The sequence below is a fragment of the Chiloscyllium plagiosum genome, chromosome 4, assembly GCF_004010195.1.
Source record: "Chiloscyllium plagiosum isolate BGI_BamShark_2017 chromosome 4, ASM401019v2, whole genome shotgun sequence".
NCBI classification, from domain to species: Eukaryota; Metazoa; Chordata; class Chondrichthyes; order Orectolobiformes; family Hemiscylliidae; genus Chiloscyllium; species Chiloscyllium plagiosum.
Genome location: NC_057713.1, coordinates 15,735,047 through 15,807,135, shown reverse-complemented (window position 1 = coordinate 15,807,135; position 72,089 = coordinate 15,735,047). Strand labels below are relative to the sequence as shown.

Below are 72,089 nucleotides of genomic sequence, written 5' to 3'. Positions count from 1 at the left end.
TCCATGTGTAATAGGCCCATATTTGCCCTGACTAATCTTTTCCTTTTCACAAGGTACTTTTTCCATCCAACTTTCTTTTTTGCTAGCTTGCATTCATATTCTCTTTCTTTCATCATCCTTTTAGTCTTCCTTGGCTTTGTTCTAAATTGCTCCCGTGCCTCAAGTTTGCCTTTTTAACATCCTAATAAGCCACTTGCTTTGATTTTAATGTAGTCTTTAACTTTTGTTAAAGTGACAGTTGATTTACTGTTTGTATTGAGTGTTTCTGTCTTGGATCAATGTACAGATAGATGTCTTATAATGTTTGTTTCATCAAGGCAATTTTGCTGTAATGCAATTGGTGATTTGGGGAATGATTTTATTTAAAAAGCAAACTCCCGTTGGCTGCTATATGGTTACTGTAAGTACATTCTAGGTGTCTATTTCAGGTCAAGCTAAGGAGGTTGGATGATGGGGCAATTTTTTTCTGACTCTATTCTTGATGTTTTTGAGGCTGTTTTTAGAAATTATTGCAGGAGATAATATTTGGATTTCAAGATTCTCATCTTTCTGGACAATGCACCAAGCCATCCTCTCAACGTTCATGAGCTTTCTGAAAACATCAAAGTGTTCTGAAAACATAAGTTCTGTCTCCAAACATGATCTTTCTCATTCAGCTCATGGACTAGGATGCAATAGCAGGAAGCTGATTGCAGCCATTGAGCGGGATAATGAGGCAGTGTTCTTCAGTTTCGGAAGATCCTTCACTTTAAGAATGCTATTGATATCATTGTGGAGGTCTAGGGTGATGTCAGTAGGGACTGCTTGCATGCAGTTTGGCAGAAGATTCCCCCAGATTTTTTTCATGATTTTAAAGGTGTTGAACTGTCAGAGGGGCTTCCGGCAATCAAAGAACATTGTGTCGCTCTTGCGAAGCAAATTGAATTTGAATGAGTGGAGACTGATCTGCAACAGCTTGTTGCTGTGGGGGGAAATTGAAGCTTGAGATGAAGAAGTCTAGGATGCAGCACCACTAGAACCTTCCTCTTCGCTTTTGTCTTCTATTCTGGGGGAGGTTGACAAGCAGTTGCAGCTCTTAGAAGGTAATGACAACAATGCAAATTGCAGCAGGATAGCAGTTTGTGGCATAAAGTCTTATCTGACACCCTATGAATAGCTTCCTGAAAGATGGCAAAGCAGCAAAAACTAGATGCCTTTTTTAAGCTAAACCCTAAGAAACGGTCTGAGGACAATGAACCACCACCATCCACTTCTGGACTAAATATTTTCTTTTGTCGTAACCCTGCACCCCAACTACACCTGAAAGTAATGGTGATGCTGATGATGACCCTCAGCCCCTGTCTTAATATAGCAGACTCAGAAACCCCTTTAAGTATTAAATTGATTATATTACTTCATGTATGATTTTAGAGACTGTACTATCATTTGTGTTGGGTTAGCTACTATTTTTGTTTTGATTTTTACTGATATTTTTGGTGGTTCGTCGGAATCCTATTTTTCCCGTAGGCCTCATTATTTCTTTTGCATGATTTTCTATAACACAAAGTCACACGAGAGCACAATTACTGCCTTAAAGCAGAACTGACTTTATCTATTCTGGACCATCTGGTACACAGAGTCCTAGAGATGTACAGCATGGGGAAACAGACCCTTCAGTCCAACTCATCCATGCCAACCAGATATCCTAACCCAATCTAGTCACACCTGCTAGCACTCAGCCCATATCCCTCCAAACCCTTCCTATTCCTATACCTATCTGGATGCCTTTTTAAATGTTGCATTTGTACTAGCCTCCAACACTTCCTCTGCCGGCTCCTTCCATACACGTACCAACCTCTGTGAAAAAGTTGCCCCTTCGGTCTCTTTTATATCTTTGCCCCCTCACCCTAAACCTATGCCCTCTAGTTGTAGACACCCCCACCCCAGGGAAAAGACTTTGTCTATTTATCCTATCCATGCCCCTCATGACCTTATAAACCTCTATAAGGTCATCCCTCAGCCTCCGACACTCCAGAGAAAACAGCCCCAGCCTATTCAACCTTTCCCCATAGCTCAAATCCTCCAACCCTGATAACGTTCTTGTAAATCTTTTCTGAACCCTTTCAAGTTTCACAGCATCTTCAAATATTTACTTGTTTGCTTTCAAATTTATGTATTTCCCAATCTACAGAGTAAACTTATCCTAACTTCCATAGTTCAAAATTAGACTCTGAAACTGATTACTTTCAAGCCGCTGTATTTCGCGCATATGCTCAGTTGGTTTGGCTATAATGCGAATTGGCTTTAACGCGATTGAAGAATTTAGACTCTTATTTGTAGAACGCAAACCTTTCTTACCTGTATTGGCTAATTGGCTATAACGTGATTCAGGCCCCATTAGTTTAAATGGCATGACTATTGTGCGATTTTCTTATAACGTGAGATTTCATGAGAACAGAACTATTGCGTTATATCAGAACTAACAGTACGAGCATACAATTTGGGAACAAAAGATGGCCATTCTTCAAGTCTGTTTCATCATTTGATAAGATCGTGATTCTTCATCTTGTGTTCTGAATTCAATCCACATTCTCATTTATTTCTGCTAACCTTAGATTCTTGTTAGACAAATAAATCTATCTACTGCCATATTAAAAAGATTCAATAACCCCATCTCGAACACCTTCTGAAGCAGAATGTTCCAAGTTCATCTGGTTCCAGTCAAACCTTATCTTAAGTTGAGATAGTGATCCAACCATGATCTTAAGGTATGACTGAGTTAACCCAGAGCACTGTACGGCCTGTTGCTCAGATTCCCTGTGTTCTTAATATTTCTGTCTTCCTGCGTGCCTTCAATTTAAAAATGGTAGAATTGATTGTAGCAGTAAAGTAACATAGTTACAGTATGGAAATAGACCCTTCGGTCCAACCAGTCCGCGCCAACCATAACCACAAACTAAACTAGTCCCACTTTCCTACTCCTGGCACAGATCCCTGCAAACCTCTCCTATTCTTTACTTATCCAAATGCCTTTTAAATGTTGTAATGGTAGCCACATCCACCGCTTCCTCTGGAAGTTCATTCCTCATACAAATCATCCTGTGTGTTATCAAAAAAAATTCTCCCATGTCTTTTTTTAAATCTCTCCCCTCTCACCTTAAAAATATGTCCGCAGTGTTAAAATTTTCCATCCAAGGCAAAAGACAACCACCATTAACTCTTTCTGTACCTCTCATTATTTTATAAACTTCTATAAGATTGCTTCTCAACCTCCTGTGCTCCAGTTAAAAAAAAGTCCCAGTCCATCCAGCCTTTCTTTCATACCTGGCAACATCCTGGTAAATCTCTGAACCCTCTCCAGCTTAAAAAATATCTTTTGTATAAGTGGCTGACCAGAACTGGACAATATATTCCAGAAGAGGCCTCACCAATGTCCTCGACAACCTCCAAAGAGTTAAGTAATAAAGACAAGAGTGCCAAATGCCATTCTATCTATATGTGATGCAAACTTCAAAGAATTATGTACCTGAATCCCTAACTGCAGCAGTCTCTGCTCTGTTGAGACTCCAACCTACTTTAAGCTTAAAATTAAAACAAAGTAGAAATGCAGGTCAGAGGGAGCTTCTATTGTTCCAACCTTTTTTAAATAAAGCCCTAAAAGCTTCCCAAGCTGTTGACTTTGAGTCCTCACAAACCAACTAGGCACATCACCTTAAAACCTCCCTTTTTTTAAAAAAAAGCAGAGCAAAATAGCCTCTTAGAGCCACAGCTTTGAAATAGTGCAAAGAGATAGTCGCAAGGGGATAACACTGAGAACTTTGAGTATAGAACGTTCAACATCAGGGAGCGGAAGGTCAGGAAAAATGGTGAATACAAGACAGAAGAGTTTGGGGAAGTAGATGAAGTCGAAGAGGAGAGGAAGGTTCTGGAGGACCATGATTCTTTTTTTGGCTGAGGTGTCAGTGAGGGATCACTTTGGGGCCAGTGACCATAATTCTATTAGGTTTAAAATAGTGATGGAAAAGGATAGACCATATCTAAAAGTTGAAGTTCTATATTGGAGAAAGACCAATTTAGATGGTATTAGGCAAGAATTTTCAAAAGCTGATTGGGGCCAGATGTTCCTGGTAAAGGGAAAATGGTAAGCCTTCAGAAATGAAATAACGAGAATCCAGAGAAAGTATATTCCTGTTAGTGTCAAAGGAAAGGCTGGTAGGTATAGGGAATGCTGGATGACTAAAGAAATTGAGGGTTTGGTTACGAAAAAGAAGGAAGCATATGTCAGGTATAGACATGATAGATCAAGTGAATCCATAGAGTATAAAGGAAGTAGGATTATACTTAAGAGGGAAATCAGGAGGGCACAAAGGGGACATGAGATAGCGTTGGCAAATAGAATTAAGGAGAATCCAAAGGGTTTTTACAAATAGATTAAGGACAAAGGGGTAACTAGGGAGAGAATAGGACCCCTCAAAGATCAGCAAGGCAGCATTTGTGTGGAGCCGCAGAAAATGGGGGAGATACTAAACGAGTATTTTGCATCAGTATTTACTGTGGAAAAGGATATGGAAGATATAGAATGTACGGAAATAGATAGTGACATATTGAAAAATGTTCATATTAGAGAGGAGAAAGTGTTGGATGTCTTAAACGCATAAAGTTGAATAGATCCCCAGGACCTGATCAGGTGTACCCGAGAACGCTCTGGGAAGCTAGAGAAGTGATTGCTGGGCCTCTTGCTGAGATATTTGTATCATCAATAGTCGCAGGTGAGGTGCTGGAAGACTGGAGGTTGGCTAACGTGGTGCCACTGTTTAAGAAGCATGTTAAGGACAAGACAGGCAACTATAGACCAGTGAGGCTGACCTTAGTGGTGGCAAGTTGTTGCAGGGAATCTTGAGGGACAGGATGTACATGTATTTGGAAAGTCAAGAACTGATTAGGGATAGACATCTTGGCCTAGTGCGTGGGAAACTATGTCTCACAAACTTGATTGACTTTTCTTTTGAAGTAGTATCAAAGAGGATTGAGGGCAGAGCGGTAGATGTGATCTATATGGACTTCAGGAAGGCATTCAACATAGTTCCCCATGGGAGACTGGTTCGCAAGATTAGATCTCACGGAATACAGGGAGAACTAACCATTTGGATACAGAACTGGCTCAAAGGTAGAAGAGCCAGAAGAGGGTGGTGGTGGAGGGTTGTTTGTCAAACTGGAGGACTGTGACCTGTGGAGTGCCAGAAGGATCGGTGCTGGGACCTGTACTTTTGTCATTTTATATAAATGATTCGGATGTGAGTATAAGAGGTACAGTTAGTAAGTTTGCAGATGACACCAAAATTGGAGGTGTAGTGGACAGCAAAGAAGGTTACCACCAATTACAACAGGATCTTGATCAGATGGACCAATGGGCTGAGAGTGGCAGATGAAGTTTAATTCTGATAAATGTGAGGTGCTGCATTTTGGGAAAGCAAATCTTAGCAGGACTTATACACTTAATGGTAAGGTCCTAGGGAGTGTTGCTGAACAAAGAGACCTTGGAGTGCAGGTTCATAGCTCCTTGAAAGTGGAGTCGCAGGTAGATAGGATAGTGAAGAAGGTGTTTGGTATGTTTTCCTTTATCAGTCAGAGTATTAAGTACAGGAGTTGGGAGGTCATGTTGCGGCTGGACAGGACATTGGTTAGGCTACTGTTGGAGTACTGTGTGCAATCCTGGTGCCCTTCCTATTGGAAAGATGTTGTGAAACTTGAAAGGGTTCAGAAAAGATTTACAAGGATGTTGCCAGGGTTGAAGGATTTGAGCTATAGGGAGAGGCTGAACAGGCTGGGGCTGTTTTCCCTGGAGTGTCGGAGGCTGAGGGGTGACCTTAGAGGTTTACAAAACTATGGCTGGCATGAATAGGGTAAATAGACAAAGTATTTTCCCTAGGGTGAGGGAGTCTAGAACTAGAGGGCATAGTTTTAGGGTGAGAGGGGAAAGATTTAAGAGAGACCTAAGGGGCAACTTTTTCACACAGAAGGTAGTATGCGTGTGGAATGAGCTGCCAGAGGAAGTGGTGGTGGCTGGAACAAATGCAACATTTAAAAGGCATTCGGATGGGTATGTGAATAGAAGAGTTTGGAGGGATATGCGCCGGGTGCTGGCAGGTGGGACTAGATTGGGTTGAGATATCTGGTTGGTATGGACTGGCTGGACCGAAGGGTCTGTTTCCATGCTGTACATCTGACTCTGACCATGGGTACCTGAGTTGTTGCACTTTGTATGCCTTGATGTCTTTCCAAACAAGATTTGTATAAGTGATTTATGGTTTTTTAAAAAAAGCTGTAAAAAAAACAAAGAAAATCCAGTGGGAAAGATTGGACAATGATGACGAATTAAAGGCAAAAACAAAACGTGATGTGTAACAGGCATACAGCGAGAGATAGTTGGAAAAGAATGGGGAAATCAGAAGGGGAATTGTGGAACAGGTGCTTTTTTTTTGAGAAATCCTATGACAAGAGCTATTGTCAAATCGTAAGCAAATGCCACTTGGATATGTTTGCAATATGCAGTTTCCTGTGCGCTTTAAGGAAGAAAGCCTTATTGAAAGGTTGCCCTATCCTTACCAAACTGAAATGAAAAGCAAACAGTACTGTGACGATTTTCAGTAGGTCAAGAGATTGGATAGTTTGTAAAAACCCAGTGAAGAATACTTTAAGAAGGAATTTTTAGGAAATGCGTAAAAGACAGAAATATAAGAGTAAGATTTCGTGCATGGGTTTTTTAAAAGGCGAGAGAGAGCGAGCGCGAGAGATCAGGAAATTAATAATGGGAAACAAGAAAATGTAAGCATTGTAAAGTTTTTTTTGTCTTCATGTAGAAGAACTGAAAAAAATCCACAGAAAGCTTGAAACTCAACAGGTAAAAGGGAGAAACTTAAAGGCAGTAGGAAAATTATTAGATCGATAGCATGGCAAATCTCTTGGGCTGGAAGGTTTGTATCCTCAAGTCTGCAAAGCTGATAGAATACATTATTGCCTTCCTAAATCCCCTAAATTCTGGAAGGATTCCAATGGATTGGAAATTTACTAATATAATATGAAGATCTTGATTCCCAGGAGGGACCCCTCGGTTTCGCGATTGGTCAAAAGAATCACTAGGAGTATGGTCTGTTGATGGAGTATAAAGAAAGGTTACCAGTTTAACAAAACAAGGCAGCCTGGCGCAGATTTGTCCAGCAATAGAGGTTAAAAGTTTGTGTTCTATGGAGAAATTGCGCAATTGAATTTGAACAATAAGCCATTTTTATGTGTTTCTAAGATACAGTACAACCTTAATTACAAAGAGAAACCAATCAAATGTAATAAGGTGACATAATGGCCAGCAGTGATATTTCCTGGATAACAGTATTGTATCTCTCACGTTATGTCTCATGCTTGCAAGTTCAATGTTAGTCAGAGTGGTCAGTTAATGTCTTATGATTAATTTTATGAAGACTTCATTGTCTGCTTTATCTTTTCATTCAGCCAGCTCAGCAAAGCAGGTATGCAGCCTCCAACCATTTTAGCACAGTATTAATCCTGAAACCATTTTGTTTGGTTATTTTATATTAAAAATCCATTATGTTACTAATAAAAGCTTATATAGATTTGTTGCTCCTGACAATAGCTTAAATCCAGATTTTAGGTTCTCATCTCCCCCACTTTGGTCATTCTATGACCACAATATAAATGTTAGGGCACCGATTTTTAATCCAGCGTGTATTTGACAAGGTGCAACATCAAAGTTCTCTTCACGGATGAAGGGAGTAATATTCCAGCATAGATATAAAGGCAATTACTAACTGGTAGGAAGCCAGTTAGAAGTGAGTCTGGAGAACGGGATCATTTCATGTTGACAGGTGGTTATTAGTTGTGTGCTGCGGGAATCAGTGCTGGGGTGTCATAACTTTTCAGTCGATCTCAAGGCTTGGATAAAGGGATTAAAAGTATGACAGCTAGCTTTGCCAATGAAGCCAAGATAGGTAGGATAGAAAGATGGTGATGGGAAGCAAGGGAGCAGGAGTTTAATGAGTGGACCAAGATTTGACAGATGGAGTATAATATGGAAAATGTTTAGCTTCTTCAGTAAAGAATATTATTTGTGGAGTTGGGTATAGCACACTTGTGATAAAAGGATCTGGAGGGAATAAGCAGTATAATATATATTTTTTATGTGTGTGTGTGTAAATAAAATAATTGGGAATAATAAATCCCCTAAATTTTGGAAGGATTCTAATGGATTGGAAAATTACTAATTTAGCACTTCTCTTTTCTTTCCTCCCCCCCGCCCCTTTTTTTTGTGTAGAAAGCAGTAAACTGTAGACCAGTTAACCTAACATTTGTCATGGGGAAAATGTTGGAATCTATTACTAAGGATATAATAGGACATTTAGAAAAAACTTTAATACAATCATCATCATGAATGGCAGACAAAAAGAACTCCTATGTTTGAGTGCTGTGGACCTTTTGGTTTTCCTTATTTAAGAGAGGATATAATTGCAACAGAAGCAGTTCAGAAGGTTCACTCAGCTGTTCCCTGGACTTAAAGGAAAGATTGAGCAAGTTGGGCCTGTACCCATTACTGTTTAGAACAATCACACAACACCAGGTTATAGTCCAAAGGTTTAATTGGAAGCACACTAGCTTTCGGAGCGTCGCTCCTTCATCAGGTGATAGTGGAGGGCTCAATCCTAACGCACAGAATTTATAGCAAAAATTTACAGTGTGATGTAACTGAAATTATACATTGAAAAATTGATTGTCTGTTAAGTCTTTCATCTGTTTGAATACCATGATAGTTTCACTTCTTTCATGAGTAAATCACAAAACCTTATTTTTAAAAGTTGCATTCTCGGGTTAGCTGTTAACAATGGTGATAGATAGACAATATGTTGAAGGTATTGGCCCCCTGTGTTCTCTGTCTATGCCATGATGTTTAGATTAATTCTAATCTAAAAAGTGAGATAACAGTTTTACATGAATTCATGCAGTTTTTGAGCAAAGTACAATGTAACCCTGTGTCTGTCTGTCTGTCTGTCTGTCTGTCTGTCTGTCTGTCTGTCTGTCTGTCTGTCTGTCTGTCTGTCTGTCTGTCTGTCTGTCTGTCTGTCTGTCTGTCTGTCTGTCTGTCTGTCTGTCTGTCTGTCTGTCTGTCTGTCTGTCTGTCTGTCTGTCTGTCTGTCTGTCTGTCTGTCTGTCTGTCTGTCTGTCTGTCTGTCTGTCTGTCTGTCTGTCTGTCTGTCTCTCTGTCTGTCTGTCTGTCTGTCTGTCTGTGTGTAGTGTCTTAAGTCTGTGAGAGGGTGCGTGTGAGAGTGTGGGGTAAATTTGTACTTGCAGGGTTACATTGTACTTTGCTCAAAAACTGCATGAATTCATGTAAAACTCCATTATCTCACTTTTTAGATTAGAATCAATCTAAACATCATGGCATAGACAGAGAACACAGGGGGCGAACACCTTCAACATATTGTCTGCTATCACCATTGTTAACAGCTAACCCGAGAATGCAACTTTTTTAAAAAAAAAGGTTTTGTGATTTACACTTGAAAGAAGTGAAACTATCACGGTATTCTAACAGATGAAAGGCTTAACAGACAATCAATTTTTCAATGTATAATTTCAGTTACATCACACTGTAAATTTTTGCTATAAATTCTGTTAGTATTGAGCCCTCCACTACCACCTGATGAAGGAGCGATGCTCCAAAAGCCAGTGTGCTTCCAATTAAACCTGTTGGCACTAAAACCTGGTGTTGTGATTTTTAACTTCAAGGTTTTCAGTAGCGTGCAGAAGCGATGTATGAGAATGATAGAAGTAGTAATGTGAAGAAGCCCAAGAAGCATTAGTATGTGGGGAACTGTACTCTAGCAAGGATTTGTTCACTCAGATTTGGTGTGCAATATCATTTAGACTATATCTTCCAACATCCACACATGTATAATTAAATGCAGAAATCAGAGCATTTCTATTTTGTCCTGCCTCCCTACCTCACTGCACCTGTACCTCCAAAGGGGACAGTATCAAAGTACAAGACCGGGCATGAAGTTCCAATAGTTTCCCACTAGGTATCCATGAGTTACACCAGTAAAATATACGGTGTGTCCATTCGCATGTAAAATCTTAAGTACTGCCATAAGCCTTTCTGGCACTCAAAATTTACTTTTCCAGCTTCATCAGGAATATAAGAATTTTTTTTTTCTTCTATCTTCTGAACCTCATCCTTGTTCTTTTTATATTGTGAGTGATCTTTGCAGTGAATTCACTATTTAACTTGCACGTCCTGGTTTTGACTCTGCATGTCACTGTAAGGGTTTCAATTAGATTGAAGCGACAAGATTTTGCGTGCCCTCTTATGTCCGATCCTCTATAGAGGTTGCCACACTGAAATAATTCTGTAATTGTCTTTAGTAGGCTTTTGTGTATCAATGTAAAAGCCTAAGCAGCTGCAACTGGAATGAATGGCAAGTGTTGTTTGTTTGCTACTAACTGAAAAATTCATGTCAGTGTTAAGTTTAATAAAAATTAAATAATAAACAGTTTAAACAGGATGTAAGCAAGTGATAAAAAGTAAAATATTCCTACATCTGCCGGCTCAAACATTGAGAACAAAGGAATCTTGGCATTTAGTCACTAGATGCAATAGACTGGCTGTGCTCAAAAGTATTTGCAACCTAATTGCATTTATTGCCTTTTATTTTCAATTCCACTAATTACTTCCACTTGGTTTAACATTTGCACAATTAACATAGTTAAAAAGACAGATTATTGTACTGAGCCCTTAAATATGAGCAACAAATATATCCTTCACAGTATATCACCTTTCTCTCTCTTTGTATAATTTTGAAAAGGCTGGTAAATTATTTTGTGCATGTGAGGCATCTCTTTAAGCTATTTTAACCCATTCATCCAATGTCACTGATGTAACATTTCTGATTATCCACCTTTATCTGCTATTGCAATGTTCGCAGTTCTTCATTTTTCCTAACCAATACATTTGCTAATGATCCTAAGAGTTTCTCACTATTAAAAATGAATAGCTTAATCTTATATTGTCCAGGAGTAAAAATTATTTTAATTTCTGTTTAGTTTTAAAGAAAGCCAAGACCTTTGGTCTTGTTTGCAGTTACTCTATCCACAATCTGAATAATCTGTATTCATCTTCCTCCCCTCTGTCATGAATTGCTGCTTATTCTTCTGTTCCCTCTGTGTCACCTTGAGAGACTGTCATTTAATCACTTTGAACCCAATCTTGCAATGGTTTCCTAAAGCCACATTGCTCTGCCTTTATGCGTCACTTTCAAAATTACTTTTTAACCACTCCTCATCACCGTAAGTGAAGTTACTTTTCTATTTTCTTGTTACTTGCTCTTTCACATGAAGAGTCTTTATAGTCTGTTTTACACTAAAAACTGATATAAAAAGATTTATTGTATGACTCTCTGCCAACGAGTGTAAACATTATTGAAATCATTGCAGAGATGCCGGCAACCCATCACCAGGTCACCCTTTATTTACATGTGCACGTAACATGGGTTCTGACAAGCCAGCTCAGATCCAGTCCCTTGCAGGAGATTCAGAGAGTCTCCTCATATTTATCTGTCAGCCAGGGCTCCCTGCTTGGACCAGGTTAACAGCCCCAATCAGTGATCACGTGGTCATTGGGATCCATTTGGCCTTGGTCCAATCACTACAATTATATTTTGACTACAGGGGATTTTTTTTCAAAAAGGAAAGAAGTACAGATGTGACTAATAGTTTTAGGAATCCCATAAATGAACGCTTAACTTGAGATTAAAAGTATCTCGATAATAAGCAAACAACTTTTTTTTTAATATAGCACCTTTATATGCTGAAAAAAATTCCCAAGGGTCTGCGTCATTCCTGATGAAGGGCTTTTGCCCGAAACGTCGATTTCGCTGCTCCTTGGATGCTGCCTGAACTGCTGTGCTCTTCCAGTACCACTTAATCCAGAATCTGCATTATAAGGACCCTTATAAATCAAAGCATTATGAAACAAAATATGACAGTAAACCACAAAAAAAATTCAGTCTGAATTGAAAAGACTTTCTTTTAAGAAGCAGAGATCAGTAGCTTTTGTCTGATGGCTTTTGGATTTATTCAAAGTCTGCACTAAATTCTCAAAAGTTGTTGATAATTATTACTTGAATGGGCAAGTGAAGAGACAGTGTTAAATCTCTGAATCAGGATTGCATTATGCGTATATGAATGCACAGTAGTTATTAACATTGGGAAGTTACAGGCAGTGATTGCTTTCTGGAATTATGATATGGCAATAACAAAAACCTGACTTTAAAAAAGTGTTAAATATTTCTTCATACAATGTGTTCAGAAAAGAAAAGGAGTGGTGGTGTTTTTAGTTAGGAAGAGCATTACAGTCTGGAGGCAAAGGACTTTTTCTGAGGGTTCAAGGTCAGCATTAATTTATTTAGAGCGAAGGAATAAGAAGGGTGTGATTGTGTTGCTGACTGTAACGTATGGACAGTCAGCTAGCTGGAAGGATATTGAGGAATGAACCTGAGCAAATTAGAAATGAAAAAGCTTCTGTTAGAAGCAAAACAGCATAGTGGGAATTGTGGAAAATGAAAGCAAAGGAAGATGGAAAGTGAGGAGAAAGAGGGAATGGAAAGGGCATAGAGTTAAGAAAATTTTAAAAAGAAAATGGGGAGGAGTTGAAGAAACACCAGGAAGCTGGAAAGGAGGGCAGTAGAAAAATGGAACAAGATAAAATTTTAGAACTCTAAATCCAAAGAGATAAGGAATTTAATCATCAGTTAGTCAAAGCAAAAGTTAAATTGATCATTCTGATTCTAATTAGGGATTTAATTTGGTTGTCTTTCATCAAACCTGGGAAGAGCACTTCCACCACTTGGCCAAACTGTTTGTTCACTTAAAAGACATGGTTATAAATTTGACTAAAAGTGAATTTTCCAAGGCAAAAGTGACTTATTTGAACCATCCCATGGGAAAAGGCCAACTTGTACCTGGAGAGGTGAAAGTATGGGCTTAACATGAAATTTTGCATCATGTGGGCATAATAGATTTTTTCACAAGTTTGTCATGAAATTAAGAACTGTAATTACATATTTAATTCATTTCTTGAATAAAAGCAGAAAATTTGAATGACTGTAAGAATGCCTTTTAAAACTTAAGTGTGCTGACAGCCACACTAATGTTTAGCGCTGAATTATGGGAAGCCATTTAAATTAGCTGTCGATGCCAGCTACATCTGTGTGGAGGTCATTTTGCAAAAAGATAAGATGGGGATTGACTGGCTTATCAATTACTTTTCAAAGTTGCTGACCACATGCCAGCAAAAATATTCAACAACTGAGGAGACGACATTGAATCTTGTATTGGCTTTATATATTAACAATGTAGAAGGAACTGTTAATTTTGCAGACGTTGACTTGCTTGGAAATATTTTGGGACAAAAACTTAATGATTTTATTTTAATTCTCAAATATTGTTATAATCATTCATGTATCTGGAAAAGATGTTATCATGGATGTTTTACCAGTATCTAACATGAAGGGCACATTGCTGTGTAAAATGTGATTGATGTGTAACCTGTATTTTTAATGTCAATAGTTTACAATTAATGAAACATAGAAATAATGTTAAGACAATATTTAGATCATGAAAATGCCTCGAAGAGGCATCTATAATATCTAGATTAATATCACTCATTTTAAAGTTTAGATCTTGAAGTGGTTATGTGTGGGTTTTGGTCTTTGTGTATGAGGAGGTTTAGTGCTTGTCAGTATTACTGAAGCTGCATTTTAAACCAGTATGAGACTCCAATTCCCTGGGGTAATAATAAGAATTTGTTTGCATTGGGAGAGTTTTAAGAGCAGACAGTAAACATGGAAGAGCATAGCTTGCTTTCAGTTTAGAAGGATCGCTTTTATTTTACTTAAGGTAAAAACCCATAGCTTGTAAAGTTTCTGAGTTTGGTTTGCATAACTCAAGATAAGATCTTATGGAATACAGGGAGAACTAGCCATTTGGATACAGACTGGCTCAAAGGTAGAAGAACCAGAAGAGGGTGGTGGTGGAGGGTTGTTTTTCAGGCTGGAGACCTGTGATCAGTGGAGTGCCACAAGGATCCACTACTTTGTGTTATTTATATAAATGATTTGGATGTGAGCATAAGAGGTAAAGTTAGTAAGTTTGCAGATGACACCAAAATTAGAGGTGTAATGGACAGCGAAGAAGGATACCTCAGATTACAATGGGATTTTGATCAGATGGGCCTTTGGGCTGAGGAGTGGCAGATGGAGATTAATTCAGATAAATGCGAGGTGCTGCATTTTGGGAAAAGAAGTCTTAGTAGGACTTATACGCTTAATGGTAAGGTCCTAGGGAGTGTTGCTGAACAAAGAGACTTTGGAATGCAGGTTCATAGCTCCTTCAAAGTGGAGTTGCAGGTAGATAGGATAGTGAAGAACGCGTTTGGTATGCTTTCCTTTATTATTCAGAGTATTGAGTACAGGAGTTGGGAGGTCCTGTTGCGGCTGTACAGTACATTGGCTACGCCACTTAGAATATTGTGTGCAATTCTGGTCCCCTTCCTATCGGAAAGATGTTGTGAAACTTGAAAGGATTCTGAAAAGATTTACGGGGATGTTGCCAGTTTTGGAGGATTTGCGCTATAGGGAGAGGTTGAATAGGCTGGGGCTGTTTTCCCTGGAGTGTTGGAGGCTGAGGTGACCTCAAGTTTATAAAATTGAGGGGCATGGATAGGGTAAATAGACAAAGTCTTTTCCCTGGGATGGGGGAGTCTAGAACTAGAGGGCATGGATTTAGGGTGAGGGCAAAGATATAAAAGATCTAAGAGCCAACTTTTTCACGCAGAGGGTGGTACGTGTATGGAATGAGCTGCCAGAGGAAGTGGTGGAGGCTGGTACAATTACAACATTTAAAAGGCATCTGGATGGGTACATGAATAAGAAGGGTTTGGAGGGATATGGCCGGGTGCTGGCAGTTGAGATATCTGGTCGGCATAGACAACTTGGACAGAAGGGTCTGTTTCCGTGCTGTACATCTCTGACTCAAAGTCCTTGTTAAAGGTAGATATATGATGAGGTGCTGGTGTTGGACTTGGGTGGACAAAGTTAAAAATCTCACAATGCCAGGTTATAATCCAACAGGTTTATTTGGAAGTACTAGCTTTCAGAGCACTGCTTCTTCCACAGTTAGCTGTGGAGCAGGATCATAAGATACAGAATTTATAGCAAAGAAAATATGAAGCAGTTTTTCCTAGATAAAGGAGTTTATTAAGGCCTAGAGATGTACAGCATGGAAACAGACCATTCGGTCCACGCTGACCAGGTATCCCAACCCAATCTAGTCCCACCTGCCAGCACCCGGCCCATATCACTCCAACTCAGGTTGAGATTCAGGTTGTAAGTTTGCTCACTGAGCTGGTAGGTTTGTTCACAGACATTTCATCACCATGCTAATTAACATTATCAGTGAGCCTCTGTTGAAGTGCTGGTGATATGTCCGGCTTTCTATTTGTGTGTCTTGGTCTGTTAAGGTGGCTTTCTCAGAGGTTGGCAAATGGGATCCAAATCGATGTGTTTATAGATGGATTTCCAGTTTGAATGCCAGGCCTCTGTTTTAAAACAACAAACCCAAACAAGAAGACACCATGCACCCAGAGACTCTAGCCACACTATCATATATTTTCAGGCATGATTACCAGAGTAATCTGACCTCTTGGCATCACGGTAGCCCACAAATCTACCAACAAACTGAAACAGCTACTGATGAACCTAAGGGATCCTGTACCAACAACCAGCAAATCAAATATCATATACAAAATACCCTGCAAGGGCTGCAGCAAACACTGCATCAGACAGACAGGCAGAAAACTAGCCACCAAGATATATGAGCACCAACTTGCTACCAAACCGGAACTCCATCAATAAACACATCGGTTTGGATCCCATTTACCAAGATCTCAGAAAAAGAACTGGAAAGGATGCCACCCACCTTAAAAGACCAAAGAGACACACAAAGCAGGGCAGAATACCAGTGCTTCAATGGAATCTCACTGATGGTGTTACCTAGCATGGTGACAAAATGTCTGAGAACAAACCTACAAGCTCAATGAGCAACATAAAGGAGTTAGGTCAGAATATGTGTTCCACAGGGATTGGTTCAGGGTCTTTTTTTGTTTATCATTTATATAAATGGTTTGGATGAGAGCATAGTAGGCATGGTTAGTAAGTTTGTTGACGAAATGAAAATTGGTGGCATAGTAAACTGAAGGTTTTCTAAGATTACAAAATGATCACCATCAAATTGATCAACGGACTGAAAAATGGTAGATGGAATTCAATGTCAGTAAATGTAAGGTATCACATTTTGGTTCAACAGACAAGGGTAGGGATTATACAATTAATGGTAGGGCCTTGGATGGTGATGTAGAACAGAGGGACCTGAGATAATTATTTGAAGTTTGCATTATGTGTAGATAGTGGTTAAAAAGGCATTTGGCATGCTTGCCTTCACTGCTCAGTCCTTTTGAGTATAGGAGTTGGGAAGTAATGTTGAGGTTCTACAGGACTTGGTGGGGCCTCTTCTGGAATACTGTGTCCAATTCTGGTCACCCAGTTATCGGAAGAAAGTTATCAAGCTGAAGAGGGTTCAGAAGAGATTTACCAGGATGTTGCTGGGTATGGAAGGTTTGAGTTACAAAGAAAGGCTGGATATGCTGGGACCTTTTTCACTGGAGCTTAGGATGTCGAGAGGCGATCTCGCAGAAGATTATAAAATAATGAGAGGTATAGATAGAGTTAATAGTAGTTGTCTTTTCCCTACAGTGGGGGATTTCAAGACTAGGGGACACATTTTTAAGGTGAGAGATTTTAAAGACATGAGGCAAAATGTTTTTGACGGGATGGTTCATGTGTGAAATGAATTTTATGAGGAAGTGGAGGATGTGGATACAATTATAATGTTTAACAGATTTTTGGATAGATGCGTGAACTGGAAAGGTTTGGAGGGATAACTGCCAGAAGCAGGCAGATGGGGCTAGTTTACTTTGGGATTATGGTTGGCATAGACTGTTTGAGATCCACATAAGCCAGAGATGGGTCATCTATTTGGGAATTTTGACTGAAAATAATCCCTGATGCTTCAGCTGAGTCTTTTCATTGATGATGAGGATGTTGTGTGGGACCTTCTTTTCGCTGGTTCTTGAAATGTCCATCATTCATGACTGGATGTGACAGTGGAGTTAGAGTTTGAGTCTGCTCAGTTAGATTAGATTACTTACAGGGTGGAAACAGGCCCTTCGGCCCAACAAGTCCACACTGACCCGCCGAAGCGCAACCCACCCATACCCCTACATTTACCCCTTTAACCTAACACTATGGGCAATTTAGCGTGGCCAATTCACCTGACCCTGCACATCTTTGGACTGTGGGAGGAAACCGGAGTACCCGGAGGAAACCCACGCAGACACTGGGAGAACGTGCAAACTCCACACAGTCAGTCGCCTGAGTCGGGAATTGAACCCGGGTCTCTGGCGCTGTGAGGCAGCAGTGCTAACCACTGTGCCACCGTGCCGCCCACAGGATCACTTCCTTTGAGTTGCAGGATCACTTCCTTTGAGTATCTGTCTCTTATTACATGTTGCTTCCTCGTGTGTTGTAGCTTCACCAGGTTAACACCTAGCTTTTAGGTATGTCTGGTGCTTCTCCTGGCATGCCCTTCTGCAATTTTATTGGTTCCCAGCTTGCTGTTAATAGAGTGGTGAATATGCCAAGCCATGAGATTACAGATTGTAAATGAATCTCAGCTCCTCTTGGGTACTTTTTCAGCTGCTTCATGTCTGCTTAGCCATTCAATAAGATCATAGCTGATCCTGTTTGTTTCGAAATCCACATTCCTATTTACCCCCGATAGTTTAGATTCTTGTTTGGCAAGTGAATTCAATCTATGACAAATACAAAACATTCTGCAGAAACACAACAGGTCAGCAGCATCTCTAACGTCAGTTCACGTTTCCAGTCAGATATGACTCTTCACAACTGGAAAAGGAAAGCTTTTATACTTTTGACAGACAGATGAGCAAGGGTAGCAAAGTGTAAAGGTGGAGTGCAAAAGGTTGCTAATTGAGGTGAAAGAGAACTAGAAATGGATCCCCTTGGGGGATAGTGAAATAAACAAGACACAAATTGGACATGTTCGTGGAGAAGGAATTGAGGGAAATAATGCAGGAAATGGATTAGATGTTGCGTGGTTACCCTGCACCGTCGACCACTGTGCCGGGTCAGGTATAAAAGGAAGTAATGTCGGAGGTGCCCTGGTTGAAGGTGGCATCTTTGGATATGTGACAGAGTTCAAGAAACTGGAAGAATGAAGTAGAATCCTTTGCAGGAAGTAGGGTGTGTAGGAGTGTGGTCACAGTAAGTGTGAGGGTAGGTAGACTAATTGGATTTTGGTTGATAGCCTGCCTTCCCCAGAAATGCAAACAAAGAAGTCAAAGAGGAAGGGACGAGTCAGAGATGGCTTTTAGAGAAGTACATTTTACTCCATTTCAGAAGGGGTTATGGTGTAGAGGGAGACCATTCAGCCTGTCATGCCTGCACTCTTTGATCAGTGTTGATTAACATGATTTAGTTCCACAAATTACTGAAGCTCTCTTTGGTGAAGTGTTGCAGGGGACAATCTCTGATAACACTTAAGCTTTAAAAGTTTGTAGTGTTTGTGCTGTCTGCACTTTAAACCTCAAAAAAAAATTCAAGATCTTCAAGGAAATATTTTTTTTGAATGGACTGCAATCATGGTAGAAATTCCTCATTGCACTCGTATATTGAAAGGACATACTTTGCTAACAACATACTTAAAATGTTAAATATTTTTCTTACTTTGCATTTTCCATTTCTCTTGGTCTTTAGATTCAGATCCAGGACACTCAAGTGAAACTTGGGGAGAACGATTAATACCATCTTATAGGACATATTCGGGTAAATGCTGTTAACTTTTGTGAAAGCTTCTCTTCCCCATTCTGCAAATAACTGTTGCCTTGGGAAAAAAATTCTAATTCTAGTTTTATTACTATTTGATGTTTGTGACTGCATACCTTTCCAATTCCTTAATCAGTGCACAGTGTGCTGCGGTCTGACAGGATTCTCTGGTGTCTGACAGCCGACTATGGTCAGTCCCAATTGCTACTTAACATGTTTTTGTTCTACATAAACTGCAAAATCAACTCTTCTGGTCTAACTGATGGATCTACTCTGGAAACTAAATTGATTAAGAATATAGCTGCTTCAGCTAAATTTGTTAGAATCTATTTTCAGTAATCTTTAATGCTTTGTGAGTACAAGGAGTGATTTCTGACTTATCTTGTCAGTTTATCAATCATCACTCATGAAGGTGCTGCAAAGCTTTATATTTGTGTATAACCAAGTGCTCAGCAGAACTTGAACACCCTAAGCTTATACTGTTTCAGCTGGCCACCTTATACCAGTATACTATCTTTTTGTGCCACTTTCTTTAGTGTATCTATTTTGGTCACTCTGTGCTATTCTGCTTATCTAAGAAATGACCGAAGCTGCAATGCTTCATTTTGTTGTAGAGATGGTAAATGTAAAGTTGCTATAGGCAAGAGAATCGTAGGGCTACTCTCTCTAATGAGAGAGATGAGACTAATAGTAGTTTAACCCAAGAGTCACGATGCCTTAGATGAGGGGCAAGGTTGAGAGGAAGAACCTTCATGGTAACCACAACCAGTATGAGAATTGCACACTGTAAACCAGCCCTCCAGCAACTGAGCTAACCAGTCCCCCTAGGCTGCATCTCTTTTAAAGTTTCTTTATTCTTACACCATATTTCTGTATCCATGGTAACCTTAATTTACTGTTTTTAGCTTAGACACGCCTAAAGTCAAGTGATACAATTAATGTTCTATTCGGGGTCATGTAATACAGTACTAATCCAAGGATCTATTGTGTCTACAAGAATTCAGTTAATCACAGTACCAGCTGTCTTATCTATCTCAGCCACATTTTCTATTCTGCAGGAGAGATAATTTAGCTCAAGCTCTATGCGTTCCCGTCTGCAAATTTACTGATGTCCAAGTTATCCTACTTGTCATTGTTATACTACCATCCCTAAAATCTAAGTTCTACCTCAAATAAGTATTTATGGATAATAAAACTTTGCCATACTTCTGTTTACCCAAGACCAATTAACTAAATACCCAAGAGAGAATTTGATAAATTTAAATAGGAAAAAATTCAGGAATGTTTCTTGGTCATGACGTAGATTATTCATAAACTAGTGATCATTAAAATGGTCTAAACTGGGAAATGATTTCAAATATTTTGTCTCAGTGATGTAATTGAAAGTATCATTGTGTTTGATTCCAGTAGTGGATTGCTGTGAATTTTCTGATTTTTTAAATAATTGAAAATATAACTTTTTGAAACTAATTGACATATGCTTTGTTTTGTGACTTAAGCTGCAGGTTCTAAAAATTGAATTGGAAATTAAAAATGAGTTAGATTGAGACATTATTGAGCTGTGTTGTACCTGATTTTAATTCCATTTTACACTTTCAAAATTAATATACATGTCCTGTAAACTTAATGATATATAAGCTGATATAGTTTATAACATTTTTTAGTTTAATTTTCCTTGAAGGTTCTAAAGCTGAAATAGAAGTTTGTGAAATGCTGTAAGACATCTTTTTGTAGATCTAAAAATTAATTATGACCTATTGATTAATCTGAACTTTGTATTGTAAGTAACTTGTACATGAATTAGATGTGTTTCTTTGTCTAAATATTTTGGGAAGATATCTTAAATCCTGTCGTGTTGTCATCTATTCTGCAAGCTATTCAAATCATGGTGCGAGCTAAGATTATTCAGGAGCCACAATCCTAAACTATGTATTGATCATGGGCCTTCTCAATAATGCTGTAATAGGGAGTGATGGGACATGAGCCTGTTCCTGTATTCTTTTACACAGTGGACTGTGAGACAAGTGCTAAGTGTAGACCAGGCATCTTCCCACAGGGGAAAAGAGATGATCAACAGGATATTCATTTAACCTTTTGGTAGTTTACTGTATCTGTTCTATTGATTTGCATTGACATTGGCATAGTTTAGGATTGGATGAGCCCACTCAGGCTCTTGAACCGGTTTACCTTTCAGTTAAGTCACATTTGATCTGTACCTTTAAATCCATTTGCCTGCCTTAGTTGCAAATCCCTTGAAACCCTTGCTGAACAAAATCTGTTAATTTTTAATCTTGAAGATGCCAATTCTACCAGTATTTCAGCCTTTTTGTTTGGGAGACAGAAATTTTTACTACCCTTGTGTGAACAGTGTGCTTCCTGATTACCATCTTAATTTTAAAATTAGACCTAGGCTAGTTGTCTCCCCACTTTTTTGATTTCCACATTACAGGAAATAATTCCTCTGAATGAAATCCTTTTAAACATCTTAAGTGCTTCAAGCAATTGATGTTCTTCAATATCCAAGGGGATACAAGACATATTTATTCGACCTGTCCTCATTCTCACCTTCTTAACCATAAAACTTTGGTGAATCTACACCAGATCTTCTCCAAGATCAGTATAGTTTTCTTAAGGTACAACATCCAAAACTGAATGCAGTACTCCAGAAAGGGTTTGACCCAGACACACTATGTACACAAGAATAACTTCCTTTTTAATCCAATCAAGACAAAGGTAAACTCTATGGGACTGGTAAATTTGAATTTTATTTTCATCCATTGCGTTTTATCGATCATGCATTAATTATTGTAGCCAGATGAACTGAACAAGTCACATGCAAACTTTTAGAAATCAATGTTCTAATAAAATGTAAATTTTTTAAAACACATATTTCAGAAAAGGAAGGTCCTGAAAAAAAGAAAATGAAAAAGGAGCCTGGAAACAAAAAAACTGTTCCCGTTTGCAAAACCACACTTGGCGGCATACTTATTGGGTATCCCCTATCGGAACGTCAGCAGATGGCTCTAGTGATGCAGATGACTGCAAGAGATAACAGTCCAGGTCATACCAACCATATTTTTTTATTAAATTGTCTTTGTGTAATATTTGAGCTCCTAAAGGAGCAAGATAACTTACGAACTGGTTTGATGTAATATTGTAAATTTAAGTGTACTACTATTTGAGATTGGCAAACATAATGTGCTGTGAAAATATGCAGAGCCCTTAAAATACTTTTGAACAAGGTTGACTGAAAGTGATCCTGATTGCAAGTACAAGTTATCCATAATAAAATAGTAAACTTTCTAAATAGACATATTAAGATAATTTGTGTCTTAACAGCATTTTGGCATGAGAAAATGTGTATGTTAGAATAAATTATTCATGTTTGCTTCATTTAGATTTTGTGCAATTTTCTTCCTATCTCTTCTACAAGTGCTGATTCCCCTCAGTTTTGTACTGTTCCTTAGATAGCTGTTCCCCTGGTTTGTCATGATTTGAAATGCCTGCTGAAGCGAATTTAAAATCATTGGTGAAGCATATCACTTGTGTGATTCTGGAGTGTTGCATTTGGCTATGGTATAACACTTCATTATGAATTAGCAGTTTCAGTAGTGGAAACTTAATCAATATTTTGCCTAATAAATGGGCAGCATGGTGGCTCAGTGTGTCAAGTTCTTTTTTTTTTCCCTGAGATCCTCACACACTTGATGCAGCTGCAAATGCCAACTTCTGTGAACACGCAACTAAGTTTTATTAAGGACCACACAGTACAAGCTTTGGACAAACCTTTAACACACATCTCTCGGGGCTTACGGGGTCGTGGCAAAGCCCTCTCCAAACAAAAGAAACAGTCTTTCCTTTATACCAAATCTTTATATCACAGTAATGCCCACAAGACAACCCCCAGTCACTCCCTCACAATCACATGCCACTCAAGATACAATTCAGTGATCACCTCACCTCCAGAGACAATGTAATGCAAATCATCTCTTAATGGTCAAATCTGTTGCAAATCCTTTTTGTAACTATAGGGGAGTAGTCAAATTTCAACTGTAATGTTCTTATTGATTTCTGGATGAAAATGTAAATCATCCCTGAATAGCAAGAAAATGGGCCATGTAAACCTCTCTCATTCCACCTATAAAACAAAAACACATCACCTTACCCCTTGGGCTTTCAATTTCTTGCAGGTCAGTAGAACAAATTAACTCTTGAAATCACAAGTGGTTAGCACTGCTGCCTCACAGCGCCAGGAACCCAGATTTGATTCCAGCCTCAGGTGACCGTCTGTGAGGAGTTTGCACATTCTCCCCGTGTCTGTATGGGTTTCTTCATGTACTCCAGTTTCCTCCCACAGTCCAAAACTGTGCAGATTAGGTGAATTGGCCAAGCTAAATTGCCCATAGTGTTCAGGGACGTGTAGATGCATTAGTCAGGGGAATTGTAGTATAATAGGGTAAGGGTGGGATACTCTTCAGAGGGTCGGTAATGGACTTGTTGGGCCAAATAGCCTGTTTGCACACCGTAGGGATTCTATGAAGAGATTCTATGAGTAAACAATTTCTTGAGGGTTCTTGGTTTTGTTCCATCTGGAACAGATGTGATAATTCTTTGACATCTTTATTGTAATACAATGTGTAAGATCCAGTAATTACAATGTTGGAGGGAATATTACTTTTCACTCACTGTCTCTGGGGCAGACCTTTATAAGGCTATACAAGGTAGCTCAGTGGTTAACACTGCTGCCTCTCAACACCAGGACCTGGGTTTGATTCCAGCCTTGGGTGACTGTCTGTGCAGAGAATGCACATTCTGTCCATGTCTGCATGCGTTTCCTCTGGATGCCTTGGTTTCCTCCCACAGTCTAATGATGTGCAGGTTAGGTGGGTTAGCCATGGTAAATGTGGGGTTACGATGTTAAGGTGGGGCAGTTGGATCTGGGTGGGATGCTGTTCAGAGGGTTGGTGTGAGCCAAATGGCTTCTTTCCATGTTATAATGATTCTATGATTCTATGACCAGCAATTCAATAAAACAAAAAATTGAGAAGTAGTGACGACTTTGAATAATTCTTTGGAAAGGGATAAGAAACATCCGAGAGAAATACCAGTGAACTGAAAAAGGAATGAAATGTTGTCATATTTTCAATCTGACTCCTGCAAGCAAAGTTTGTTCAACGCAGGTTATCATTCCTGGGGAAGCTGAGGTGATGACTGACCAATGAGATGTTGGTCCAAGCTCCACCTCCATCATGTGCATGCAGCAAAACAGACAAAGAAAAATGCCAGTGTCACCTTTTTAAAAGGTACAAGTAGCTGGTCCACCCTTTCTTTCATTCTTACCAAAAACATAAAATCCTGAGCACTTTGTGTATTACAGAACTGGAAAGAATTTTTTTTTTGTACATATTTAGATTATCTGCCCTTTATATTTTCAAATGTAGTTTCTTCTTAAGTCAGTGAGCATCCAAGTGTAAATCTAGGGGTCTCTCAGCACAGCGATAATGTGCTTTGGGCCAGTAAGTCTAGGATCAAATCCCACCTGCCCCAGATTTGTGGTCATACATCTAAACACTTGATTAAAATAAATCTTCTGTGTGCAAATTGGAATTCTTTTGAACCCATGGATATCATAATTTTTGGGCATGGTCTCTGTCCTTTCTTTTTTTTCACATTTCAAATTAAGAATCTTTCTCTCTGCTCTGTTGAATTCTAGTCTAACGTTGTGTAGACTCCCAGGTTATGTTAACTCCTAACTCATAACCAACAAAAGCCTGTTTGCTATACAAGGAGTAAAATTGGGACATTCCTCTATTTTTGATTTGAGTTTGTTTTCCTAATGCAGTGCCTTCATGTCTTATCAGAGTATTATTTTACTGACTTTTCTGTTCAGTCTAATTTGTTTTGATGCTCCAGCTATCTATGCTGACCTCAAGTTGATTAGTAATACCAAAAACTTTGTTCAATTATTATATAATATTCTGGTTTACTTCAGGCTTCCATGGAGAATTTGAATAAATGAGGAAAGCTCTATAGATTGCTAATCAGAGTTATAATCTTGTTCATTTTCTTTACACCTTCCACACACAGTTTACAGCAGGTCAGTCCCAGTGTCTTTCAGATGTGAGATTTGAAGAGATCTTTATTCAATTTAATACAGGGAATTGGGTGGGAGTGGGGGAAGATCTAATTTTATATATTACCTGAAATATTTGATGTCATTTTTTATATTTGAATAATTACATAAATTGATTCTTGACTAAATAAGCAATGCCAAACTATCAGAGTAACTTCCAAGATTTGTCCTAAGTTAGTATATTCTATTTGCTTCTCCCAGAAGATTGTATGCCTGCAAGGGGAGGTGAGAGGCAGGAGATGGTACATCAAAGGCAAATAGGCAAGAAATGGTGGTCTAACCAATGACATCCACATCCCATGAATGATTAAGTTTTTGTTTTGTTTTTAAAATCTAGGTTCCATCATGTTGGTAAATATTAAGCTTAATTCAATGTGTCAGACTAGGTCTGTCAGTCAGTTTGAACATCTTGGTCATAACTTTACAGCAATAGGTAGAGTTCTGCACAGCTACCGGGAGATTTTCTGATGTCATGGAACTAAAATGAACATTATCAATTTATTCGGCCCATATACCAGGATACGCCCAGCTAAAAAAATGAAAATAGTCAGCTTTGGATCTAATTCACAAATAGTTGTGGAATTGTTTTCAGAGTATAGAAGCAAAATTAACAGTCTGGCCAAGACCACTTAAGACTTAAGAAATATGAACACGAGTAGCAACCCCAAGAATATTAGAAGTGGGGGATTGAGTGATGATAACACCATTGAATGTCAAGAGGAGGTAGTTAGATTGTCGACTGTTCTTGGATTGATTTAACCTGGGGAGTCACTACAACGCAGTCTAGAGGAGAGGTAGTGCAGGTGGAACCTTCATGTAACCTCAGCCAATGAAGGAATTGAACCCACACTGTTGGTATCGCTCTGCATCAGACGCCAGCCCAGTGAACTAACCAACCCCCACCCATCTTATACCAACAGTTTTGTTACTGTAATTCTATCTGTCCCTGCCAATTCTTTGTGCATATCATTTACCCTTTTTAATGTTATGTCCTGTTTCCCAACCACTTACTAAATTAGTTTAAATCCTGACCAAAGCACTGGAAGATATCCCATAGAACTGGTCACAGTTTCTGAGGGATCCAAAAACATTCCTTGTACTGCATCCCTCAGCCATATGTTCACATGCTGGGGAGGCATGACCTAATGACATTGCTTGACTTAATCCAGAAAACCAGGTATTGGTCTAGAGACCTGGGCTCAAATCTCAACAGCAGATGATAAAATTTGAATTCAATGCAAATCTCTAATTAAAAGTCTAATGATGACCACAAATCCATTGTTGATTGGGGAAACACTCCTGGTTCACTAATGATCCTTATGGAAGGAAACTGCCATCCTTACATGGTCTGGACTATGTGCGACTCCAGACTCTCACCAATGTGGTTGACTCTTAACTGCCATTTATGCAGTTAAGAATGGGCAATAAATGCTGGCTTATCCAATGACACCCACATCCTGTGAGTTAATGGATAAACTTTTTAAAAATCTGTTCTTCCTGTTTCTGTACAAAGTACCTTGTGATGCCAGGAATAAGTGTCTTGTCATAAAGTCATAGAGACGTACAGCACGCGAGCAGACCCAACTTGTTCATCCTCAGTTGCCAGGTAGGCACTCCTTCCCTCTACATCCTTAACCGATAAGGTGACCACTTCCAGAAGTAGGCTAGCCACAGTTTCGGCTCCAGCTGCTGCTTAAGCTCATGAGGGGCATCGATAAGGTGAACAGCAAAGATCTCTTCCCTTGGGGTTCAAACATAGGGAGGCATATTTTTAAGGAGAGAGAAGAAAGATGTTGAGGGGATCGGAGATGTAGCTTTTTGACAGAGATGGTTAGTACGTGGAATGAACTGCCAGAGGAAGTGGCAGATCCAGATACAGTTACAACATTTAATTGACATTTGGATGGTACATGAACAGGAAAGGTTGAGGGGAGGGATATGGGCCAAATGCAGGCAAGTAGGGCTAGTTCAGTGTGGGGAAACTTGGCTGGTATGACAAGTTGGACTGAAGGATCTGATTGTGTGCTGTACGACTGGCAATGATTAACTGGCCCTCCTAGTTTGGCAATGTGTGGTAATTTGAAAACTATAAATAACAATCAAAATGGAAAAACCATGACACACAATGTAATATGAACAACTGCAATGTAATGCACACAGGTGTAAGCAATTCATCCTTTTGCACCTACTCTGCCATTTAAAATAAACTTTGCTGATCTCAACTTAGCCTCAACTCACTTTCCTGCCTATTCTTCATAAGCCTTTAACCCATTACAAACTAAATTAATTAATGTAGTTGAATGGTGTAAGAGTAACAGAAAATGGAAGTACTTTATCAATTCAGCCTAGCCAGTCACTGAAATAGGAATAACTTAAACAAACAATGCTTAATGATTATGTACCAAACAAACCATGTATTGTCAATCATACCTTCAGAACTACACCTAGTGCTGCTCCCTGAATTGAACTCCAATCCCAGCACCAATTTAGAGAAGGACTATAATTACCAATTTGGAAAAGTTTTGGGCTTTCAGTTCTAAAGGGCAGCTGATAGATTGATGTAAAGGAGCATACAAGGTAGCATATTGAAAGGTTGATCAAGATTAACCTACGATTACCAGAAGGATGCCGGTTCATTGGCAGAACTTGAGTAATTTCAGGAAGTTCTTCGACAGAATGGTCAATAAATGAAATAAAATTCTGGAGCAACATCAGAAATAGGAGCAGGAGTCGACTGTTCAGTCCTTCAAGTTCACGCTGCCATTCAATATGATCACAGCTGATTAACCAACTTAGCACTTTCTTCGACAACCTTTGATTCTTTTAGCCCCAAGGACTACATCTAACTCTACCTTGAAAGCATTCATTGTTTTGCCCTCAAACATTCTCTGTGATAAGAGTTTCACAGGCTCACCACTTTGAGTCATCAAGTTTCTTCTCATCTTTATCTTAAATATGCTAAGCTGTATCCTTAAACTATGACCCCTGGTTCTGGACTCCCCATTCATCAGGAATTTCTTTGCATTTACTTTATCTAATCCTTGGCGGCAAAAATAAATGCTCTGTCATTATTTAAACTTGATGCTTCTAAACAAAATACATTACTACACAGTTTAGACTGAATGAGACATTGCATATTTCTGAAAAAGTTAATTATTCTAGAAAATAAGGTCAGTGAAATTTTTGCTCACCTTTAATGACCTTTTATTTCTCTTGATCTCTCATTAAATAAAATAAATCCTGAAATGAATAAAATAGCACAATTTTGGGGTGGAGTAAGATTTATAGCTGTAATAACAGGAAAACCACATATGCATTTTCATATAGGTGGATGCCTTTTGGGGTGGCATGGTGGCTCAGTGGTTAGTGCTGCTGCCTCACAGCACCAGGGATCCTGGTTCAATTCCAGCCTCTGGCGACTGTGTGGAGTTTGCACGTTCTCCCCGTGTCTGCGTGGGTTTCCTCCGGGTGCTCCGGTTTCCTCCAACCGTCCAAAGATGTGCAGGTCAGGTGAATTGGCCATGCTAAATTGCCCATCGTATTAGATACATTAGTCAGAGGGAAATGGGTCTGGGTGGGTCGGTGTGGGCTACTTGGACGGAAGGGTCTGTTTCCACACTGTAGAGAGTCTAGTCTAATCTTTCAATGTTCTCTTATATGCACTTCTGTGCCATTTTTAATTATTGCAGAACAAGTTAGAATAATAGATTTTATGACACTCTTTACAGTTACTCCACAGCAAGTGGCATGTAGAAATTTTCAGATTAGTCTGCCCTAGCAAGTAAATTTAGAAAGTGAAACTTGTTTACTTGCGCTCTCATTGTGATGCCCTTTAAGTGAGCATGTAAGTTCTCACCTATGTATCTTCCAGTGACCATCAGAAAGAAACAGTTTATTTGCTTGTTGTTACAGAAAGCAATTTCTTCCAAGTTGGACTCATATTTCATTCCCATTTTCCAAAATTCTGAATTTGACAGTCTGAGAACACAAGGAATGAACATAACTAGAAGCTTTAGTAGGCATTCAGCCTTTCAAGTCGGATCTTGGTATTTAATATAATCTTGACTGATCTCATCTCTGCCTCAACTCCAGCTTTCTGTCCACTTCCCATAATTCTTTAACCTATTACTAATTAAAATTCTATGTCCTCCTCAATGTGGTCTGTTTTATCCAAATATGGATGTGTGCACAGGACAATACATGCTAGTTTGATCCCAATCATGATATTAGAGATGAGTGGAAGATAACCATGATAACTGTTAAGGCGTGGAACATATAGAGTCATAGAGATGTACAGCACGGAAACAGACCCTTTGATCCAACTTGTCCATGCTGACCAGATACCCCAGCCCAATCTAATCCCACCTGCCAGCAGCTGACCCATATCCCTCCAAACTCTTCCTATTCATATAATCATCCAGATGCCTTTTAAATATTACAATTCTTCTAGCCTCCATTATTTTTTCTGGCATCTCATTCCATGCACATACCACCCTCTGCTTGAAAAGGTTGCCCCTTGGGTCTCTCTTATAACTTTCCCCTCTCACCCTAAACCTATGCTCTCTAGTTCTGGATTCCCCCACCCCAGGGAAAAGACTTTGTCTATTTATCCTATCCATGGCGGTGTCCTGATAAAATAATGGTTAGTAAATTAATATAATTTCATGCCAACATTTGCTAATATGCTTCAAAAGTTGTAAGAACTATTATTACAATGGGTTTGTATAACTTATTGTCACACACAACAGTGCAAAGAAAATCTCAATTAGCTTTCAGGATGACTTGCTGATTCATTCACGCTAAGAAGGTGCTGAGCTAATGAAGACTATGAACTACTGATTGCCCTTAAACACTACCTAGAAACCTCACTGAAAGTACACACATGAAAACTGGTGTGAAAATTCTGGGCTCAGCTACAACCTCCCGTAGCTTCACTCACTATGGTATCAACAAGCTTTAGAAGTGGTTGCTTTTTATGGTCGTCTACATTCAAATAGTACATAGGTCTTTGTCAGTTGGATTACAGTTGTTGACAGAATGGCTTTGCATTTTTGATAAAAGTTTTGAATAGCTGACTGTTTAGGTTCTGACTATAAGTGTAGCTAACAATGGTAAGGGAGAGAACTTCTTCAATCTCAGTAACAAATCTTCATGCATCATCTACTCTCCTCCTTTTCATAGGTCAACCATCATGAGGGCAATTATCCTTCTCCATCTTCCCCACTTGTAAAGCTTGTTGATACCTTCGTGAGTGAAGCTATGGGAGATTGTAGCTGAGCCCAGAATTTTCACCAGTTTTCACATGTACTTTTCAATGAGGTTTCTAGGTAGTGTTTAAGGGCAGTCAGTAGTTCATAGTCTTCTTAAGCTCAGTACCGTCTTAGTGTGAACGAATCAGCAAGCCATCCTGAAAGCTAATTGAGATTTGTTTGCACTACTAGGTGTCGTAAGTTATACAAACTCATTCCACAGAAGAGCTTAAATATTGATACGAAAGTCTTTGATCTGCTATCACTCTGCGTGAAAAGCAACAAAAAGCAACAATTTGATTTTAGATAGTCAACATGGTTTCGTCAAGGGCAGGTCATGTCTCACAAACCTCATTGAGTTTTTTGCGAAGGTGACCAGGCATGTGGATGAGGATAGGGCAGCTGGCGTTGTGTACATGGACTTCAGTATAGCCTTTGATAAGGTTCCATGTGGTAGGCTGTTGAAGAAAATGCAGAGGCATGGGATTGAGGTTGATTTAGCAGTTTGGATTAGAAACTGGCTTTCTGAAGGAAGGCAGCGAGTGGTGGTCGATGGAAAATATTCAGTCTGGTTACTAGTGGTGTGCCACAAGGATCTGTTTTGGGACCACTGCTGTTTGTCAATTTTATTAATGACTTGGATGCAAGCACAGGTGGATGGGTTAGTAAGTTTGCAGATGACACTAAAGTCAGTGAGTAGTGGACAGTGTGGAAGAATGTTGCAGGGGGACTTGGATAAACTGCAGAATGGAGCTGAGAGGTGGCAAATGGAGTTCAATGCAGCTAAATGTGAGATGATTCACTTTGGGAAGAATAATAGGAAGGCAGAATACTGGGTCAATAGAAAGATTCTCGGTAGTGTGGATGTGCAGAGGGATCTTGGAGTCCATGTGCATAGAGCCCTGAAAGTTGCCACCCAGGTTGATAGTGCTGTTAAGAAGGCATACAGTGTGTTAGGTCTTATTGGCAGAGGGATTGAGTTCCGGAACTGTAATGTTATGCTGCAACAATACAAAACGCTGGTGTGGCCACACTTGGAATATTGTGTACAATTCTGGTCGCCCATTACAGGAAGGATGTGGAAGCATTGCAAAAGGTGTAGAGGAGATTTACCGGGATGTTGCCTGTTCTGGAAGGAAGATGTTATGAGGAAAGGCTGAGACACTTGGGTCTGTTCTTATTGGAAAGAAGAAGGCTAAGAGGGGATTTGATAGAGACATACAAGATGATCAGAGGATTTGATAGGGCAGACAGTGAAAGTCTTTTTCCTAGGTTGATGACGTCAGCTTGTACGAGAGGTAATAGTTTTAAGACTGATGTCAGAGGCAGGTTCGTTACTCAGTGGTAAGGGTGTGGAATGCCTTGCCTGCCAATGTAGTTAACTCATTTGCATTAGGGAGATTTAAATAATCCTTGGATAAGCACATGGATGATGATGGGATAGTGTAGGGGGATGCACTTAGATTAGTTCACAGGTTGGCGCAGCATCGAGGGCCGAGGGGCCTGTTCTGCACTGTATTGTTCTATGTTCTAACTTGAATAAAAACAGAACTGTGGATGGTGTAAATCAGAAACAAAAACAGAATTTGCTTGAAAAGCTCAGCAGGTCTGGCAGCATCTGTGAAGCAAAATCAAAAGTTAATGTTTCAGTTCCTAGGAAGGGTCACCGGACCTGAAACTTTAACTCTTGATTTCTTGTCACAGACACTGCAAGACCTGTTAAGCTTTGCCATCAACTTCTGTTTTTGTTTGTTGACTTGAACTTGAATCTGGTTTTGAAAACTGACAAAGAATATTAACTTACACCATTTAGTGTTTGATCTAAAAAATATCATTTCTATTGTTGCTTGGCTCTCGTGCCCATTTTCTCTTCACCCACCTTCCTCCTCCACCTGCTACCCCCAGCCAAACACGCGCATCTCTTTTATACTTATGTTTCCTTGCATATTCACAACATAACCATTATGACATTCAAATGTTCAATGTACATGAAGCTGTAAATTATGAATTACCAGAGTAAACATACTTTAATGTTTAAATGCTCAGCCAGAGCACCCATTCTGGAAATCCTGCCCTGAATCCAGCACCCACTGTTTTTACCAGGATGGGGAATAAGGGTGGGTTGTAGTTTGCACATCTGTTGTTCAGAAGCAGCTACACATTTAAAAGTGTCTTCAAACAAATCCAATTTTCAAGAGTGGAATATCCAAAGAGTAGATGGAACCATGTGGCCGCTCCCAGAAGCGAGGTAGGCAGGCAAAATTAATTGTGTGAGAGGGAAAAATTCAGAATCTCGATGGTGGAGTGAGCTTTTGAAGCTAACTTCTTGGAATTCTAAAGGCTTGTCGAGCTGTCAGGAAACCATTTCCATCTTGTGTGCTTATTTAAAAGGCTAGATCATGAGAATTAAGTTCCCCTTCCCAATTAAGGTCTCTGCTACCGAGTAATATTTGCCTCTAGTTCCCAACTACTTATTGAAGTATTCTGCAGCTATGTACTGTACTTTCTAGACAGTGAGGAGCCATATCTTGTCATCTTTGGGGAGCACTAACTTAAGCCATATCGTGATTGACATTCAGTGACGGTGACCTAAGTTGCACAAAGCACTGAGGATGACTGAGAGAAGCGGCTAAGTGGTGTGTGGGTAAAAGTGGCTGGCCAAGGTGGAGTGCTGTCTGAGAGAGTTAGGGTGGTAGACTGATTGGGTACAAGTGGAAGGACCAGGCATCCAAAGTGGGAACACAAGTGATACTGCTGGCTGACAGAGAATTAATTGGTGTCTGGGTGACTTCTAAATATGGCACCAAACTTTCTGACCTGGAAGGAACTGGCAGGGGTAAGGGCTTCACCAAGCTCCCAGTGTGGTCACACGTAATGGAATATGAACTCTCATTGTCTGAAAGCATCTGAACTACTTTTGGAATGAAGTGATACTGACTTCCATTCCTGATGCAGATGTTAGATTCCATGAGAAAATATTTGCCCTAACTTGTGGGCCTTACACTTTTTCCAGGAAAGTGTCTGAGCTGCACAAGCCATTTGGAGATTTAGGATACCCTTTTGGACAGGGCACTGGGAGGCACCATTGGCAGCGGTAAAGTGCTGTTTAGGATTTTTAAAATGTAAACGTGTATAAAAGGTGAACTGAATTATAGAGCTGTTAAAGCAATTAAATCTCTAACCTTTGGGGTTTTTTGAGTTCTACAGTTTGTGCGCTCTTTCACTATTCGTTAAGTCAGATCTAAATCTGAGGATTATCATAGAATTTATGCTACGATTATTGATTTCACAACCATTATCGTCATGGTGGGTTATGTATTAGTTTGGTAGTTTTAAGTAGCTATGAATTCTTTGTGAGCCTACACCTACAAATAGGTTTTCTTATGAAGGGTTAAGCATTTGAATGAATTTATAAGGGATTGGTGTTCGAAGGAATGTAAATGTAGGAAACAGGTGTTAATGAATGTTTATTCAAAATTTTATAATATATGTTAAACTTGGTTTTCGAATATCAACATGGGTCATTTGGTCTGCCTATAAAGGGTACAGGTTGAATTGACATAGACTCATAGAGATGTACAGCATGGAAACAGACTCTTCAGTCCAAACTGTCCATGCCGACCAGATATCCCAACCCAATCTAGTCCCACTTGCCAGCACCCGGCCCATATCCCTCCCAACCCTACCTATTCATATACCCATCCAAATGCCTCTTAAATGTTGCAATTGTACCAGCCTCCACCACTTCCTCTAGCAGTTCATTCCATACACGTACCACCCTCTGTGTGAAAATGTTGCCCCTCAGGTCTCTTTTATATCTTTCTCCTCTCACCCTAAACCTATGCCCTCTAGTTCTGGACTCGCCGACCCCAGGGAAAAGACTTTGCCTATTTACCCCATCGATGCCCCTCATAATTTTGTAAACCTCGATAAGGTCACCCCTCAGCCTCCGACGCTCCAGGGCAAACAGCCCATAGCTCAAATCCTCCAACCCTGGCAACATCCTTGTAGATCTTTTCTGAACCCTTTCAAGTTTCTCAACTGCTTTCCGATAGGAAGGAGACCAGAATTGCACACACTATTCCAACAGTGGCCTAACCAATGTCCGGTACAGCTGCAACATGACCTCCCAACTCCTGTACTCAATTCCCTGACCAATAAAGGAAAGCATACCAAATGACATGAGACCTCGGAGCGTAAAAGAGGTGGCTGGACATATGGGTTGGCATGCATTGCACAAAATTAAAAAAAAACAGATATAAAGGACCATATGTAGAAGCATGGTTGGAGGAGTATAGGTTGGCACAGGCAATAAGTAACCTTGGGCATGGATTGGAATCAGTAGATTAAAGGTGACATATTAGCATAGAAGGAGCATCGGGATTTTTTCAGGCATTGCGTGGTTAAGGTCTGGAGAGATTCTTCCCTCCTATATTATTTTTTTCTCGTAGCTCGATTAAGCTGCAGGTCACCAAGGAGGGCCTTTCATCCGACCCCACATCCACCCGTTAACCTGAAATTGCCTTCACTCTGTTTTCTTGGGGAATGAGCCTTGCACTGTTAATACCCCATCAACCCCCAAGAGCAAGGCTTTGATCATTCCAAGCACCTTTTCCCTCATCATGTTAACTTTTGCTCTGAGTGAGGAAAATCGTAAAGACCACCATGTTAAGTCTCTTGATTCTGACAAGGCCAATGTAAAATGCAGAAAGTTTTTACGCAGTTGTTTCTGTCCAGTCTTTGTTTTTGTTTAGACCGTTTTCTTTCAATAAAGTGATGAGGTAGAATGTAGTCGGTGTAATAACTGTCACTAGTAAAATATAATTTGTCATTCCAGTGAATACTTAATCTCCCTGAAGTCAGTTTTAGACCAGTATTGGTGGAGTTAGTTCATCATCCTCTTGACCAGTGGTACTGCAGGTGTAAAGAGAAAAGAATTTCCTGGAACGAGGGAGCAAGAAAGTTGTACCTTTTAAGAAAATGACTGCACAGAGTACACACATTTTGCTCATCATTCATGAAATCATGGTCTTTGGAATAACTGTAGACTTGGACAGTTTGGCATATTACCACAGTTTATCACAGTTACTGAACAGATATTTTCATTTATCTCCTTACTAGATTCTACTCCAAACCATCCATCTCAAGCAACACCAGGGCAAAAAAAGACTCCAAGCTCATCATCCAGACAAAAAGACAAAGTCAATAAACGTAATGAGCGAGGAGAAACTCCATTACACATGGCAGCCATTCGTGGCGAGACCAAGCAAGTTAAGGAGCTCATCAGTCAGGGTGCTGATGTTAATGTCAAAGACTTTGCTGGTATGTTAATGGTATCTGACTTTCTAAAGTTACTTGCACTGGGAGAAGTGGGGATTTCTTTTGACATTTTTTTTTAGTGAATCCTTGTCCCTATTACTTGATGTCTTAACGAATTCCTTTCCCCTGAAATCGCAGTGAATTTATCTCTGTAGCAAATGAGTCTCTGGTCTTAGTTGAGCTAGCTGATCTCAGTTTAAGTGACATTTGATCTTGTGCAACTTGTTAGAGAGCAGAAAAACAAAACCATTGTTCTCATTGATCATAATGTAAAATTCATGCTGGAAAGTGCACATGGGTGAGAATCGAGTCAAACTTGATTTTACTGCTTGCATGACACAGCATTATGTGAATAATGGCTATTGGTAAAACATAATGGGGAGCAATCAGCATATTTTAGGAGATGAATCTGCAAGGAAATGGGAAAATTTGCAGAACAGTTTTGGGGCAAGAGGTCTTAATCAAACATTATCTGTTATAATAGAATGTTGCTGACATGATGGAGATGTTATAATATATGCAAGACAAAGATCTCCAGTATTTTCCACACATACATAACCTGATCTGAAATTGAACTACAAATGCTAAATGTTTAAGACTAAATTCTTCATTCCTGCATCTTTCAAAAGGAGTACATTTGAATGGTTGATAGGGGAAATAATCTCCAAGGGCCCCACATTCCTCTGAAGACATTTTTTTTTGTCCCAAGTGTCATTGATGTGCCCTTCCCTTCACTGTTATAACTGGGCTGTTGCAGCTGTTCATTGCTTGCTGGCAATTTTTCAATGTCCAGTTGTTCCAGTCAATTCAGATGAAGTGCTGTACTTTTCCTCACAGTACCTTCCACTCATTTTTATTCAGAAGTTTATTTTTGCCCTTATGTTCATGTGCTCAAATTCAAAGCACATTAATAAATGTACTAGGATGCAGTCATTGTTGGTTAAAAATCTCACAACACCAGTTATAGTCCAACAGGTTTATTTGGAAGCACTAGCTTTCAGAGTGCTGCTTCATCAGGTGGTTGTGGATTATAAGATTGTAAAGCACAAAATTTATAGCAAATTTTGCAGTGTGATGCAACTGAAATGATATATTGAAAAAGGCCATGTTTGTTTTAAGTCTCATCTTTTTGAATAATCATGTTACATGTACACTGTAAAAATTCGCTATAAATTCTTTGTCTTCCAATCTTATACTCCACAACCTGATGAAGGAGCAATGCTCCAAAAGCTAGTGCTTCCAAATAAACCTGTTGGACTATAATCTGGTGTTGTACAATTAACTTTGTACACCCTAGTCCAACACCAGCACCTTCAAATCATCACTATTGGTGATTGAATGGTCGAGCAATTTTGGTAAAATGCTTGAATCCAAAGATAGGCTTTGCATTGGCATACAATTTTAAGAGTGGCACGCCTCATTGTTTTCCATGAGGATTGCTCTTTTTGAATCAACTAGAGGTGAATGAAGATTACATCAAAATTATTGCATCAGATTACTGCCAGAATTAAAAGTATGAATGAAGATTACATCTTCATTCATACTTTTAATTCTGGCAGTAATAATACTTGGTCTAATTTATTTGAATGCTATGTCATTTCATCCTTTAACACTAAGGGATGGTACTTCATTCTAGAGGAAGATGATTTGTAAATACAGGCAGCAATTAGAATGCACTGGTTAGGACCCTTTGTATGATTTGCCCAACTGGAATTCTTTTAGTTCCCTCTAAATAGAGGTGACCTCTTTTTAAGTCAGCATTAGTGCAATTTCATCTGCACTGGCTGCTGAAGACAGTGCCTTTTGGGGGCATAACAGCAGATGGCTTGCTCACGACTTCTCCATCACCAATACAACTTCTTTGTATCTAGATAGCATGGCTAATAGCAAGTGCTCTTCGAAGCTAGCTGTACGTGATACACAATTAACAAGACTTCTCCAGTACAAACTGATTGATTGCTAAGACAAGCTTAGATTATTTTTCTGAAGAAAATGTGAAACTTTGACTTGGTTCTAATTTCTTTTCTGGATATTGTCAGTGCACCCTCTACAGGCGATTGGAGAATTTAATTCTCCCACAGATATTTTCCTAACGTTTATTCAAAGACTCAGTGTGGAGTGGATGCCATCCAACTTGTAAGTTGAGAATACAAATGTCCAAAGAGGTTTGTTCAGTGAATGATTCTATTGGAACCATTCCATGACTCTTTCACGTTAGTCAAACCTTTAGTGGTAAACCCTGAGGAGTCTTTACCTAAATAGTTTTGTATTAATATAAATTAGAGTGGAAAAATTTAGAAAATACTTAGCCAAGTCAGTGACGACTTCCTTCATAGGGACTTTTGATTCCAGATGAGTTGAAGCCTAACCACAAGTCCCAGAGATTCTAAGCAATTGATTACTGACCATGTTTGCTTTATGCTTCTGTTCTCCCATCATACTAGGATCAATTAAGCATTACATAATATCTTAATCTGTTCCTTTGCACATAAATTGGGAAGATAGTCACAGTTCATTTTGTGATGTTAAAAGCTTTAAAACTTTTGAAACTCTGTCCCTCCCAATCCTTTTGCCTTGCTTCTCACTCAACAGAATCTGCTGATATAGTTTAGATAATGAAACAACTTAAAGATATTCATGTGGTTGGTGAGTTAGGACCAGGGGCTCAATATGCATTATCATAATAAAAATGAAGGGGTGCTGAGAAGAATTTGTTTCACAAAGACTATTTATATATGGAATGCTTCACCACAGTTAGGTATCTAGGCTGATCATACATAATATTTGGAAAGGAAGATTTCAAAGGATTTATAAAACTGAAAGAAATTGAACTCGAGTAGATAGGTCCACTTAGAGTGACCGTAACGCTGGTGCATTTGTAAATATTAGGATTTTTGTCTTCACTAAAACATTCTTTGTAGAGATGAATTAATACATCATCTTTGTAATGGTCACCTCATTATAGGAAGGATGTGAAAGCTTTGGAAAGGGTTCAGAGGAGATTTACTAGGATGTTGCCTGGTATGGAAGGAAGATCTTACGAGGAAAGGCTGAGGGACTTGAGGCTATTTTCGTTGGAGAGAACAAGGTTGAGAGATGACTTGAGACATCTAAGGTAATCAGAGGTGGACAGTGAGAGCGTTTTTCCTCTGGCAATGGCTAGCACGAGAGAACATGGCTTTAAATTGGGGGGGGGTGATAGTTATAGGACAGATGTCAGAGGTAGTTTCTTTACTCAGAGCAGTAGGGATGTGGAAAGCACCGCCTGCAACAGTAGTAGACTCAGCAACTTTAAGGGCATTCAAATGGTCATTGGATAGGCATATGGACAAGAATGGAATAGTGTGGGATAGATGGACTTCAGATTGGTTTCACAAGTTGGCGCAACATTGAGTGCTAAAGGGCTTGTACTACGCTGTAATATTCTATGTTCTATATAATTTTTGCCCTATTATTAAATCATTTCATATATCGCATTAGATTCTGGAATTCAATAGTTGAAATGAGAAACTTCCTTTTTTTTCACAAAAATGAATTAAGGTAGATAAAAGGAAAGCACAAATGTTCACTTTTGCTTGTTCTCCAGGCTGGACTCCACTTCATGAAGCTTGCAACTTGGGTTACTATGAAGTTGCCAAACAGCTAATAATGGCAGGCGCAGATGTGAACACCCAGGGTCTTGATAATGATACTCCACTGCATGATGCTGCAAGCAATGGACATAGAGATGTATGCATATGATTTATGAGCTATTTATTATGTCATAGAAAGCTAATACTGGACTTGAAGTTAGAAAATACAGAAAATTTTTAAATTAGATAAGTTTATATGCAAAAGAATTGATGATTTGTGTCCGGTGATGATTCTTTCAGGCAATCCTATCATTACGTGGCTTATAAAATCTGTATTGGCTGTTTGCCATCTATGAACAGACTGTTGATTCTTTATTATTTAGTGATGTTAACATGAATCCTGTTGAGAAATATCTTTTTAGAATTGTTCCTTAAGTTTAAATTGAACCGGGAAATTCTTAGCTTTTGATTTTTAGCCTCTCTTCAACGACCTTACTTTTAATAATTAATCACTAAGCCAGGAATTGAATGTAAGCAATTGGGACAATTGAATGTTGTTTTAAATCTATTGCCATCCAACTTCAGCCCAAGTGTAAAACTATTGCATTATGTTCCAACACATTTGATGTAATAGAGTAAATTATTTTGACTAGTACTTGCATTAACTGTCTATGGGTAAACTTATTATGTATCCTACTGATGCTGCTTTTTGTAATCCTGTTTACTTTCCACATTACAAAATCTGCTTAACTTCGTTCTTTTTTTCCTGAAACCCCTCTTTCTAGGTACTTGCATTATAAAAGTATTAAATAAATCCCACATTGAATTTTCTGCATTTTTTACTTCCTGTTAACAAACGTAATGTGCCAAACACTTGTGATCTTTTTTGCCAAAACTATATAGAAAAGTACTGAGATTATGATTCACCTTTCTGGTTTTCAAGAGTCATTAAGTTATGGTCCATTTTCATTGCAAACATTTGACCCAAAACATTTCCATTCTTAATAGTTTGCACAAATTTAAAACTAACTTTGTTAAACTTGTTAACTTTCTTGTTTGATTGGATAGCAATTCACAATTTTTCATCTTTCTCACTAGATTGTGAAACTGCTTTTGCGCAATGGTGGGGATGCATATCAGATGAATCACCGTGGAGAACGTCCTGTGGATGTGGCTGATTCAGATGAAATGGAGCAGCTTCTGAAAGGAGAGCTTCCTCTTTCTGATGATGATGATGATGACAGTTGTACAGGTGACAAGAAATAAATATCCTAGCCACGCTGAACAGTTTTGGTATTATGGAAACATCGTATAAATATAGTCTTTCAAAATAGTTATATCCAATTAAATATGTTATATTTCATAAAAGAATGCTTTCAAATCTATTGAGAGTAAAATCGTGTAAATCCTAAGTGCATCATGTAGTTAACAGAAAATATTTCTGAAGAAACATAATGTAGAGATCTCTCTTTTATTCATAGCTCGCCAAAATCAGCATGTCAGGTCTAACAAATGTTTGCTCTCCTGCCCGCTTAACTACTTTATATCAATATTATTTCAGTTGTCCCAGACTTGAGACAAGTTATAATTTGTAGAAGTGTGAACTCTGATTGAAAGTCAATAATTTTGTAACGATGCTCCTTTCTATTACCTCTATTTCTTCCCTATCGCACTGCCTCTTATTGGAATTTTAGCTCATTCTTTTCATTTTTATTACTCCATTGACAGTCCAGGAATATTAATTGTATCTGCAATTAATGTCCCACTGTATTTTCAGTGTAATTACTTTTCAAATATTTTCAGCTTATACTTAAGACATAATTGGAGTTGTCAAATTTTGTAATTATATGGATTTCTGTTAGCTCCTTACTAGCACTGTAAACTTTTAATAGATGCTTCTCTACTTCATTTAAAATGTTGCTGTTTAAGTTGTATTTCTTTTCCTTAATATTTAATATTTCTCTATATTACATGGCATCTGCCATCTTCCTAGCTCCCCCACGGTCTCTCTTTTACAGTCTTTGATAGTTTACCATGTTCTCGATCGAGGTCATTCCAAAAAGTGAACTTTGTTCCCTCAACTCTGTGAGCAGTTTGTTTGTGCATTGCATTTAAATGCAGAACACTACTCAATGAACTCTTTTTCATAGCTTCGCCATAAAAATAGATATGAGTAAAACTGTCCGTCTGGAGCATGCTGTGATCATACATAGTTTCATGTGCTGCTATGCATGAACAGCATTAGAAAGGTTTTGCAATAGGACTTGAAAATGCATCATTTCCAAATGTCAATTCCATTTTATTTGTATATTTTTCTAGAATCTGAAGAGTTGCCTTCTGTGAATCCATCTAGTGTTGATGATATTATGGATGATTCTGAACCAGAAAAAGAATTAAAAACTGATGCTAATCAGCAGTTGACACCCTGCAAATCAATTACATCATCTGCTATGGATGAATATGAATTCAAGGATGATGACGATGATGAAGTTGAAGAAGAAGAAATGGGAAAGCTTCTAGATCAGAAAAGGATTCGAAGAAAGGATGGTAAAAAGAACATCATAAAAGAGAACAGCAGCTACTTAACACCTCCAAAGTTAGAATTGCAAAAACCATTTAAAATTAAAAAGCAAAAATCAGCAAGAGTTCTTGTTTCATCTAGCTCTGAGAGCTCAGATGACGAACTACATCAAGAGAAAAAAACTTGTTCAGCAAACTCTCTCGAGGTTGTTCCAGATAGCAGCAGTAAATCGGATGTAAGGACCAAGAAAGAAAATCTGGTTACCGTTGAACAGAAGGAAAAAGGAAAAGGGAAGAAAAAGGTGAAGAAGCAAAGTAAAAATAAAGAGAACCATGAATTCAAACAGGAAAAAGAAGAGAAGGAAAATGCTAAATTGATGCTTTTTTCCACGTGCTCTAGTTTGGACTCTTTAGAACGTACAAGAGAGGAGGATTCATTCAGAAAGTCTTTATGTATGAAAGATGACTCTTCAGGTCATCAATTCCACCTTTCAACTTCCAAATCACCGAAACATGCATGTGGATTAAATGAAAAACGAGCAAAGCCACTTAAACAGGAAAATACCAAAACTGGCACATCTACAGGAGCATCAGACATTTCCTTTCAATCTGAAGTTGTGCGATTTGATCATCTTACAGATTCTGACTACACCTCTGAGAGTTCCAGCAACAAATCTTTTAAGTACAAAGCAAAGACTAAATATCGCAAGAAAGATCTACATGTAGAATTTGGTGAGAAGTCTGGATCAAGAAGCAAAGAGGAGGAGACCGATATATTTGATAGCATGGAAGAAGTGCTTAAAAAGACTGACAAGGATGGCAAGGTTATAAAAAAGCATAAATTAAAGCATAAAGATAAAGAAAAAAACAAAGTTAAAAAAGAGCATGAAAATGAGAGGGGAAAGCATAGACAAAAAGAGAGTGAAAAAGATGTATATCCTGAGTTTGATAGAGAATACTGGAAAGAGAACTTTTTCAAAAATGATGATACTAATGAAATATTCAAAGAAGAAAACTCTGATTTAGCTCCATCAGAAAAGTCATTGAAAGATAAAACTCCAGTTAAAGAGGAAAAAACAAAGGAGAAGTATTTTAAGGAAGAAAGATCTGTCAAAGAGGACAGAGAAAAGGAAAAGTGTAAAAAGAATAAAAAGGAAAAACATTCTAGAGAAGAAAAGGATATTAAACTTGCCAGTCTTGAAGAAAGAAAGGAAATTGTGCTTACAGACAAAGATGACTCTATTTACTCTAGTGTCTTTGTGAAGAAAGAACATTGGGAGCTATTTGAGAGAGAGAAAAGCACAGATAAAGACAAATCTGATACTCCAGATAAAGAAAAGAAGGAAAACAAAGAGAAAAGTGAAAAGAAGTCCCCAACGAAAGAGAGAGACTTGGAAAAGTTGGAAAAAAAGTATTCTGATAGAGATAAGAAAATAAAACATGAAAATAGGTTGGAGAAAGAGAAAGCTGAACTTCATGAAAAACCACAGGACAAAACTCTTAATAAATTACAAGACAGCGGAGAGAGAACAAAAGAAAAAGACCGTTCTAGTAACCTGTATTCGACTGCAGAAAAGATCCACCGGGAAAATGACAAATTGAAGAATATATTCTCAGTTAAAAAACCTGATGAGAAAGAAAAGAGTAAGGAAAAATTGGAGAAAAGACATGAAAGAGAAAAAAGTGAAAGGGAGCGTCACTCTAGTGGAATGAAGGACAAAGTGGAAAAGGAAAAACATTCTGTGGAGAAGAAGGTAAAATTACTTGAAAAAGACTCTCAAGACATCACAGTTAGTAAAGCTGTCAGAGTGAAAGAAAAAGACAGGGATATCGAAAAAGAGAAGAAGAAAGAAAAGTCTAGGGAAAGAGAAGGTGACCTTGTGACAAATGCCAAGCACTTGCAAGATGAGAAGAAACGTAACAATGTTGAAGTTGGTAAAGCATTGCATGATAAATTATTCTGCTCAAAGGAAAAAGTCAAAGACGACTTCCTTAAAACTCCTGATACAAAAGAGAAGGAAAGAAAGGAAAAAGATAGACCAAAGGAGAGAGTACCAATAAACATCACTGTTAAAGCAAAGCTTAAAGATATCGAAATTGATAAATTGAAGTCTAAAGACTCTAGTTCTGTAAAGGATGTGCGGCCAAAAGAAAAGAGACTAGTAAATGATGACTTGATGCAGACCAGTTTTGAACGGATGCTAAGTCAAAAGGATTTAGAGATTGAACAGTGGCACAAAAAACACAAAGAGAAAATAAAGCTGAAAGAAAAAGAGAGGCAGAGGCATCGATCTGGCATTGAGCTCACAAAGATAAAAGAACGAGAAAAATTGAAGAGTTCAACAGCGAGCAAAGAACTTACTAGGTCAAAAAGTTCCGATCCATCAGAGATACATTCTAAAGAGAAGCAGCTGAAAGACACCAATGTGAGATCACTGTCCACTGATGCAAAACAGAATTTGCCAGACACATCAAGACCTTTATTAAGTTGTGAAAGTAATTTAACTGCATCTCCCAGACAAGAACGTGATCGGGCAGGGCTAACGTCAAGGTCTATATCAATGATTTCAGTTGCAAGTTCAGAAGACTCATGTCAGACTTCAGCTGTAGCAACACCACGGCCTTTAACAGACTATGATTCAGATTTCACTATTGAGGGTTCGGAGTCTCAGTCTTCCTTTTCACAATCTGTATTTCCGTCTAGTGCCAAATCACCTGCTGTATATGAACGAGATTTTGATGTTTTAGTTGATGTACCAGATCGACTTAAATCGCCATACTCCAGTAAACTTTCAGGATCTTATCTGAGGTCAGTCTCTGCTGACAGTGCTAGATATGAGAATGAATGTCGGTTAGTAGGTGATATTCGGAGATGCAGTATACCAGCTGTGGCAAATGACCATGATAAATTGTCCCATAAGCAACTTGAAGGTAACCTACCACCTTCAAGTGAAAAACAATATAGTTTTTCACCAACAGTACAACCCCAAGTATGTATTTCTCCCCAAGCAGAACCACTTCCAGATAGTGGCACTGAAGAGAGCACATTTAATAGTACTTCCTGTTTACAAGTTTCTGTTCCCACACCACCTGCTGTCATTGTGCCAAACAGCACTAATTATTTATCGCAGGATGCAAATTCCAACAGCATAATTCAAAATACTTCACAGCAGATGCCTGTGGTGCAGCCACAAATAAACTGTTTGATTGGCAGCACTCAGTCAAATAAACCATTGGAAATATCTTATGACAGGCTTGATGGTCCTTTACACAGCAATAATGATGGCAATTCAGCTTCAGCAGCTTGTGAGAAAAATATTTTTGGCCCATTGCAACATGTTTCGCAAGAGTGGGGATGTTCAGACCAGTTGACTTCAGAATTGGTATCAAAGTCTCCACAAATGACTTGTAGTGAGCCTTCTCAAGTAGCAAATGTTCAAGAATCAGCATCCTATTTTTCACCTACACATTCTTCCACCTCCTCTTGTATGAGGGCAATGTTAGATAATGATGCTACCCCTCCAGTTCTCTTTTGGCCAAAATGTGCAACTCAAGATTTTCCACAAGCTCAGACTTTGCATGATACAGATCGGTCTTCGGATTCATGCACACCAGAATGTGCAGGAATTGCTGATGGGAAGGATGCTAAATATCCTCCTCTTGACACAAATGCTGACCTTACAAGTCACAAGACAACAGAAGAGGTGTCACTTTGTTGTAAATCAGATGAAATGCAGGGCTTGGAAGAGACTTTCTCTCCATTGTCCACATCATTATCAGACAGCAATAATGTGAGCGAAAACCTTGTGGACCAAACAAGGCCTCTCCACAACATATTAAATGAATCTCAAGAAAAGATGGAAGAAAGTGAAACAAGTATTACTTCAGCTGGTCAAGAACCAACATATAATCGAGAGGGCTCAGAATTAGACAAGGAGTTAGTAACCTCTGTTGACGAAATACAGTCCGAACCACCAGAAGAGTCAGCTGAAGCAATGCCTTCCACTGAACAAACATGCATGCATTCTGTAAATAATGAGCCTGTATCCTTGGAAAGTAAAACTCAAGACCAAGATTTCTCATTGGAGATGGACTTTTCTCAACTTTCAAAGATTACTGCTCAAGAAGCAGTGGTGATGGAAGAGGTAGCACTAAATGAAAGAAGGCAGTCCACTGAGTCAGCAAAGGAGGAATCGGAAGAGCAAATGGAAGCTGACCGAACAGAACAAGATATTCCTCAGAGGATTACTCGTAATAGAGCAAACATACTTGCCAATCAAAACAAACAATCTGCTATCAATTGTGTACAGGTATCTGACAAAGACACAGAAAGCTCTACACCTGTGAAAACCAAGTCCAAGTTCACAGAGGAGGAAGAAGGACAAGTGCATCATCCACACAAACGAAAGATGTCACGAGTTCCACATCCTGCACAAGTTAAATCCACACTGCAGCAAGCAAAGGAAAAGACACAGCAGTCACTGGCAGCCATTGTAGATTCTTTAAAACTAGAAGAAATTCAACCTTACCATTCAGAAAAGGCAAACCCTTACTATGAATACCTCCACATTAGAAAAAAGATAGAAGAAAAGCGTAAAGTGCTATGTAGTGTCACTCCTCAAGCACCGCAGTTTTATGATGAATTTGTTACATTCACTGGATCATACTTGCTGGACGGAAACCCTCTGAGCAAACTCTGCATACCAACTGTAAGTGTTGTCTGTTAAAAATGTACCGACCTTACTATTTTAGTGACTGCAAGTGGTAAATTTAGTTTGTGATTATAAGAATCTTTCTCACTTTTTTTAACATGCACTTTTGAATGAATCATGTGAACCCTTTCATCCTTAATACTGAATTTTTAATGCATGTTTTGCATTGAGCTGCTTCCATTAGAGGATAAAAATACATAAGCAAATTGCAAAGCAAATCAAACTGGGCCCAGTATTGACTTGATCATGTGGTCTGTTGGGGAATAGCTATTAAAATCATTATAAATCGATCACCGTGATGACGATATCCTTGCATTGCAGATTTGTTTCCAAAATCAATTGGTGTGGAAGCAATAAACAGGTGACATTAGGTACTTTGTAATTGGAAAGATTGCCAACTAGGTAATTGGAAATTTGCCACCCAGGTAAATAATGTGGTGAAGAAGGCATGTGGCGTACTGGCTTTTATTGGTAGAGGAATTGAGTTCCGGAGTACTGAGGTCATGTTGCAGTTGTATAAGACTCTGGTGCGGCCGCATCTGGAGTATTGTGTGCAGTTTTAGTCGCCATACTATAGGAAGGATGTGAAGGCACTGGAACGGGTGCAGAGGAGGTTTACCAGGATGTTGCCTGGAATGGTAGAAAGAGACTCTCCCTCATTATGGGCATTTAAGCGGGCATTGGATAGGCATATGGAGGATAGTGGGCTAATGTAGGTTAGGTGGGCTTGAATCGGCGCAACATCGAGGGCCGAAGGGCCTGTACTGCGCTGTATTCTTCTATGTTCTATGTTCTATTAAATGTAGTAGTGTAACATACAACTACAGTATATTGTGCTGTAATTTTGAAGGCCCTGAATGCAGTATGGGGCATTCCTTAGGTTGGTGATGTCATTTCCTGTGGTGAAATAGGAACATGTACAGCTTGGAAATGGTCCCTTGGGTCCAACTCGTCCATGCCGACCAGATATCCTAAATTAATCTAGTCTCATTTGCCAGCACTTGGCCCACATCTCTCTCAAACCTTCCTATGCATTAACCCATCCAGATGCGTTTTAAATGTTATTGTACCAGCCTCCATCACTTCCTCTGGTCGTTCATTCCATACACGCACAACACTCTGCATGAAAACATTGCACCTTAGGTCCCTTTTAAATCTTTCCCCTCTCACCCTAAACCTCTGCTCTCTCGTTCTGGAATCCCCCACCTCAGGGAAAAGATCTTGTCTATTTACCCTAACCATGCCCCTCATTATTTTATAAATCTCTATTAAGTCATCCCTCAGCCTCTGATAGTTCAGGGAAAACAGCCCCAGCCTATTCAGTCTTGAACCCTCCAACCCTGGCAACATCTGAGTAAATCTTTCTGAACCCTTTTAAGTTTCACAACATCCTTCCGATAGAGAGACCAGAATTGCGCACGATATTCTAAAAGTGGCCTAACCAATGCCCGGTACAGCCTCAATTTGACCTCCCAACTCCTGTACTCAATGCCCTGACCAATAGAGGAAAGTATGCCAACGCTGACTTCACTATCCTGTTTACCTGCGATTCCACTTTCAAGGAACTATAAACCTGCACTCCAAGATGTCTTTGTTCAGCAACTCTTCCCAGGACCTTACCATTAAGTGTATAAGTCCTACCCTGATTTGCCTTTCCAAAATGCAGCATCTTCCATTTATCTAAATTAAACTTCAATGACCACTCCTTGACCCATTGGCCCATCTGATCAAGATCCTGCTGTACTGAGGTAACCTCTTTCACTGTCTACTACACCTCTAATTTTGATGTCATCTGCAAACTTACTAACTGTAGTTCCTGTGTTCATATCCAAATCATTTGTTGGAAGTTTAAATATAGTTAGACAAAGTCCAGGCATATGCTTTTCTAGTCAATTTTCTAGAGTCTCACCACTAATTAAGACTCCAGTGATTACTTACTCCCTGTATTTATAGACCCAGTCAAGTTCTCTCGATTATTCCTCAATTAAAATACAACCATCACCAGTTCCCTGGTTCCATTTGGCCTCTGATCTCCATGCCAGTTCCTATCACATGTTCATACTAGATGAGGTGCCAATCAAGCAGGCTTCTTTTCCCTAGATGATGAGTTTTTTGAGTCTTGTTGAGACTGAGGTCCTCCAGGCAAGCAAAGTGTATTCCGTCACAGTTCTAATTTGTGCCTTCATCTAGGTGGCGAGTTACTCACGGCAGGATTCTGAGCCTCTGCCTTGTTCTTGAGGCCACAGTATTTATAGCTCGCCCAGTTAAGTTTCTGGTCAATACTAACCCCTGAGAATGATGAGGGCAATTCAGTGAATTGAACATCAAAGGACGATGGTCAGATACTCTCACTCGTTGGAGGTTGGCATTTCCCAGCACATTTGTGGCTCAAATGTTAGTTGTCACTTATCAACCTAAATCTGAATGTTACCCAGCTGTTTGCTGCCTTCAGGCTCCAATTGTTTCAATATTGGAGGAGACACGAATGATACTGAACATCAAGCAATCATCATCATCACATTCCCACCTCGTGACTTTGGAGAGAAGGTGATTGATGGCACAACCCTGAGTACCACTTGCAGAGATATCCTGCAAGATATTTTAAGTAAATTTGATACCTGGTCAATTTATGGGGCATTTAATTCTCCAATAAATGACTTTTTGTGCAAATGATGAAGCAGGGCTATTAACTTGCATCATTGATAGAGAATAATAAATATCCCATCATGTAATACCTGCAGCATGTTCTTTGCCCATAAAAGCTGAATGCAGTCATGTGTTTGTTTAATTGACAGTATAACTGGATGAACATCAGACACGGTGATTTTTTTTGTGCAATGAATAAATGTGGTATAGCTGCATTAATATGACATCTCACCTGGAGTGGAAGAAAAAGCAAATGTTACTGTTTTGTTGAAATCCTGAAAAGCCCATAGAGATGTGAAACATTCTCAAATAGCATTTTCCCTTTCATGGAATCATAGAATCCCTGCAGTGTAGAAACAGGCCATTCAGCCCATTGAGTCCCCACCAACCCTCAGAGCATCCTATCCAAACTCACCCCCTACTCTATCCCTGTAACTCTGCATTTCCCATGGCTAATCCACCTATCCTGCACATCCCTGGACACTACAGGCAATCTAGTATGGCCAATCCATATAACCTACATGTTTTTGGATTGTGGCAGGAAACCCATGCAGATACTGGAAAAATGTGCAAACTCCACGCAGATAGTCGCCCAAGAATGAAATTGAACTCCGGTCCCTGGCACTGTGGCAGCAGTGCTAACTGCTGAGCCACCATGCATCCTATTGTTATGTGAAACTGTTTGCTATACCTCTGTGCTACAAAATCTATTAACGTGTTTTGAAATCCTATTAGTGCAAATTAGTACAGGTGTGAAGTAATGGCTTCAAGAATCTAATTTTTAACTTGAAAAATAAAAAGGAATGGAAAGGGAAGTGAAATCAGGATGCACTGGTGGAGGATGGGGTTGGAGAACATTCTTACGAGAAAATCAATATTTACATTTATAGTTTATGGAGCATTAATTGTAATATAACATCCAAACTTATTTCAGAAGAATTATTCAAGATTAAACAAAAATGTGTTGAGACAAATAATCAAAAGCCTGGAAAGAGATTATAGGGTATAAGTTAGGATACATGTAGAAGGGTATGGTATGGAGGATGGGAGACCAAGAGTGCATTTCAACAGTTATACCTGGAGGGGAGGCAAAAAGCATTGATGAAGGCTTTGGCAGCAGCAGAACTGAGGGTGGAGATGGATCGTTGTATGAAGGTGTAAGTACTTTGTATTGGTGATAAAAAAGATTATAGAGTCAGAGATTCAATTCCGGTTACAGTAAGACAAAGTTGGTAAAGTCTGGTTCAATTCTGGTCAGAGAACTTGAAGGTTAAGGAGTGGGGTTTGTAGGACTAACAAATTATCTAGATGTCTCCAACGTTCATTTGGGGGGGGGGGGCACGGGATAGGAGACTTGCTTGTCCAGTATTGCTAACTGGAGATCTCCTGTTGTTGAATTTCTGCTCCACTTCAGTGAAAAGCTTATGAGCTCTGCTCCAGCAAAGCTCCATTTTCAGTTAAAATGCCCCCTCAGAGTATTCTTACTTCAAACTTCCCTATTTAAAATGAACATTTTGGGATCTCTGTAAATCTTGCACTTTGTTCAGTCAATTCAGGGCTGGTTCTGCTGTTTATATTCTATGGTGATCACAGGCTTTGCAAATTATCTTCTAGATCAGTCATTGATGCTTTGCAGCAACCGTGTAATTGTGAATAAAAAAGTTCATGAAAGTGCTTTTTAAAATGCAGATCTTTATTTTTGTTTCAGAATCTATTACCTCAAATAGAAAAACCTGCACAGATTTGTTTTAAACATGTTATAAATATATAAACAATAATTTGAAGTTACCAAATGTTAATGTTCATAAAACAAGTATGTATCAAGAGAACTGCTACAAGATATTGAATTAGATAATTCGACAAAATAGCATTTCAAGAGATTTGGTTGCCTACAGCAACACTTGTATTACCAAGGAGAATGCCCCCTCTGCTGGAAAGAGAGTATGCATACCAGTTGATATCAGTTTTCCTGCTCAACTTTTGGTATTACCATATTTGATTAATCCACTCTACCTCGTTATTCTAATGGCTACTTGGAATACTGGAGAAGAACTGCTCAGGTTTATGGCATAATAAGTTAGTGATTCAGTACCTTTGAATAATTAGGGTAGAACACTGAAAGAGCAGTGGAGAATAAAGATTTTTGACATAAACTCAATTTTTATTTCGCACATTGCTAACAAAGCACTGGGATTCATTTGTAGAGGAATTAAAATTAATTAGCAAAATGTTTGTGAATTTTATATATTGTGGCTACTGAATGCAAGGCTTGGAGACACCAGATAGTATTAAATGCCATTTCTGGCTGTGGCATAATGTCAGATACCAGCAGATGATGGTGGGTGAAACTACCAACAATCGTCATTTTAGAAAATCTGGCTCACTAATATTGTTTAGGGAAAGAAATCTGGCCTATGTGTGATTCTTTTTGTTCAGTAGCACTATCAGTCGAGTATTAATAATCCAGAGGCCCAAGGTAATTCCCTGGGGCATTCACTCAAATATCACTATGGAGTTGTGCCATCCTTACCTAGTCTGGCCTACATGTGGTGCCAGGCTCAAAGCAATGTGACTGACCTTTTAACTGTCCTCTGAAAGTCCATTTAGCAGTAAAGGGGAAATAATCAGTTGCTGAAGACCTGGAATAAAAAGAGTGTTGGAGAAACTGTGCAGTTCTGGCAGCATCTGTGGAAACAAAAAATTAAAGTTTTGGATACAATATGACTTTGTTTCCAAAGAAACAGCTTACCCTGTCTCTGCAGTTGCCACAGAATTCCACAGGCTTACCACTCTGAAGAAATGTTTCCTTATCTCAGTCCTAAATGGCTTACCAGTATTCTTAGACCATGTCCCTTGGTTCTGCACTCCCTGGTCATCAGGAACATCTTTTCTGCATTTACCCTGTTAGAATTTTATAGGTTTCAAAGCTTCAGTGAATATAGTTGTAACTGATCCAGAGTTGTCTCCTATTTCAATCCTGCACAAAGCCATAAGATCTATTAGGCAGAATTAGACCTTTCAACCATTGATTCTGCTCTTCCATACAATCATGTTTGATTATGTTTCTCAACCCCATTCTCCTTCCTTCTCCCATAACCTTTATTCCTCTTATTAATCCAGAATCTTATCAATCTCTGTCTTAAGTATACTCAATTTCTTGATGTCTACAGCCTTCTGCAGAAATGAGTTCCATAGATTTACCACCTCAGGCTGAAGAAATTCCTCCTCACCTCAGTTCTGAAGGGTTGTCCCGTCCACTCGAGCCTGTACCCTTGGGTCTTAGTCTCTCCTATTAATGGGAACATCATCTCCACATTCACTCTATCCAGGCCCTTCAGTATTCTGTAAGTTTGAATGAAATTTCCTCCCCCTCATCTTTCTTAACTCAATTGAGGACAGATTTAGAGTCCTCAACTGCTCCTTTATATGAAAGCCCTTTTTATTGGCCAGTCCAAACCTCCTCCAAATATAGCAGAAAATGAGGACTGTAGATGCTGGAGATCTGAGTCGAGTGTGTGTTGCTGGAAAAGCAGCATGTCAGGCAGCATCCAAGGAGCAGAAGAATCGATGTTTCAGGCATAAGCCCTTCTCCGAATATATCGAGGAGATATATATTAAGGAGGTAGTCTAGACCCAACTCTTGTTTTATTTAAAGGGAAGTATAAGGTGCTGTGTTCCACGTTAATTTGATTGGTTAAACTACTCTGTTTTAAGCAAAGCACATTTTATTCTTCCCCTATGTTTAAAACATGCTCAAAAGAAAGAAGAATTGGTGTAACTTTAACTCTATTGGAAAACTTAACAGAATAAAAGATTATTGAAGTATTACACTGCAACTGTTCCAATATAGTAAAATTCCCATAAACATACCCTCGGCAAAGTCGGTAAAATAGATTGCTGTCAGAATTGCATGTAAGACGGAACCCAAGCTTTTAGCTGTAGCAGAGACAGAAACCATTTCCACACTCAATTTCAAAACCCCAATAGCCACTGAAAGCTAAATTAAAACCTAGTTCTATGGGTGCCTTATTCCACACAGTCATGCTGCTTCAATTGTTCCAACTTTCAAAAAAAAAATCCCAAGACCTCAAAGCTATTTGTTGGCTTGGATGAGACAGCTCATCATCTTAAGCTCAAAAACTCTGCTCAAAAAAAAGGACAAAATATACCTGTTAAAGCTATAGTATTATCACAACCTGAAATCATTGGTGTAAACCTCCTGTGGATTCTCCTCGATGCCAGCACATCCATCATTAGATTCGACGTCTAAAACTGCTCTTGGTAATCCAAATGCCATCCCAGTCTAGTAAATCTTTGTTGTACTCTCTCCATAGCCAGGTCATTATCCTCCGATAGGAGATCAAAACTGCACAATACTCCAGGGATGGTAACACATTTCCAGCTCTGATCTCCAGCATCTGCAGACCTCACTTTCTCCTCATGGTCTCATCAAAGCCCTGTATAATTGCAGTAAGATATCCTCACTCCTGAACTCAAGTTTTCTTGTTATGAAGACCAACATACCATTTGCTGCTTTCACCAGTTGGTGCTCCTGCATATTGACTGGTATACAAGGATACAGTGAGGTCTGCAGATGTTGGAGATCAGAGTTGAGTGTGTGTTGCCAGAAAAGCGCAGCAGGTCAGGCAGCATCCGAGGAGCAGGAAAATCGACGTTTCGGGCCAGAACCTTTCAGTGTACAAAGATATCTAGGTCTCCTTGCTCCTTCCCCTTTCCTGGTCTATCACCATTCTAATAACAATCAGTGTTCCTATTTTTGTGACTAAAGGGAATAACATCACATTTATCTACGTTATACTTCATCTGACATGCATTTGCCCACTTATTCAACTTATCAAGCTCATGCTGAAGCATCTCTTCATCATCCTCATCCTTCCAACCCAGTTTTGTTCTCAGAGAATCACAGAATCCCTACAGTGTTGAAACAGGCCCTTCGGCCTAACAAGTCCACACCGACCCTCCAAAGAGTAACCCACCCAGACCCATTTCCCTACCCTATTATCCTATACTTACCCCTGACTAATGCACCAAACCTACACATCCCTGAACACTTTGGGCAATTTAGCATGGCCAGTTCACCTAACCTGCACGGCTTCAGATGGTGGGTGGAAACTCACGCAGATATGGGGAGAATATGTGGAGTTTGCACAGACAGTTGTCCAAAGCTGGAATTGAGCCCGGGTCCCTGGCGCTGAGAGGCAGCAGTGCTAAACACTGAGTCAACGTGCAGCCTCATGCTGCTTTGTAGATTTGAAGGTATTAAAATAACAAGGGAGCATAAGATGGACCTCCTGGGCAAAAAGTTTGGAAAGGGTACTTGGAGAAATGAGAGGAAAACAGGAGAAATCTTAAGTTCAGAGCTAACTCAAGGGGAAACTATATAGAAGGTGCTCCTCTTTTATTCATGACTAGGTTCTAGTATTTGAAGCAGTTTAATCATCAGAGTAAATCATTTATTTGAAGAAAAGTAGTAAAGCAGTGGCATTTTTTCATGGATTTTGTCAAAGATTTCAAATTATAGCATTTCGCGTTAATATTGATTGCTCCTGTTATATCTTGTTTTTTTTTAGATAACGCCTCCTCCATCTTTGTCTGAAGCACTGAAAGAACTCTTCAGGCAACATGAAGTTATACGAATGAAGCTTCGATTACAACATAGTATTGAACGGGTACATATTTCCATAAAACTCTTTTGTCTTGCACAAGATAGGCTAAACCCTGCTTCAGTCTGTTGTTTGGGAGCCAGCTAAAAACCATATTAGAATGATGTCCTTAAATATTAAAGATTCTTCAAGAAACAGCAGCATTTCTGTATATTGCTGCAGTGTTATACTGTATACTCTACCATACTGTCAGTGCACTGAAGCTGTTCACATCTACCTATCAATAGAGTTAGGAATTAATGGGGCTTGATTTTTTTTGCATTGCACCTTGGTCTGATTTTAAAGCTGTTTTGGTGCAGCACCGTGCATAGGAATCTGTGAAAGTATTATTTAAAAAAAAACTCCAACTGCAGGTGGAGTATCCTTTATCTGCACATCTAAAAACTGAAATGACCTAAAATCTGAATGTCTTTTCGTGAATTGATCTAAACCAGCCTATCAACACAGAGTTCAGCTCCTTTGGGAGGGGGAGAAAAAAGTTTGCTTGGCACAAACAGACCTAAAAGCATTTTTTTTCCCAAAGACCTGAACTCATTGTGTCTAGGGGTCTATTCAGGCCATTTGAGGGGGGAAAAACAAAACTTCACTTTTAGATCCATTGAGGCCAAGTGAGGGTATTTCCCGAAATGGCCCAAACAGATCTACGTCCAGGTAAGTGTATCCCTTTATCTTGCATTCTTTGGAAATGCAGGGGAGCTTAGGAATATATTTTCTGATTTCCATGTTTAACTGAGCATGTGAATTCACCAGAAATTGCTGTCTGAGTTACACTTCAATACCATTTGAGTTCTATTAGCTTATTACTACTTAAGATCCAGACTATGACTTTTACCAAACCTGTGAACAAATTCCCCTCTGATCAGATATTGGTTGAAGATATTTGCACTAACTACTTGAATGTTGGTTGAATTATGCAACAGTAAGTACATTCAAAAGCCTAGTGGTTAAAATATACACAACTACATTACTGAGTGTATTATTTGTGTTTAATTTCAGGAAAAGCTTATTATGTCAAATGAGCAAGAGGTTCTGAGAGTCCATTACCGTGCAGCAAGGACACTAGCAAATCAAACTTTGCCTTTTAGTGCCTGTACTGTGCTTCTGGATGCAGAAGTTTACAATATGCCTCAGGATCCTCAGGTGAAGATCAATTGGGCTATTGGGTGGGAGATTTGAAGGAAGAATTTATTTTATTTATTTCTGCTGAACAATTGAAAAAAAATTATTATTGTAATTTTCACTTTAGGGTGATGAAAACAAAACATCGGTGAGGGATCGATTCAATGCACGTCAATTTATGTCATGGTTGCAGGATGTAGATGATAAGTTTGATAAATTAAAGGTATGTCTCTTTTAACAATTATTTAAATAAGATGTATAAATACATTTCAACGAAAGTCCCTTATAGTTCATAGTAGGGTCCAGAAATGATACCGTAATAAAAGTTAAACAGAGATGGATGATCCTGTGCAAAAAAAATGTTAAGACCCAAAGTGGGGAGTTGAAGCAAGATCAGGCCAGTGCTGAGGAAAAAAGAGTTTGATTGAAGAGAGAACCCTGGAACTGCTACACTCACTATATTGAAGCTATTATGTCGAACTAGTTTTTTTTATAAAGTATTGCTATTCATAATAATGTCCATAACGAGCAGAAAATACATTGTGTTGGGTAGTCAGCATGAGTTACAATACAGCTGACTCATTAATCAGTTGCCAACTCAGACACCACCTCCTACTGCCCCCTCGACCATGACCTCACCTCTTATCACCAAACTCTCATCTCCCAGACCACCAAAACCTCATCACCTCAGGGGATCTCCCATCCACAGCCCCCAACCTTATAGTCCAGGGACCCCACACCGCCTGGTTCTACCACTTACCCAGAATTCACAAACCTGACGGTCCCAGTTGACCCATCATCTCTGTCTCCTCCTGCCTCACCAAACTTATCTTGACACCATCTTGTCCCCCTTTGTCCAGGATCTCCCCACTTACATTTGGGACCACTCATGGACCACCACCTCCATGACTTTCAGTTCCCTGGCCCCCAATTCCTCATCTTCACCATGGACATCCAGTCCCTGTACATGACCATCCAGCATGACAAAGGCCTAGCAATTCTCTGTTTCTTCCTCTCTTCTCCCGTCGATCCAACCAGTACCCTTCCACTGACACACTCATTGAATTGGTCCTCACTCTCAACAATTTCTTCTTCGAATCCTCCCACTTTCTTCCGACCAAAGGGGTAGCCATAGGAACCCGCATGGGCCACAGCAATGCCTGCCTCTGTCATGGAATAGTCCATCTTCCACAGTAACACTGCACCATTTCCCCACCTTTTCCTCTGCTACATTGTATTGGTGCCATCTTGTGCTCTCACGAGGAGGTTGAACAGTTCATCAATTTATGACACCTTCCACCCTGACCTCAAGTTCACCTGGACTATCTCTGACATCTTCCTTCCCTTCTGCAGATTCACTACTGTCGGCGAAGAAATTATACCTCCCTTCTATTTAAATATATGACCCCATATTCTAAGATTTTTCTCACTGAACCTCGACTCTCCCAGGATGGAAACAACCTCTCTGAATCTACCCTGTCAAATCCCTTAATTCCTTTATTGTATCTTTCAATAAAGTTGCCCCTCATACTTTAAATTTCATTAAGTAAGACCCAACCTACTCAGCCTGTCCTCATAAGACAGTCCTTTCAAACCTGGTGTCAACCTAGTGAACCTTCTGTGGACTGCCTCTAATGCCAGTGTATCTTTCCTTAGACGAGGGGCCCAAAACTGTTCACAATATTGCAGCTGTGGTCTGACTCATGCTTTGGATACTTAAAACTCCATTCTATTTGAAATAAATGCCAGTATTCCATTAGTCTTCCCTATTACCCACTTAATTTGGATACTAACTTTCTGTGATTCATGCACAAGGATTCCCAGATCACTGTGTTCTAGCTTTCTGCAGTCGTTTTCAATTTAAATAATATTCCACTCTTCAATTCTTCCTGCCAAAATGAATAACACATATTCTTCTACATGATATTCAATTTGCCAGGTTTTTGCCCAATTGTTTAACATGTCTATATTCCTCTGTAGACTTTGTGTCATCTTCAGTGCTTGCTTTCCCATTTATTTTTATGTTGTCGACAAACATGACTATAGTACATTCATTTTCCTCATCTAAATCATTAATATAATGTGTAACTGTGGACCCAGCATAAATCCTGTGGCACACTACTAGTTGCAGGTTTTGTAAAAAAAACTTAAGTTGCCATAGTCCTAGTGGACCATCGGCTGCACCCTCATTAGACCCTGAGGGTCACCATGCCTCACGTAACAGACAAGGCTGAGAAGATGGGACCTTCATGTAATCTCGGCTGGTACAGAAAATCTGTTGCTGTTGGTGTCACTCTGCACCACAAACCAGCTGTCCGGCTGAGATAACCAATTTCCCACTAGTTTCACGTAGCCATCCTGAAAATGTCCCCTTTATCCCAACTGTCTATCAGCCAATCCTTTATTCATGTTAATATACTACTACTAACACCATGGTGTTAATAATTAAGTTACCTAATGTGTGGAATCTCATCAAATATCTCTGAAATTGCAAATGTATTACATCCACTGTTTCCCCTTTATCCTGTTTGTTAACCCCTCAAAGAATTCTATTAAACGATCAAGCGTGAATTCTTCATGAAGCCATGCTGACTTTGCTTGATCATATTATGTGTTTCCAAATGTTCTGCTATTACATCCTTTATTATAAACTACCAATTCCCCTGTGACCGACATTAAGCTAATTGGTTATTTAATTTTTCTCTTTTTAAATCGGGGTGTTACATTGGCACTTTCCCAATCCTCTGCGACTTCTTCAGAACCAGAGTTCTGAAAGATTACCACCAATGCATCCTCTATCTCTGCAGCTACTTTGTTTAATATTCAAGGATAAATACCATCACGTCAAGATGGTCTTTTGCCCCATTATTTTCCCTCCCACTTTGTCTCTCTTGATAGTTATTGCATTTGTTTCCTCTTCTCCTTTTGCTCTTTGATTATTTAGAAATTTGGAATGCTAAAATGTTCTACTGTGAAAACTGATGCAGAGTTTTTATTCAATTCGTCTGCCGTTTTTCTGGCTCCCCATTATTATTTCCCCAGCATCATTCGCTAAGATGTTTGTGTTAACTTTGGTCTGTTGCTTCCTTTTTATCTATTGAAAGAAGCTGTAGCTGTTTGTCTTGATATTGCTTGGAAGTTTACCTTCAGGGTTTATCTTCTCCCTCCATTTTTAATCATCTTTTGTTAGTTTTTTAAAACTTGCCTTATCCTCTGGCTTATCACATTTTTTATCAAATTGCACATTTTTCTTATAATGTGATGCTATCCTTAACTTCTCTGATTAACTATATGGTTGGCTTATCCCCTTCTAGGATTCTGCTTCATCACTAGATATATCTTTGACCCTTAAATCATTTCTTAAAAGTCTGCCGTTGTTCCTCAAACATTTTTGCTACAGTAAAACTTTATTTTTCTGAAAGTACATTGGCAGCCTCTTGTGAGATGTCCTGTGACTGATCTTCATGGTAAACCAAAAGAAAAATAAAACTTATGATCAATTAAAACCAAGTCTGAGATGCATTTTTGTCATCAACCTTTTCAGAGGTGTTATGACGCAGCTTTTTGAAGCAGGTGACACTTGAACATAGGCTCTCTCGCTCAGAGGCAGGGATATTACCACAACAGCTCCTTGACTCTGGGATCTGATAAGTGCAGCATTACTGTTGGCAGGAATCAAAAGTTGCCAAAGTTCTCAAAAGTCTGTGGTTAGCATTTCATTCCCCTGTCACTCTCTTCCAAATGGTAAGTGGTAAAGGAAATTCAGTACGTGTAAATAATTTGAAGTTTGAGATTTTGGTGACATTTTACAATTAATACTAAAACTTTAAACCAGCAATAGAAAGCTGAAGTGATTGAAGAAAGGTGTGGGAAACCTTTATCTGGAACAGAGTGGTGAAGTTACATGAAGATTTCTTTTGGATGTGAAGGACTACCAACTAGTTGTAGTACCCAAACAAATGAATGATTGAGTATATTTAACAGCACTCAAAAATCTGCAGCCTGAAAACAGAGATGGGTTTTAGTGCCTACTGGAACAATTAACACATGTTTACATATTATTATGGATATCCCTCTAAAAGGCAAATTGCTGGAGAAACACAGCAGTCTGGCAGCATCAGTGGAGAAAAAGCAGAGTTAATGTTTGGGGCCAATGACCCTTTAGAACCTATTGTAGCTAGGAAAAGGTTGGTACATATACTGAAGATGGCGAGGTGGGGAACAAGTAAACAATAGGTGGAAATGAAGCCCAGACAGAACAACAGTTGGACAAAGTAATAGGGAAAGGTCAGTCAGGAGGAATCAATAGCTGCTAATTGGGACCATTAGTAGCTCACAATGGAATGGTTATGGTGGCAGCCCATGTGATGACAAGGCCTAGGGTGTGGAGGTTGGGGTAAGGACATGGAAGGAGGTGTTCAGGCCCTAAAATTATTGAACTCCATATTGAGTTCCAAAGGCTGAAAGGTCCTTAGGCAGATAATGAGATGCATATGTGCTCATCAAGTGAGAGGATTCCATGATGTATCTTTGGGGAGACAGTACTAAAAAAAAATGTGAGACTGTCTCATCTCTTGTGAACTGAATGTCCTAGTCGTTCATTGAAGCGAATCAGTTTTCACGTCATACTTCACTCATCTTCAAACCAGTGAATATCATGATTGGTGAGATAGCGACATAGTGGGCTTGTCGCTGGGTTAGTAATCCATGGACCAAGGCAATGCAAGGGGACAGTGGGGTTTCAAGATCCACAACAGCAGCTGAACAATTAATAAAATCTGGAATTGAAAGCTAGCCTCTAATGGTGACTACTGTTGTAAAATGTTCTTTTGAGATTAATATCTACCTGATCTGCCCTACATGACAGCTGATCCATAGCAATGAGGTTGCCTGTTAGCTGCCCTCACAAATGGCCTAAGGCAACTTAGTTCAAGAGCATTTAGGGGTAGGCAACAATTGCTGGCCTTTACAGTGCTGCCCACATAGCAGCCAAGAATACTTTGAAAGTTATTAGTATTATTTTTGCCTGTTTAGTTCATTATATAAACTGCCAGTATTAAATAGACAGCATGAAAGGAATGGGTTTAACTGAAAAGATTCTTGAGTTCATAAATTGCATTTTCTCCTGTACTTGTGTTTCTGGGCACTAAATAACCTTTACCTGTTTCAAGTTTTAACTATTATTGCTGTGTATCTGATCAATTGAAGCATTATAATCATTCTGCAGGTTTTTATTCCCTTCGGAGAAGGTCCAATTTCTGATTAGAAGTTACCATTGAACATAATTGCAGTCGGAACTCTGGAGAGTGATGCAGCTCTCCTCTCACATTTTGGTAGCATTGACAAGTTTATTGAAGTACACTCAATAATGAGTTTTCTAAGCACAATTAATTTTCCATTGGACTGCATACTGCCAACTGAGCTTTAACAGTTAGCGTCAGGTTCCTCTGGAAGTGTAAATGATACCTTTTTATTTTACCTTGCAATTAACACTTTATTATTTTATTACAGACATGTCTTCTTATGAGACAGCAGCATGAAGCTGCAGCAATGAATGCAGTGCAAAGACTAGAATGGCAGCTTAAACTACAAGAGCTTGATCCTTCTTCACACAAATCTTTGAGCATCTTTGAGATTCCTGAGTTTTACATCCCTCTTGTTGATGTCAATGACGACTTTGACTTGACACCAATCTGATTGTGCATGTGTTTTGGAGGTTTTAAGCAAGTGCATAAAATGACTTGGATACAGTCACTGCTGAATGATACAGGACAGTTACAGATAGGCATGTGTATTTTCTGCCAGAGCACTTTTACGATAAGTGAGGAATTGAGGATATGGGTACTTGTGGCAACAAAAGTGCAGTTCTTTCCTGCATATTGATGTGAGATTCAGCACTAACGCACTGTGACTTCACTTCACTGTTTACCAGAAACCACTACTACATTTCAGTAGTATACATAGCTGATAAATAGGTTATCATTCACTCTTAATATCTGCCTACTCTTTAAAGTTTACAAGTTGGGGGCATTTGTTGCATATGCTATGTTATGTTCATACCAGCAGCGCTGGCAGCTGCAAGGTTTTAGGGGCATAGTGATACTCTATCCCCAAGAAGGAATTGATGGTACAGTAGAACCTCACATTAGCACTCATGGGTAGAGTGCTGCCTCATTTATAATATTACACAATGGCTCAAAACTACCATAGGCTTTTCAGAAATATACAGATGTTTTTGGATAACATTCTAATAAGAAATCAAATTTGCCTAATTTCAAAGAAATCATACTTTACAGTATCTTTAAATTCAAAACAAAAACTAAGATGCACTTGCAGGTTTTGTAAATGTTTCAAAAAATTAATGGTATTTAAAACTTTCTCTGTTTACATGCTTGCACTTTGTTAAAATTATTCACCTTATTGTTTTGAGCACTTCAGATTCTATTCTCGTCAACGTTTTTGAAAAATATTTTCCAGGTCTCTCAAACGAGGGAGTGTCTGATTGTTTGTCTTTGTGGGCCATATAGGTGCATGTGAAGGAACTTTAGGGGAGGTAACTCAGTTTCAATTAATGTTTCAGTTAATTTTCTTAGATCTCAAGGCGCTAATGGTAACAGATCAAATGTTTGAATGTATAAGCGAGCCAGACTGTTGAGTCCTTTTCAACTTCCAGAGTTTGAAACTTCAGACAGCACACCCATCAAAAAAACACAAATGAGATAATGTTTCTGGGGTTCAGGAGTTACATGTAGCTCATTGAGGACAATAGGATTAATGCACCTTTCCTGAACTACATGCTCTGCTTTTGATCATTATTCACCGATCTCACCAATTCTCTTTGCAGCTATGGTTGCAGAACTTTGATTTTAAAATAAAACATTCTTCCAACACTATTCATTATTTTTTTCTGCTGCTGCCACTTTGTTCACTATCACTTTTTTTGAACATTTTCATACCAACTAGATTGGGTCCATTAAGTGCAAGGTACAAGTTCAAGTTCTGATCTTGAGCCAGCTTTTCTCTCCACCTTCAGTCAGAAGGCTTTGAGATTTACCATGCTCCGTTGGCTAAACTTGAAAAGTCAGTGGCTGGAGGTGTACAGGGCTGAGTGTAGTTTGCTATACTGCTGAAACAACCCTCATTCTGGGTTCATGACAATCTTGATGTCTTCTAAGACCTATCATTCTCAGAAATTGAAACGGCTTTAAGATAAAAACTGGAGGTTCTTTAAAGCTGCCTTTACATCTGTTTAACACTGAACTAAAGCCACCAATTCTTAATGTGTAAGTTTTGTACAGCCAGTATCAGCACCAAGATAATTACAATATTTGATACGGTTGCAGCTAGGAAGACTTGGTATTAAAAATGTTCTCTATCGTTGGTCTTAATGAATCTGATAATGCCACCGCACAAGACCTACATACAAGGAGCTAGTGGCATTGACCGCAAACTAAAGCAATATAGAAGCAGCTTAGTAGACTTGCTTACGTTTTCCCCTCCCTCGTCTCTGTGATTCTTATACTGTTCCTCTTTATAGTCAATTGCCTGGCTCCCAAGTACATACAGGGACACTCTTTCCCAATGGACAGTTGTACCCTAAGAAAAAACATCTTGGGGCTTTTATTGCTTTACTGCCGTGAAGAGGCAAGCACTGTACTCTGAAGAAGACTTAGTTTAATTTTAAAATGAACAGACAAATTAGCAACAAAAGAATATTCCCATCTTTTTCATTTCACAGTTATCTGTTCTGATCTTAAATATTGTACAGATTCTTTTGTTTTGGGGCAGGGGGGGAATTCTGCACAGATGTATTATTTTGTCTTTTTTTAAAAATAAGTTATTTTATACATATCATCCCGCAGTTGTAAATAACATTGTATTTAACAATATTGTTTAAAAATGTACAAAGAAAATTATATAGTTATTTTGATTGTATAGCTCATTAATTGTCTAATGTTTCAATGGACCAAAGTTGCAATTGATAGTTGGTTTTATATTGATTGTAGTGTGCTGTGGTTTGACCTTGTTTGTTAGGCATGTGTTTGGGTTTGCTTTTTTTACATTGCAGCAGTTGTTTGAACTTACAGTTACAATGCAATGCATGCATTACCAGATTATCTTCAGTGTCATGTTCTTCTCCACCTCTTTCCCTACACCCTGAAGAAAAATCTGCAGCAGAACCTATTTTTTCAGCACAAATGCTTTTTCAATTATAGTTCCAAAAGTGTAAATTGTTTATTTTAATATTTACCTGTTGATTATTATGTAAATATATGTAAATATATTGTTAAATAAATTTTAATGGTCATGTTAATTAAATGGAGTTGTATCTACAGTTGTGCAATTGGAATGAGATTTGTTTCATTGTCTGTTTTTGAATTTGTTTTAGCCAGAAGAAAACCTTTTTAACTGCAGTTAAATCTGGGGGAATCATCAAAAAAATGGCTTAACTGGCCAAAAATGTGTCTTCTTGCATAAACTTTGTGCTGTTATTCATAATCTCTTATCTAATAAATATAAAAATTTTGTATAGAAATAACAAATGGCAACAGACTATTCAACTAGTGGGTGCATCTTCCTCTGGCAGGAGCCTTCTAATCCCAAGCACTTCTTCAGGTCTTATTTCCCTTTTCTCCCTTTCTAGCATTTCCAGCCATTTAATCATCCTCTAGTTTCCATTTAAGAACTGGATGGTTCCAGCAGTTTTTGTTTTTATTTCCAAGCATCCGTAGTATCTTAATTGATATCTGTAGGTGTTTAATTTATTAAAAAAAAATTGAGTTATGTCATTGATCTGCCATGACCTCATTGCATGGTGAAACAGGTTTGAGAAGCTTAAATAGCTTGCTTCTCTTCCTAACAGCAGTGTTCATTAATCCCCATATGAACTAAATGCTTACTTTATCTTCTAATTAACAACGTTTTGTTCAGACACTTGTACAAGAATGACATGTTAGCTCTAATTGATCTAGACTGGTTTCAAAAATATATTACTGTACCTATTGAAGGAATACATATTTTAGCGGCAACATAAAACATTCAAAATCTATACAAGTTATTTCTTTTGGCTTGAAAACAAGTTTATCATGAGCACCATCATGGAAGATTCATTTATGTATAAAGATGTGGGAACGTAAATGAAATTAAGGTTTAAATCCTGTAATATGGCAGGTTCATGATTTAATTCTTTGAACTTCAGATTGATTCCAGTCCAGCTTACAAGGATGTCTACGTTTAAATAAAAACATTACCCAAGTGACGTATGTCAGAATGACAATTTGCATTTAATTAAACTGAATAACTAATTTGTAGCTTTATATAACTGGTCATGGCTTTAAGAATATGTAGTGGAGCATCACAGGTTGGTTTATCTATCCCCCTCCACTCCAAATTACACAATCCCGAGATGGTATGCAAGAATGCACTTAATGTAAAACAAAGTTTTCTGGCAACTCCCATGCTATCCTTTTAAAAGATATATACTGCTGATCATTCATTGAGAAAAAGCTGATATGAGGCTGTTATCAGGAAGAGTAATGAACATTTATTTATAATCTGACAAATATCCATGAATAAAACTAATTCGACCCCACTGATGCCCCATTTCCAAGCTTTTTTTTTCTTTTCCAAAGTCCTTGAACATGATATCCCAAATTTCTTAGAAACCTAATTAGAAGAATTCATATATAGTGCTGTGGTAAACATATTAAAAGGATTCCTATCTGACTGCATGGAAAAAAAGCTCCCTCGATCTGTGTGTAGCCTTTGTATTGACTGTTGACCAGAAACCAAACTGGCCTAGCCATATAAGTAGTGACAATAAGAGCAGGTTAGAAGCTAAGAACAAAAACATCCCCTCCTGTCCGTCGTCTACAAGTCAGGTGCGCAACAGAATATTCTGCACTTGCCTGGTTGAGTGTAGATACAACAAAATGAAGTTGATAATATCCAGGTCAATGCAGCCAATTTGATTGGCACTACATCCATAAACATTTATTCATTTCCTCCATTGACACTAGCAATTTGCATAATTTACAACATGCACAGCAAACCCACAACTACTACCATCTGGAAGGATAAGGGCAGCATGGGAATGCCATCACCTGCAAGTTTTCCTCCAACCCACTTGCCATCCAGATTTGGAAATGTATCATTGTACCTTCAGTGCCAGTGTGTTAAAATCCTGGAACTCCCTTACAATAACATTCCCTAATATTTTTAGATTTAGATTACTTAGTGTAGGAACAGGCCCTTCGGCCCAACAAGTCCAAACTGACCCTCCAAACAGCAACCTACCCATACCCATTCCCCTACACCTAACGCTACTGGCAATTTAGCATAGCCAATTCACCTAATCTGCACATTTTTGGGCTGTGGGAGGAAACCCACACAGACACTGGGAGAATTTGCAAACTCCACACAGTTGTCCGAGGTGGAAATTAAACCCGAGTCTCTGGTGCTGAGAGGCAGAAGTGCTAACCACTGCCACCAGCAGTTGGCCCGTCCCTCCTCACAACCCTCAGATTGGTATAACTTAGAGTAAAATCTCTGGAATGCCACATTAATCTTTTTGGAGTCTCCTGTTAGGTTCCCAGACCCTTCCTAATCGCCATGATGGTTTGAGGGGCACTCCTTTTCCTGGTGAAATGTGCTAAGCATTTGCCTGGCCTGTCACCATGCTCATTGCTTTGCAAAAGTAAGCTCCTTCTTGCTGTCGGCGTGAGCATGCAATTCAATGCAGACGGCAGCACCATAATCCTCTGTAGCTTGACCAACGAGGGCTTGTCATAGTAAGCCTTCTTGGCTGCCTTCAACCGTGCTTTGAGGAGATGTTGCTGCTCATCCTTCTGCTGCTTCCTGCTAGCAGAGTAGGGAATAAATAACCCCTTGGCATAGGCTTTGGCAGTTTCCTCAAGGAAGGATGGGCAGCACGGTGGCACAGTGGTTAGCACTGCTGCCTCACAGCACCAGAGATCTGGGTTCAATTCCCGCCTCAGGCGACTGACTGTGTGAAGTTTGCACATTCTCCCCGTGCCTGTGTGGGTTTCCTCTGGGTGCTCCAGTTTCCTCCCACAGTCCAAAAATGCGGAGTTAGGTGAATTGGTCATGCTAAATTGCCCGTAGTATTAGGTGAAGGAGTAGATGTAGGGGAATGGGTCTGGGTGGGTTGCGCTTCGGCGGGTCAGTGTGGACTTGTTGGGTCGAAGGGCCTGTTTCCACACTGTAAGTAATCTAATCTAATGTAATGTCTCGTAACACCTGAAATTCCCTAGAAAAGTACTCCACAAACCTATTAGCCTTGAGGATAAAGAGATCCATTCGCTAGTGCCTCGAACACACTGTGACATCCTTAATCTTAACCAACAGCTACACTGGAGCGTGATCAGAGATGGTAATATTACCAAACGTACAAGATGCCATCAAGTCCAGGGTTGCCACGGGGGTCAGAAAAAAATCAATCCTGCTGTGACATCTATGTGGATTGCAAAAAAAATGTAAAATCCCTGCCTGAAGGGTGGAGACCAACCCTAAGTCCACACACAAATCCTTTAATTGTTTAGTTTGTACAAAGGATATCGGGGGGCCTTTGGGCAATCTAACTACCATGGGATTCACAAGACAATTAAAATCTCCCTCTATAATGATATGCTGGGGCTTCAGACTGATCAATTTAGAGAATGTATCAACCAGAAATTTGAGGAGATGGGTTGAAGGGCAATAAGCATTTAAAACACCATATTCTTCTCTGTTTAACAAAGCTTTAAGAATTACAAACCTCCCGTATGTGTTTTAATCACACTCCAGTAACTTAAATGGGAGATTCCTCCTAAACAATATAGCCATTCCCCTATATCTGGCATTAAAAGATGAAAAGTAAACCCGATCAAAGCCATTCTGCTGTAGTTTCAAATGCTCCCTATCATCCAAGTGTGTCTCCTGTAACAAAGCAATATCCACTCCTTTTTAAGACTTGAAAGTACCTTCTTCCTCTTAATTGGTGAGTGACTCCCCTTGATGTTCCAGATACACCATTTAATAAAGTCATTAGCCATAACCTTTTGCGGTAACATTTAAATGCCAGAGAGGAGGAACTCCAATCACAAATCACCGAGCCTTATTGTTGCAAGATCCATCGAACATAAAAACTACATAAACTAAGTTAAAAATCACACAACAATAGGTTATAGTCCAACAGGTTTAATTGGAAGCATACTAGCTTTCGGAGCATTGTTCCTTCACCAGGTGATAGTGAAGGGCTCAATCCTAACACAGAATTTACAGCAAAAATTTACAGTGTGATGTACACAACACTAGGTTATAGTCCAACAGGTTTAATTGGAAGCATACTAGCTTTCGGAGCATTGCTCCTTCACCAGGTGATAGTGAAGGGCTCAATCCTAACACAGAATTTACAGCAAAAATTTACAGTGATGTAACTGAAATTATACATTGAAAAATTGATTGTCTGTTAAGCATTTCATCTGTTAGAATACCATGATAGTTTCACTTCTTTCATGTGTAAATCACATCTTTGTCTGTGTGTGTGTGTCTGTCTGTCTGTGTTGGGGGTTGTGAGTGTGAGAAAGTGAGAAAGCTAGTGTGCTTCCAATTAAACCTGTTGGACTATAACCTGGTGTTGTGTGATTTTTAACTTTGTACACCCCAGTCCACACCAGCATCTCCAAATCATACATAAACTAAATCCACAACAGTTAACAATCCTACAAAGCTATCAAAGATTATATACAACAAAAACCAAAAAGCAAACCAACATATAAAGCGCCAACGACGCCAAATAGGGGAACTCACCCCCTGCCCAAAGGGGGCAACTACCTGTCCCAAAACCCAATTTCCCATCCCACTGCCAAGACTGCAGCCCAGGCATTTAAATACCTGAACCGGCTGTCAACTGCCCGTAAGTAGGCATCCAGCCAGCTCAACCATTTTCCCTCCTCCTAGCTAGAGCCGCACCTCAAACACAAGCAGACAAGAAAGAAAATACACCATGGAATAGCAACGTGAATAAAGAGATTTTGAAAAAAAAAGGGTAAATACCCCACCCATCCTTTGGTATAGTTTAGTTGAAAGTACGTATCCCAACCGCCTCTGTACATAGTTTAGACCAGATTGTTACTAATAAAAAAAAGGAAAAGAAAGCTCCAACCTGACTTCCTCTGCTTTTTAAAGAAAAAACAAAGGCATACTCAAACAACACTACAATTTGTATATACTCAATTGTCCAGATTAAGTTAATTTGTCCACAAATTGTCTTGCCTTATCCAATGTGTCAAAGAGATGTACGGATCTACCTAAGGTGATCCGAAGCATCGTCGGATACCTTAGAGAGTACTGGATCCCAAGTTCCCTCAGTCTTCTCTTGACACTGTCGTAAGATTTTCTTTTCTGCATCACTGCCATTGAGAAGTCCTGGAAGAACATGATCTTACAGCCCTTGTAAATTAGGGCCTTCAGATCATTCCCCTGGATTCTGGAAGCTTCTATGATTCTCTCCTTATGTCTATAATGATGAAACTGCACCAAGATAGGACGAGGGCATTGACCCGGACCTGACCTTTGCGCTGTGACCCGGTGAGCTCCCTCGATCTTCACACCTCTCATCCCAGCCTCCAAGTTAAGGAATTTCGGCAACTACTCCTCAATAAATTCCGCCGGCCGCTCACCTTCCTTACGCTGTGGCAACCGACGATCCGAATATTTTTTCTCCTGCCTCTGTTCTCGAGATCATCAACCTGGTCAAGCAAATTATGGACCTGCATCACCAGGGTTTGGATCCTATCCTTGGAGGAACTAGTATCAGCTTCCACCACTGTGACTCTGTGTTTTACCTCATCCATCCTTTTTTCCAAGTCTCCCAGCTGCTGTTCATGCTTTTGCAGCATGTTAGAGATTAGGGCCAGTCTCTCCTCTATCTGCTTACCCAACATCTCGTGAAGTTTTGGGAGCTCCATCAGGGCATGTTAAGTAATCGAGTCCGAGGCTCCTGCAGGTTGGGCCATAGGCCTGGCCTCATATGCTCCTCCTCCCTTCTTTGACATTCCTGGATGGCGAAAACCCAGGTAAGTTGACTTCCCTGGGACTCCACAACCTTTCCAGAGTCCCAGGATATCGCGATGGTCCAGGTTGGGCAGTTAAAAGTTCCTGATGAGGGCTCCGGCCCGAAACGTCAATTCTCCTGCTCCTCGGATGCTGCCTGACCTGCAGTGCTTTTCCAGCAACACACTCTCAACTCTGATCTCCAGCATCTGCTGACCTCATGTTTCCCAGGTTAAACGTTCGTCCCGCTTGTGCTACAGTGTGGAGCTCTGCAACGCGATTCTCCTAGATCACCGCCATCTTGGATCCCCACAGAAAAAAATATTTTTTATTTGTGATCCATAGATCCAGTCTTTTCCCAAAAAGGAAAGCATCCCTTCAGCATCCATTGTGTCAGGCGTCCACTGTCAAGTCCCCACAGGATCTTACTTAATAAGATTACCTCTTGTTCTTCAAAACACTAATGAATACAGGCCTAACCTGTCTTTGCTCTCCAACCTGGATGATGGTTTCAGGAAAACCTCAACTCCTTTCCCAACAGCATTGTTGACGTACCTACACCCCAATTAAAGCAACACTTCAAGAAAGCAGCTCACCACCACCTTTTCAAGGACAGCTAGGGATGGGCAATACCTGGAGGTCTTAGAAAACATGAAGGTGGATAAATCTCCAGCATCTGATCAAGTATATCCCAGGACGGTGTGGGAAGTTATGGAAGAATTTGTGGAGCCCATAGCAGAAATATTTGTATCATCTATAACCACAGGTGAGGTGCTGGAGGACTGGAGGGTGGCTAATATGCCTTTATTTAAGAAAGATTGTAAGGAGAATCCTGGGAATTATAGACCTATGAGGCTGACATGGGTGGTGGGTAAGTTGTTGGAGAGGATTCTGAAAGATCGGTTTTATATGCATTTGGAGAGGCAAGAAATGATTAGGGATAGTCAGCATGGTTTTGTGCGAGGGAAATGTTGTCTTACAAATGTGATTGAATTTTTTGAGGAAGTAATGAAAAAGGTTAATGAGGGCAGAGAGGTAGACGTAATTTACTTGGACTTCAGTAAAGCCTTTGATAAATTTCCACATGGTAGACTAATTAGTAAAGTTAGATCTCAACAGGATGAGCTTGGCAATCAGATGCAAAATTGGCTTTACAGTAGAAGATAGAGAGTGGTGGTGGAGTGTTGTTTTTCAAACTGGAGTCCTGTGACCAGCAGTGTTCCACAGGGATCGGTACTAGGTCCACTTTTATTTGTCATTTATATATAAAATGATTTGGATGAGACTATCGGTGGCATGGTTAGTAAGTTTGTAGATGACCCAAATTTCTGGTATAGTGCACAGTGACAGCGGTTATCTAAGATTACAAAGAGATCTTGATCAATTTGGTCAAAGGGCTGAGGAGTGCCAGATGTAGTTTAGTTTGGATAAATACAAGGTATTGCATGTTGGTAAAACAAAAAAAGGGCAGAATATATACAATTAATGGTAGGGCCTTTGGTGGTGTTGTAGAACAGAGGGACCTAGGGGTTCAAATATATAATTCTTTGAAATTTGCATCACAGGTCGACAGGGTGGTTAAGAAGGCATTAACATGCTTGCCTTCATTGCTCAGACCATTGGGTATAGGAGTTGGGACTTCACATTGAGTGACGTTATGCAGTACTGTGTGCAGTTCTTGTCGTCCTGTTGTAGAAAGTATATTATTAAACTGGAGAGGTTTCAGAAAAGGTTTACCAAGATATTGCCGGGAATTGATGATTTGTGTTATAAAAATAGGCTGGGACTTTTCTCACTGAAGCGCAGAAGGTTGAGGAGTGACCTTTTAGAGATTTATAACATCATGAGGGGCATAGATAAGATGAATAACAAAACTGGGAAGTTCAAAACTTGGGGCATATTTTTAAGGTGAGAGGACAGAGAATGGTTAGTGGGTCAGATGAACTGCCAGAGGAAGTGGTGGATGCAATTACAACATTTAAAAGACATTTGGATATGTACCTGAATAGGAAAGAATTGGAGGTAGTTGAGAGTATGGTGCTGGAAAAGCACAGCAGGTCAGGCAGCATCCGAGGTGCA

General features: G+C 39.3%; 1 protein-coding gene across 1 annotated transcript; it reads left to right on the top strand.

The window, feature by feature from the left end:
• The first annotated feature begins 18,912 nt into the window (after positions 1–18,912).
• Positions 18,913–64,290, top strand: ankrd12 (ankyrin repeat domain 12). The gene is made up of 10 exons (XM_043687768.1): positions 18,913–19,001; positions 21,897–22,061; positions 35,505–35,705; positions 39,289–39,431; positions 40,373–40,526; positions 41,594–46,503; positions 54,744–54,842; positions 55,833–55,976; positions 56,083–56,178; positions 61,467–64,290. Exons 2-10 carry the CDS (start codon positions 21,923–21,925, stop codon positions 61,650–61,652), a joined length of 6,072 nt encoding a protein of 2,023 aa, XP_043543703.1. The 5' UTR covers positions 18,913–19,001; positions 21,897–21,922; the 3' UTR covers positions 61,653–64,290.
• Positions 64,291–72,089: the final 7,799 nt, after the last annotated feature.

Bases quoted from the DNA above. Each gene is read 5' to 3' on its own strand.
- ankrd12 (XM_043687768.1), top strand. From the start codon at position 21,923: ATGAAAAAGGAGCCTGGAAACAAAAAAACTGTTCCCGTTTGCAAAACC. The intron at 35,706-39,288 runs GTATGTTAATGG...CTTGTTCTCCAG, and splicing joins TAATGTCAAAGACTTTGCTG to GCTGGACTCCACTTCATGAA. The intron at 40,527-41,593 runs GTGACAAGAAAT...ATATTTTTCTAG, and splicing joins TGATGATGACAGTTGTACAG to AATCTGAAGAGTTGCCTTCT.